Genomic DNA, 72,089 nt, shown 5'->3' on the forward strand with positions numbered 1-72,089 from the left:
CAATCAATGCTAGTTGGACTCTAACTGAAGAGATAAGAGCTAAAGCATTTTACTTATCTAGGTTTATTTTTGTTTGTAGGGGTTATTTTTTTCTGGTACTTGAACTCAAGGCCTAGATGTTCTCCTTTGGCTTTATTCACTCATTGCTGGCACTTTACCACATGAGCCACAGCTCCAGTTCTGGCTTTTTTTAAATCTCCTATTGGAGATAAGAACATCATGGTGGGGCTGGGAGCATGGCCTAGTGGCAAGAGTGCTTGCTTCATATTCATGAAGCCCTGCGTTCGATTCCCCAGCACCACGTATACAGAAAACGGCCAGAAGTGGCGCTGTGGCTCAAGTGGCAGAGTGCTAGCCTTGAGCAAAAAGAAGCCAGGGACAGTGCTCAGGCCCTGAGTCCAAGCCCCAGGACTGGCAAAAAAAAAAAAAAAAAAGTTCTACATTCAAGAACCTCATGGTCTTTTCTGCCCACATTCCATATGAATTTTGTGATTCTCAGATCTAAGCCTCCTAAGTAGCTAGGATTAAAAGCATGATCCACTGGTGCCCAGCACAGGGCATTTCTATAGTAGGTTTGCTACAATTTATGTAATATTTTTCCTTCTCTCAGAAGAGGACTGACAAGAAAAATGCTTCAAAGACCTAACTTCTCACTTAAGGATCACAGCCCTCAACTGCATCATCAGGAATATAAGTGGGGGGCATCATAAACAGCTCTTCCCCTGAAAGAAGTCAAGAACAAAATCATACACACATTTCACCCTCTTTCAATAGAAATTAAGAGGTCTGTCTGTCGAATCAATTTTAGACTAACTTGGACTACATCATGAGCCACTGCCTCAAACAAAAACAACCCAGGTGCCAGTGGCTCACACCTGCAAGCCTATCTACTCAGGAGACTGAGATCTGAGGATCACTATTTCAAGCCTGGACAGGAAAATCCATGAGACTCTTATCCTCAATTAATTAGCAAAAAAAAGAACTAGAGCTATTACTCAAGTGGTAGAGCAACAGCGTTAAGTGAAAAAAACATAAGATGCAGTGCCCAGGCCCTTAGTTCAAGCCCCAGTACTGGCACAAAAAAAGTGGGGAAGGGAAGATCTCATGTAATCTAAGGATTCAGAGTACAGTAATTTCAATTTACCCAAACATCTTTACCTCTATGAGCAATACTCAAATGGATGCCCACAGGCACCCACTCCTCCCTGTAGCCTCACCATCATTATACCTTGAGTTTACCAGGAACTGTTCTCATTAGAACATCTCATTCCAATATATTAATCACACTAAGAATCCCCAGACTCCCAGGCTACACCTCATCGAGTCCACTCTAAGCTCCATTTGGCTCTATACATCCCCCATTCTATCCTATCATCTTTCCCCAGCTACTGAAATCTGTCCACCATACTTACAATAACACACACACACACACACACACACACACACACACACACACACACACACACACACAGAGAGAGAGAGAGAGAGAGAGAGAGAGAGAGAGAGAGAGAGAGAGAGAGAGAGAGGAAAACCTGTATTTTCATCCTCTTTTCTGTGTGCTTTCTGCATCTTTTTTTTTCCAGTCCTGGGGCTGGACTCAGGCCCTGAGCACTGTCTCTGGCTTCTTTTTGCTCAAGACCAGCACTCTACCACTTGAGCCACAGCACCACTTCTGGCCTTTTCTATATATGTGGTACTGAGGAGTCAAACCCAGGGCTTCATGTATATGGGGCAAGCACTTTACCACTAGGCCATATTCCCAGCTCCCTCTCACCACTTTTAGTGTTCAATTTTTCCATTGGATTACCTTCTAACATACTATAAATATATTTATTGTTATCAATTTTTATGTCTCTTTTTCAACTATCTTAGAAACATTCATGACAGGGACTTTTCTGTTTTTGTTTACTATTGTATCCAAGTTCCTGGAATATTTTATTCAATAAATGTTATGGAATGAAAAAATGGATTACCATTTCATCTCTTGCTAAAATTCTCTGTTTCCCATTATAATGAACATCCTAGAAACACACTTGTCTATATTTACAATCAAAGTTAACAAGCCGGGCACGGTAGCTAGCTGACATCTATAATCCTAGCTACTCAGGAGGCTAACATCTGAGGATCACAGTTCAAAGCCAGCCTGGACAGGAAAGTCTGTGAGACTCATCTCCAATTAACCACCAGAAAACCAGAGTTGCCACTGTGGCTCAAGTGGTAGAGCTGAGTTCAAGGACAGGCCCAGGTCCAGAGTTCTAGCCCCATGACTGACCCAAAAAAAACCCTTAAAGTTAACAAAACCAGTGATAGGTCATTTTGATGGTATATACCCTTGATATGATGTAATCATAAAGGTTCTTGATTTTCTAATCTTCCTCCCCCAAATCCATTAACCCACCCCCTCTCTTTTTTTGGTTCTGGGGCTTGAGCTCCGGGCTTTGTACTCTTGCTTGGCTTTTTCACCCAAAGCTGGCCTTCTACCACTTGAGCCACACCCACACTTCTACTTTAGGGTTGTCAATTGGAGATAAGTGTCTCACAGATTTTTCTGCCCAGGCTAACTTGCACAATCCTTAGATTTCAACCTCCCGAATAGCTAGGATTACAAGTGTGAGACACTTGTGCCTGGCTGCATAGTACCGTTTGTTAGTATATCCTCTTTTTCTGTTGTTATAATGTAAATTATCCAAGAAGCCACATTTTGAAGGATTGAATCTTGTAGTCTTAATTAGAACATTAGCAGTCTGCAAGCAGCCAATTGTTACAAAGGCCTGCAGCCTGGAAACAGATTTAACATTGTTAGGAAACAGGCCAGAGAGGAAAGATAGAATAAAAACAATACCAACAAACCAATTCAACTCCAATGGAGAGCTGGAGTGGGACGCCAAGGTGACGGGAGATGAGACATGAGACAGGACACAGGAGGTGAACATGGAGACGAACACGTGGCGTAATGGCGCCTGAGGTGGTCTGTGCCTAAATAGGGCCAGGTCAAGGGGCAGGGTCACAGATAGCTCCCAGTCCCAGGCACTGGACTGACAGGTCCAGCAACTTATCAGCAATGTGCTCGGCCCTGTCTCCATGGATTCAGTTATGTCCATCACCTGGTGGGGGGGGGGGAGATGGAAACTTCACTTCCCCCAGCATGAAGACAAAATGCCAGACCTTAAATGGACATGCTCAGGTACCAGCAGAACTTTTCCATCTATGGAAGATAGACCTCAACCTTCCATGTAGGGTATACTTAGAGGCTACTCAGAGGCCTGTGAGTTAAGCCATTTCGGGAGTTAAGGCAGAAACAGAGCATTCCATATATGCAAATCTTTCTCAAGGCTATCACATCTGCACTTCTCTCAAGCAGGGCCCTCCTGGCTCTCCCCATTGAGCCAGGCATCTGCAATTCAAAGCATGGCTCTTCTCACCTCCAGGCCTTGGAGCTGGGTGGACACCCCCCAATCTCCTGGATAGGAGCCAGGATGCCTGTGAAACCAAGTCCCAGAGATGGCTGTAAGAAATTACTAGATTCAGCCCCTCTTACTACACTATAAGGAAACACATGTTTCTTTTTTCTTTTCTGTTTTAAAGATAGTCTGGCTGGGCACTGGTGGTTCAGGCCTGTCATCCTAATTACTCAGGAAGCTGAGATCTGAGGATCACAGTTCAAAACCAGGCCAGGCAGGAAAGTCTGTGAGACTCTTATGAGGCAAGCACTCTACCACTAGGCCATATTCCCAGCCCTGTGAGACTCTTATCACCAACTAATCACCAGAAAAACCGGAAATGGTGCTGTGGATGAAAGTGGTAGAGTGCTGGCATTGAGCTGAAGAGCTCAGGGACAGCGCCCAGGCCCACAGTTCAAGCCCCATGACCAACAAAAAAATGCCTCACCTCCTGAGTGCTGGGATGACATATGTGTGCCACCATACCTGGCCATAACCCAGGTGTATTCATTTGAAATGTATCATACAAACCAAAACTCTACAAAATATCTTGACTCTATAAATTGTCAAATGCATCAGAAACAAAGAAGACTTGGAAAACTAGCACAGCCAAAAGGAGCCACTGAGATTAAATGTAACATTGTTTCCTAGACAGGAACCTGGAACACAGAAAATAATATTAGGTTAAAAAAAAAAACTAAAAGAAATCTAGCTGGATGCTAGTTACTCACCTCCAACTCTGTAATGCTGGGCTTACAGCAGTGCACCATCATGCCCTACATGCTGCTTGTTACTTTTTAAATGTTTTTTGTTAATGTTTCTCCTTATAGCAATAAAAGACCTATTCTGAGCTCAATTTCTTCACCCAGATTCTATACTATCCCACTTTCACAGAAACTTTGTCTTCACAATGATATTTTTTCTCTTTCCCTTTGTTCTCTTCCCCTTCCTTCTCTTCTCTGTTCAGTTAGAGTATAATTTACTCTTGGCTTGAATCTGGGCTAATTGCAGGGACTTACTTAACCAAAAGAATGCAGATGGACAAGCTGGTGGCTTACTAGTAGAATCCTAGGTATTCTGCAGGCTAAACTCCAAAGATCAAGGTTCAAAGCAAGCCTGTGTATATAAATTCTTGAGACTCTTATCTCCAGGTAAACAGCTAAAAGCTGGTATTGAAAACATGGCTCAAGGGCTGGGAATGTGGCTTAGTGGTAGAGCACTTGCCTAGCATGCAATGAAGCCCTGGGTTCCATCCCTCAGTACCACATAAACAGAAAAAGCCTGAAGTGGCACTGTGGCTCACGTGGTAGAGTGCTAGCCTTGAGCAAAAGAAGCTCAGGGACAGTGCCCAGGCCCTGAGGTCAAGCTCCAGGACTGGCAAAAAAGTAAAAAAAAAAAAAAAAAAAAAACACAAAAAACATGGCTCAAATAAAAAAAGGACCACATATGAGCAACAAAGTAAAAAGGGAGAGTACTAGGCCCTAAGTGCCTCCATACTGGGGCATGCGCGTGCGCGCGCGCGCGCACACACACACACACACACACACACACACACACACACAGAGCTTGCTGGGTGTCCTTCACCATGTCCAGAGTTCCCATCATCTCTAATAAATCTTCTTTTCTCATCAGGGCTATGTAATACCCTTCTAATTGATTTCTCTGCTTTGGCTTTTGTTCCTTATCCAATACTTTCTGTGGTCTATTGTGGTCTTTGCTTGTAAGCTTTTCAGTGATTTCTGTTCTTAGGATTAGTACAAAATTATCAAAATAATCCCTAAAGCTTTGCATCACCTGGTCAATATCTAACTCTTCATGAAAATTTCCACCTGCTCTCTGACCTCTAATAACCTAGCTTTGACAGTGTCCTTTTGCCACAGGGCTTTGCACATGCTCCAACGCTAAGCTGGAACACTTCTCTCTTTTCACCTGGTTAACTCCAATGTACTCTTCAGATCTCTGAGAACTTCCTGAAGGAGACATCTCTTACTTTATTGATTCCTGTACCTCTTCTACAGAAGACTCATCATAGTTGTCATTTTACACATATTTGAATGGGCATTGGAATCATATCTATCTCCATGAATAACTGTAAGCTTCATGTGGCAGATACCAAGGTTGTTTTGCTAGCTGCTGTGACCACAGTACTTAAAAATGTCTGATAAATATTATATGGTAAGAATATATTTGTTGGAAGACAAAGGCAGGAAAAGAATAAGGAAGAAAGAGGGAAGAAGGAAAAACAGAAAGAGAGGAAATTTACTTTTAACTATTTGCAAATTTTTATTTTTCTTGTCCTCCTTCCTTCCTTTTTCCTTTTTTTGTGAGATGTAGTCTTGCTAGCAAGACCAACTTTGCTCGAAACTCACTAGCACAGGCTGCCCTCGAACTTTCAATTCTCAGGCCCTCAAATGGTAGGATTACAGACATGTACAACCATGGCTTCCTTCCTTCTTTCTCTATTCCTGACAAATTTCATATGTCTCTAATTTATGTCATTCTATGCATAAAATACATTGACAGTCACATTCTCTGTGTCATATGCTTTATATGAATATTGAATATCCATGTATCTCTTTTGTGTATGTGTGTGTTTCCTGAAAAATTTCATGTCTCTAATTTATGTCATTCTATGCATAAAATACATTGACAGTCACATTCTCTGTGTCATATGCTTTATATGAATATTGAATATCCATGTATCTCTTTTGTATATGTGTGTGTTGGTACATAACCTTGAACTCTGAATCAATATTTCAACTTACAGCTGGTACTCTGTCACTTGAGCAATGCCTTCAGTTCAGTGTTTTTCTAGTTAATTGGAGATAAGAGCATCTTGAATTTGTCTACCCAGGCTGACTGTAAATTGTGATCTTCCAGGTCTTAGCCTATTAAATAGTTAGGATTATAGGTATGAGCCTCAAGCACCTGACTGAAGTGTTTTAAGTGTGCTCTGGGTATGTCTGAAAATTAAACTCTGAAATTAGTTTAGTTCTTGTATGATTGCACTCCTTCATTCCCATCACATCACATCTTTTCACTCTGGTCCGTGTGTGTGTGCGCGCGCGCGCGCGCTAGTCTTGGGGCTTGAACTCTGGGCCTAGGCACTGTCCCTTTGCTTTTTAGCTCAGGGCTGACACTCTACCACTTGAGCCACAGCTCCACTTTCAGTCTTTTGGTGGTTAATTTGAGATAAGGGTCTCAAAGACTTTCCTACCCTGGTACACAATCCTCAGATCTAAGCCTCTTGTGTGACTAAGATTTGAGGTATGGGCCACTAGTATCTGGCTTGTGTGTTTTTGAGATAGAATTTTGCTATGTAGTCCAAGCTGGCTACTAAGTTACAGTCTTCCTGCCTCAGTGTCCCAAGCACTAGGATCCATTAGGTCTGGATACTTTTATGTGGTAGACTTTTTCTGAACATTTCTAGAAACAGTTTGTTGACTGTTCATATTAGTAAGGGAAAATTTGAGTATTGAGGTGTAGTTCACTAGTAGAGTGTTTGTCTAGCATGAAAAGATCCTATCCAATTTCCACCCTCAGTCCTTCAGAAAGCAGAGGAACAAAGTTTGGTGGAAGTTTCCTTAGCAGTTCTGTTGGCCTGTGTTCCTGAATTGGCTTTTCCTCTGAGGGTGAGAACTTTGAGTCTGTAGATTGAAGAGAGATAAGAAAAACCCCAGAAGAGAAAGGGCTTGTGCCTAAGAATTGTGATTGGATCTGATTGGCCCTGCTTGTGCAGGGTGTAATACACACTTGAGCTGTTTGTATGGGAATGAAATTTCATCAATATTGTACTATTCAACTAAAATTTGTTATTGTTCTATCAGGATTTTCCTTAGGGCTGAGTGGTGGGTCCTTTCCCTCTCTATAATCTGCCGCAATAATATAACTCCGGCAGTAGTACTTTAGTATATTTCTCTTGTAATCAAAACCTGGATCTCCCCCTTCCTATGTTTTCTAAAGGCCCAGAACATACTAAGGTCTAGTCTACTTTTTTCTAGGATCCAACCCTCATATTAGCAAACTTTTGCGAGCCAATATACTTTCTTTAGTGTCGGGTCCTAGGGTTTAAAAAAATATGAGTATAGGGGCTGGGAATATGGCCTAGTGGTAGAATACTTGCCTCCCATACATGAAGCCCTGGGTTTGGTTCCTCAGCACCACATATACAGAAAAAGCCAGAAGTGGCACTGTGTCTCAAGGGGTAGAGTGTTAGCCTTGAGCACAAAGAAACCAGGGACAGTGCATAGGCCCTGAGTCCAAGCCCCAGGACTGAAAACACACACACACACACACACACACACACACACACACACACACTATAAAAAGAAATTTCATTGGGACAATTCTACTCATGTTTACAATGTATTGTAATCATAGACTCTAAATTGTGTGTGTGTGTGTGTGTGTGTGTGTGTGTGTGTGTGTGTGTACCAGTACTGGGGCTTGAACTGAGGGCTTCATGTTCTTGCTTAGCATTTTTTTGTTTATTTTTGTTTTGTTTTATGTAGTGGGGTTTGAACTCGGCCTGAGTACTGTCCCTGAGCGCTCTTCAGCTGAAGGCTAGCAGTTTACCCCTGGAGCCACAGCGCCACTTCTGCTTTTCTGGTGGCTCATTGGAGATAAGGATCTCATGGACTTTCCTGGCCAGGCTGGCTTTGAACTGTGATCTTCAGATCTCAGCCTCCGCAGTAGCTAGTATTACAGGTGTGAGCCAATGGCATCATGTCTTAGCCGTTTTTTTGTTGTTGTTTTGGTTTGGTTTTTTGCCAGTCCTGGGGCTTGAACTCAGGGCCTGAGCACTGTCCCTGGCTTCTTTTTGCTCAAGGCTAGCACTCTACCACTTGAGCCACAGCGCAACTTTTGGCCATTTTCTATATATGTGGTGCTGAGGAATGGAATCCAGAGCTTCATGTATGCGAGGCAAGCACTCTTGCCACTAGGCCATATTCCCAGCCCTTAGTGGGGTTTTTTGTTTGTTTTGTTTTGTTTTGTTATTTTGGTCAAGGGTGGCACTCTACTACTTAAGCCATACCTCCACTTCAAGCTTTAGGTAGTTAATTGAAGATGGGAGTCTCATTTTCCTGCCCTGCTATTGTCAAACAGGAATCCTCAGATCTCAGCTTCCTGAGCAGCTAGGATTAAAGGTGTGAGCCACTAGTGCCCAGCCTTTATTTTTTTTTATTTTTTTTATTTTTTATTTTATTTTTTTTGGCCAGTCCTGGGGCTTGAACTCAGGGCCTGAGCACTGTCCCTGGCTTCTTTTTGCTCAAGGCTAGCACTCTGCCACTTGAGCCACGGCGCCACTTCTGGCCGTTTCCAGCCTTTAAATGGTATTATTTTTATTTTTAAAGTTAAATTTTATTGACAAGGTGATGTACAAAGGGGGTACACTTACATAATAAGGTAGTGAGTACATTTCTTGTCTTATTTGTTACACCCTCCCTCATTTTTCTTTCCCTTCCCTAGTTCAGATAAGCATATATACAATATCCAGTGTATAAATGGCATTTTTTAGACTATTTCTTCTGTCAGTCCTGGGGCTTGAACTCTGAGCCTGGGCCCTATCCCTGAGCTCTTCAGCTCAAGGTTAGAGCTCTACCACTCCAGCCATAGTGCCACTACCCGTTTTCTGGTCCTTAATTGGAGATAAGAATCTCTAGGAATTTCCTGTCCTGGCTGGCTTTGTACCGTTATCTATAGATCTCAGCTTCCTGAGTAGCTGGGCGCCACTGTCGTCTTAAATAGTATTATTATAGACAAACTATCCCAGACATTTGGAAATGTGTGGCTCTCTTTTATGACTTAGCCTCAAACAGGACGGTAACAACGTAATGGTTTTCTGCGCGGTGATTGGTGAACTCTTCTGTCAATCATCTATAATGACCGTTAAAGGTCCAGCCTCCTCCGTTGGTCGGTTTGTAATAAAGCTCATTGTGAAGTTGGTTTCTCCGATGGACTCTTCAGTCGTACGGGTTTTGAGAGGTCGGATGGATGTGAGATAGAACAAACCAGCAAATTTCCTTGATCCTACCGTGACGGTGAGCTGAACAGGTCTTCTGACATAGGGAAATATATTTTCTTTCAAAACTTAGGAAATGGAGCCCACTTTCGGGCCTTGGCGGTCCGGCAAGTGCCACGGCCTGAAGTAAAGCCACATTTTGTGGCTACTTTTAGTTACTTTCACTTAGACTCAATTTCCTTATTCCTAAAGTGCTATATTAACAGTTATAGCCCTTATTTACCTTTTATGTGGATAATTTATGTTAGAATCATGGGTATTTGTGAAGAAACCTACCCAGCCAGGTCTTAATTACTGGTTTCGGTTGCCTACGAGACCATACTTAGAAAAACGTACAGAAAAAAAATGAGGGGATTGGACGCCTTTTTATTTTTGACCTACAAGCCAGAGGAGGTTTCCAAGGGAAATGTAATTTAAAGTGTATGTCAGATGAGCTAGCACTGGTGTCTCATGCTTGTAATCCTAGCCACTCAGGAGGCTGAGATCTGAAGATGATGGTTTAAAGCCAATTGTTGCAGGAAACTCCATTAAGCGCTTATCTCCAGTTAACCTCTGGAAAAATGGAAGCGGTTCTGTAGCTCGGAAGTGGTAGAGTGCTAGCCTTGACCATGGTGCCCAGGCCCTGAGTTCGAGCCCCACAACAGACATAGAAAGGAAGGAAAGGATGGGAGGGAGGGAGGGGAAAAGAAAGAGAAAAGAAATAAAGGGAAAGAAAGAAAGACAGACTGACTGACAATACTAGTGTGACAAATGCACTTAACTCTCAAATTAGCTTTAAATAGGAAAGGAAAAATAGAAGGAAAATAATGCAGTAAGCCTGAGGGTTAATCCTCAGCACCAAAATAATAAAAACAATACATGCTTATAATCCTAGCTACTCAGGAGGCTGATATCTGAGGACACAGTAAAGTCTGTGAGACTCTTATCTCCAATAAACTATTCAGAAAAAGCCAGAAGTGGTGCTGTAGATAGAAGTGGTAGAGCACTAGCCTGAGTAAAAACAAGCCCAGGGCAATGCCCAGGCCTTGAGTTCAAGCCCAGCACCACCAATAACAACAAAACACATCATCATCATAAAAAGAGAATAAAAATTAGAGCAAAGGGTGTGATTAGCAGGCTAAAACTTATTTTAAACATTAAAAAAAGAAACAGTATAGGATAGAATTAGTTTAAAATCCAGGGTCAAGGAATCCTTAACACCATACAAATAAGGGAGGTGCTGCTATAAAAGTGAACTGTGTTTCTTACAGACCCCATAGACAGGATGTCACAGTCTGGCTCAGGCAAAGGGAGTGATGATGGATCCAGCTCAGAAAAAAAATGTGAGTACATGATCTACTAAAACTTTAGACTTAAGTCTAAATTGTTAAAATAGGTCTAGCAAGCATGAATGGATTATTAAAATATTCTGGGATAGAGGCATGCCTCATGTGGGAGAGAGCCTGCTTAGCAAGAATAGAGCTGAGTCCAAACCACAGTACTACCCCCCCCCCCAAGTATTCCTAAGAAGCTCAAGCATAGTGAGACAATGAAAAACAAGCAAAGTGGAAATAACTTTTTCCCAAATGGGATCAGGTCTATGGACCATAGCTTTCAAAACCTTAGTCTAGTTTATTGTAGTGCTACCTAAGAGTATGGTTGTATTACCACAGTTAACCCTTGGTCTTATTTTCCTTTTCGTCCTTTCCCTCCTCTGTAATTCTCAGTCCCTATAAATGTGGATGAGTCCAACATATAGGTCTCATTCCTAAGTAAATATGGCTCAAGGCAGTATTATCTGTAGTCACAGCTCTTACAGCAAGTAAGGTATGTAAATAAGTTTTTATTTGAAGAGGCCTAAGAATTGCTGTACTAGATTTCAGACTAGCATATATCAGCTTGAGTTTCCTTGTTAGCTATTCAGAGTTTTGTTAGGACTGAAACTATCCCAATAACTAGTACTTTTGATTTCCCTCAGTATGTCTTATCTCCCAGAGTTAGAACTTTAAATTGAATTTCTATCTCTGAACATTACTAACTCCCTCCCCCTCCACCACTCCATCCTATCTCTCTCTCCTAGTCTGGGCCAGGTGTCCCTCTATTGGGTTCCCAGAGTAGCCTTTAAATTTCTGCCCTATCATTGTCTGCCTCATCCACTAGGCCAATTGAAAACTGAGGGCCAAGAATGTTTCAGTATACTTAGTGAACAGATCATAGCCAGTCAATGTTTAACTGGATTTTTTGGGGTGTTTACCAGTACTGGGACTTGAACTCAAGCCTAGACACTGTCCTTGAGTTTTTTTTGTTTTTTTTTTTTTGCTTCTCAAGGTTGGCGCTCTACCACTTGAGCCACAGCTCCACTTCTGCCTTTTTTGGTAGTTAATTGGAGTTTATAGATTCATAGACTTTCTGGCCTGGGCTGGCTTCAAACTATGATCCTCAGAGCCAGTCTCCTGAGAAGCTAGGATTATAAGTATGAGCCACTGGCACCTGGCTTTTACCTGGATTTGGTCAGAAAAAGAAGTTTATTTTTACCTCTTATGAAGTTCAGCCAGAGGATGAATGTCTAGCCAAGGAATGGGCTAATTTTCTAGAACCAAATAGCCACTGTTTCCTGAAATGGACATTGCCTGCTACTTTGTCCTATCTTTTCGAGGATGGACAGCTTGAACTGCATCCAAGGTTGGTTTCCTTTTGGGTATTTTGATTTGGCTTTGAACAGATCTTCCTAACTTATCTGATACTTGAGAAACTATTTTATAACATGTCTTCTTACTGAATTGTAAACTATGAAAGGCATTATACTTGAAGTTGCTGAATAATTGGATTAAAGTCTGTGTCCTTTGTGACTTTCGCAAGTAGCTTTTACCTCCTTTGCTGAGGCTATATGTCATCTGTAAAATGGGAATGGTACCTGATCTATCTTACATGAGGATAAAATAAAATTGTGAGGAAAACCTGTAAATAACAACTATAACAAAGGAAGGAGTGTCATTATCAAAAAAGAAATATACTCATGCCAGTGGCTCACACCTGTAATCCTAGCTACTCAGGAGGCTGAGATCTAAGGATGGCAGGTCAAAGCCAGTCCAGGCAAGAAAGTCCATGAAACCCTTATCTCCAATTAACCACCAGAAAACTGGAAGTGGTGCTGTGAGCCTTGAGCACAAAAGCTCAGGTACAGTGTGCAGAAAGAAACAAAGAAAGAAAGAAAAGGAAAGAAAGAAACTCATTACCTGACTTATGAAATGGTAAGCCCTCTGTAAAACACTTTAATCATAACAATATAATTATATTTAAAAAGAATTTTAAAAGCAAGTAAATAAAGTATAAATGGAATTTTGTATTAGCTAAGTATTCCCTTATAGCATCTAGCACCATTCTTACATAGAGTTACTAAATTTGTAAAATAAAGTTATTGGTAGAAATAAAGCACATTTGGGGTTGGGAATATGGTCTAGTGGTAAAGTGCTCATCTCATATGCATGAAGCCCTGGGTTGGATTCCTCAGCACCACATATATAGAAAAAGCCGGAAGTGGTGCTGTGGCTCAAGTGGCAGAGTGCTAGCCTTGAGCAAAAAGAAGCCAGGGACAGTGCTCAGGCCCTGAGTTCAAGCCCCACGACTGGCAAACAAACAAAGAAAAAAAACCCAACCAAACAAGTGTTCGTCTCAGAAATAAAGCACATTTAACAAAATCAAGAAAAATAGGTTAGGGCTAGGAATGTGGCTTAGTGGTAGAGTGCTTGCCTAGAATGCATGAAGCCCTGGATTCAAGCCCTGGATTCCTCAGTACCACATCAACAGAAAAAGCAGGATGTGGAGCTGTGGCTCTAGTGGTAGAGTGCTAGCCTTGAGCAAAAGAAGCCCAGGGACAATGCCCAGGCTCTGAGTTCATGTCCCAGGACTGGCAAAAAAATAGATTATTTGGTAATACAAACTTCTAAATGGGTATGATAATTCAGACGTTGGTAGCCAAACATAGGGACTTATACCTATAATCCCAGCTAGTAGGGACAGGTGGACACAAGGAGGACTGTGGGTTGAGACAAGTCCAGGCAAAAAGTAAGTGAGAAAACTCATCTCAAATAAGCCAAGCACGTCTTAAATATGCTCCTTGGAGCATATTCAGAAAGTAGCCCTGGGCAAAAATTACAAGACCGTGTCTGAAAAATAACTAAAGCCAAAGGCTTGAGGCTTGTGGCTCAAGTAGCACATCATTTTCCGTAGAAGCTGGGCACCTGTGGATAATTCAAATCTATATTCTTTCTTTTCTGAGATAGGATCTCACTTTGTAGCCCGGGCGGGTGTAGAACTCATAACCCTTCTGCTTCAGCTTCCAGAATGCTGGGAAACAGGTATGTGCCAACCCACTGGACTCTTAAATCTGTAATACTAATGCCCGCTTTTTTGCTTATAATATATATATAAATCTTTAAGTGACTTTGGGAGCTGAGAAAAGCAATACAACTGGACTAGAGTTAAATATATTGTCATTGGGAAGAAAGATTAGCTCAAAGCAATATTATGAAGTCAGAAAAAGGTACTCCTCAAAATAGTTCTTTGTGACTTTTTATATTAGCCTTTTACCTTAAATGGTGTTGGTTGTTGCCAGAATTTTAAAAATTAAAAGCCAATATAAGGTATTGGTGGCTCATGCCTGTAATCCTAGCTACTCAGGAGGCCGAAATCTGAGGATCAAGATTAGAAGCCAGCACAGGCAGAAAAATCCATGAGACTCTTATCCCCAATAAACTATTCAGAAATAGCAGAAAGTATAGCTGTGGCTCGTGTGGTAGAGTGCTAGCATTGAGCAAAAGAAGCTCAGGGACAGTGCCTGGACCCTGAATTCAAGTCTCAGGATCAGAAAAATAAATAAATAAATAAATAAATAAATAAATAAATAAATAAATAAATAAATAAATAAATAAATAAATGCAAGCCAAAGCAAGGTGCTGTGGCTCATCTCTATACTCCTAGCGACTCAGGAAGCTGAGCTCTGAGAATCATGATTCAAAGCCAGGTTGGGCAAGAAAGACTCTGAAACTTTCATCTCCAATTAACCACTAAAAAGCCAGAAGTGGAACTGTAGTTAAAGTGGTAGAACACTAGTTGAGCAAAAAGGCTTGGAGACCATACCCAGACCCTGAGTTCAAGCCCCAGGGCTAGCACAAAATATAAGACTTCAAGGCCAGTTTGAATTTTCTAACAATTTCTTAGACTACCTTGTGAGTATCTTAACAAAACGAAATGAAAAAAAAAAAAAAACAACAACAACCAAAAAGTGAGGCACTAGGTCTGTTAGGTCAAGTTAGATTTTTTTTTGGTACTGTTACTGGGGCTTGAACTCAGAACCTAGGTGCTGTTCCTTTAGTTTTTCACTCAAGGCTAGAGCTCTACCACTTAAACCACGGATCCACTTCCAGGTGTGTGTGTGTAGTTAATTTGAGAAAAAGATGTTATGGACTTTCCTGATCAGGCTGGCTTCAAACCTTGATTCTCAGATCTCAGCTTCCTGTGTAGCTAGGATTACAGGTGTGAGCCACCGGGGACTTGATTCTTACAGGAGGCAATGCTTTACAAAGGAATGAATAGGGTCTGGGAATATGGCCTAGTGGCAAGAGTGCTTGCCTCCTATACTTGAAGCCCTGGGTTCGATTCCGTAGCACCACATATAGAAAACGGCCAGAAGTGGCACTGTGGCTCAAGTGGCAGAGTGTGGCAGAGTGCTAGCCTTGAGCAAAAAGAAGCCAGGGACAGTGCTCAGGCCCTGAATCCAAGCCCAGGACCGGCAAAAAACAAAACAAAACAAAGGAATGAATAAACAGTTATGAAATTTTAGGTTAAAGGAGTACTCTAGGTGATCTATTGTGCAACCAGAATTGGGAACGGCTGATTTAAACATGAAGTGGCCTTGCTTGTGAGGAAAAAACCTGAATGCTATTAAAAGATGAAACATTCAATCAAGGTAGGAATTTAAGAATCACCGCTGAAGTGAATAGGGTGGGTTGGTTTTTTGTTTGTTTATTTGTTTTTGCCTTTTGTTTGTACTGGAGTTTGAACTCGGAATCTAGGACTTGCTTGGTTTGCCTAGTAGGCACTCTCCTAGTTCAGCTACGCCTGCAGCCTAGCTTTGGTTAAATGTTTTAGAGATGGAATCTCTCAGACTTTATGCATGTTCAGGCTCCAAACCTCACTTCTCTCTAGCGCAGCCTCCTTAGCAGCTAGGATCACAGGTATGAACTACTTACTAGCCCACTGGTGCCAGCTGTTTGTTTGTTTTTTTTTTTTTTTTTGGCCAGTCCTGGGCCTTGGACTCAGGGCCTGAGCACTGTCCCTGGCTTCTTCCCGCTCAAGGCTAGCACTCTGCCACTTGAGCCACAGCGCCACTTCTGGCCGTTTTCTGTATATGTGGTGCTGGGGAATCGAACCTAGGGCCTCCGTGTATCCGAGGCAGGCACTCTTGCCACTAGGCTATATCCCCAGCCCTCAGCTGTTTGTTTTGAAGTGGTGTTGGAGGTGGAATCCAGGGCCTAGATCGTGCACATGCTCTACTATAGCCTAAGTTCCTTGCTTTGATTTTGTAAAGCATTAGTTTTACTTTTTAAACATCAACAAACTTTTTTTTAAAAAAAACCTAGGGATTGTGGGGGTTTTTTTGTTTGTTTTTGTTTTTGTTTTTTCTGGTCCTGGGGGTTGAACTCCAGGCCTGGGCCTGTCCCTAAACCTCTTTGAGCTCAAGGCTAGCACACTACCACTTGAGCCACAGTGCCATGTCTGGCTTTTTATGAGTAGTTTATTGGAGATAAGCTTGTCATGGACTTTCCTGCCTGGGCTGGCTTTGAACCACAGTGCCATGTCTGGCTTTTTATGAGTAGTTTATTGGAGATAAGCTTGTCATGGACTTTCCTGCCTGGGCTGGCTTTGAACCACAATCTTCAGATCTCAGCCTCCTGAGTCGCTAGGATTATAGATATGAGCCACTGGCACTTGGACTTCCTTGTTTTTATAAAAACAACTTTAGGATAGAAAATTTCATATTGTACAGTAGGATAGCCTTTGCTTGAGCTTTAATATCTTTAGTTATCTTGTAGCAGCTTATTGTTCTTGATTGTATAACAAAGAACATATTTATTTATTCATTCACTTAAAGGTATCTCCTGTCCACACAGCCTAGACTCACCTCTATCTCAGTCATCCTACCTCTGCCTCCGCATCCTGTGTGCCCGGATTACAGGCATGTCTTGGTTCAAGTTCTGTTTTTGTTGTTTTTTTACTTGACACATTCCTTTGTTTTCATTCCAGTACCAGGTATGTGGGCTCCAACTCAGGGCATTATCCTCTTGCACCTCCCCCCATGGCTGGATCTCTACCTCTTGAGTCATTCCTCCATCCCTCCAAGCTTATTTGCTTATTAATTGGAGATGGTGTCTCATGGACTTCTCTGCCCAGGTTGGCATTGAATCTCAATCCTTCAGGTCTCAGCCTTCTGAATAGCTAGGGTTACATATAAGTGAGAGCCACTGGCACCTGGTTACTTGATGCATTCTTTTTTTTTTTTTTTTTTTTTTTTTTTTGCCAGTCCTGGGCCTTGGACTCAGGGCCTGAGCACTGTCCCTGGCTTCTTCCCGCTCAAGGCTAGCACTCTGCCACTTGAGCCACAGCACCACTTCTGGCCGTTTTCTGTATATGTGGTGCTGGGGAATCGAACCTAGGGCCTCGTGTATCCGAGGCAGGCACTCTTGCCACTAGGCTATATCCCCAGCCCCTTGATGCATTCTTAATATTTAGTTCCCCTGAGAGTGCAGTCTTTTCTTTTTTTTTTTTTTTTTTTTTTGGCCAGTCCTGGAACTTGGACTCAGGGCCTGAGCACTGTCCCTGGCTTCTTTTTGCTCAAGGCTAGCACTCTTGCCACTTGAGCCACAGCGCCACTTCTGGCCGTTTTCTGTATATGTGGTGCTGGGGAATCGAACCCAGGGCTTCATGTATATGAGGCAGGCACTCTTACCACTAGGCCATATCCCCAGCCCCCGGTCTTTTCTTTTTAAGGAAAATCTTCTCTCTGAATAATAAGGCTTCTAGGGGTAAATCCCTGAGGACTAAAACCAAGCAGCCTGGGGGAAATCCCAATGATTAATAAAGAGAAATATTTTACCTCTACCTTTTAGTTGAAGTAGCTACAGATACCGGGGAATGAATTAGGTAGGCTACTCCTTGTTTGTATTTCTTCCTTTATGCATACGTTTACTTTTAACGGTTGGTTACAAGAAAACCAATATCTACACCTCACTGGGCAACCCTGTAAACTTTAATTAATGTTTTGAAGGTATGTGTAGAACTCACAACATGAAAGATTCTATAAATAAAATACATACTAAGTGCCCAATCTTGTTGAGTTTGATAATGGCTATAATTGTATGGTGTTCTATACTACATTTTGATTATGGTAGGTTCAGTATACTCAGACCTGAAAACATGCATTTTATTTAATGTTTAGAATGCATTTAAATCTGGTTGAGAAAGTTTGGTTATATGGAATATGTGCCCATGTTTGAGCTAGCTCTAGTTAGTTGATTTTTGTTGTTGTTGGTAGTTATGGGTCTTGAACTCAGGGCCTGGGTGCTCTCCCTGCGACTTTAGTTCAAGGCATGTGCGCTGCCACTTTGAGCCACAGCACCACTTCCAGTTCTCTGGTGGTAAACTGGAGAAAGTCCTATGGAATTTCCTGCCCAGGGTGGCTTTGAACCACCATCCCAAGATCTCAACCTCCTGAGCAGCTAGGATTACTGGCAGGATCCACCAGCACCTGGCCTGTAAGATTCTTATCTCCAACCACCACCAACAAGTTCCAGAAGTGGAGCTGTGGCTCAAGTGTTAGACTGCTAGCCATGAGCAAAACAGCTAAGGCTTAGTACCCAGGCCCTAACTTCAAGCCTTAGGATCCACATGCACATCTGCACACGCGTGCACGTGCACACACACACAGAGACACACACACAAGTGGGCCTTTTTAAACATAGATTGAACTGGAGGTGTGACTGAGTGGTATAGAGACTGCAAGGTAAGTAACTGGGAGGCTCTGAGTTCAGAGAGGAGATGGGTGGGAGAAAGGACAAAGAGAAAGAGAGAGTGAGCCAGCAAGAGAGAGAGAGCAGTTTCATTAAATAAAGGTGATTTACTTGTAGTATTCTGATTTTGCTCATCACTAGCTATACCATAGCAGCAGCTTGTTACTTCTGTTCATAAAAGCCTTATCTACACAGGATAGGCAACACTCCCAACTCCAGCCAGATATCCTACTTTCCAGCCTAACTCTACTTTGTATAAATAGGCCATGCAAGCCTTTTCACAGAATTTCTTGCCATGTCTTTGTTTTTGTTGCTCAGACTGTATCTGCTCCTCCTTGTCTTCTTGTTAGCTCCTGAGTCCCAGGATTGCCTTTGTGAAACTCATCCTATTTCACATTTTCCCCACAGTGCTTGTTTTGTATCTTCCCAGAGTACGTTGTACTTTTGTTATAAGTGTTACGGTAATTCATTTTGACTTCTCAAAGGCAGGTGCCTGGCATAATAACTCTGAATAACTGCTTAATGAATGATCAACAGGTTGACATGTAGTTTAATTGGACATTGTGTTTCCTCCTCTGAAAATGCCCAGGATTATATAAATTCTAGAGAATTAACAAGGATATTTTGCTAGTTTAATCACATTTCGAGGTTTTTCTTATCAGTGATGAAAATGTAAACTTTGAGTTTGAACAATATTAGTCTTTTTTCCAGTCTTTTAGTCCTTTGAAACTGTATAAAGTGAGATTCAGTAAATGAAGGGAATGGATCTTAGTTTTGTTTGGTCTGCAAATGACTGATGGGTGTGGGTGGAAGGAGAGGGGAATCCCTGGAATTGTGGTGGGGAGTGCTTCTCTGTTTTAGAAGCACCATTTACTGGCTAGCCCTCATGGAAAAGGTATTGGTAGGAATGTAAACGGACTTGAAACTATGACTGAAGAAAGTATGAAAACTTGGTTCCTCTTTGGTATGCAGCCTGGGGTAGCGTCATAAAAAAAAGATACACTTTTGTGACTCCCTAGAATCAAAAAGTCCTTTTTTCCTTAGCTTTTTTTTGTTTTTGGTCTTTTCCTTTACTTGTAATAGTGTGTCTTTTTTCTCTAGCATCAAGCATAAAGGCATTATTATATTTTCCTCCACCACCTTGTAAACCCTCCCTTACTCCTTTTATCTCTTTCAAAGTTTCCATTCTCTGGGCTTCCGACTTTTTTTTTTTAACTCCCTTTCTTCTGGTCTTTTCCTAGCTAGCTCACCCCGCCCCTCGCTGTCACCACCTATCCTCCCGAACAGACTCCCTTCCCGCTGCTACTCTAGACAACCCCCCCCCCCCCCGCCCCGCGCCAGCGGTCCGCCCGCCTGCCCGCCTCAGGTTCAGAAAGCTCCAATCACAAGCTTCCAAGGCCCGCCCCTCCCCCCTGCCCACTTCTCTTTACCCCCCCCCCTTCCTTACCCCCCCCACTAGTCCTGCGGACCTGGGGGCTTTGGGATCTGGGCGCTATGAAAAGTATCTGCCCAGTCACTTCCGGTAAGGACTCTGCAGTGCGAAGGTCCCTGCGGGACCATTAAGGAAGGGGTGGCAGTTACTGGTGGGGGGCCGGGGGTGGAGGGTGCTGCCAGGGTAGAAGAGAGAGAACCAAAGCGGGAGCGAACTAAGCCGGGTGACTGGAGCGCGTTCGCCGCCCCTCCTTGAGCCAGCTCTCCCCCACCCCATCTGTAGTGCCTCACTCTACCCTTCCCTTCCCCCCTCTCCCGCCCGGGGAGAGAGACGGTGTCCCTCCCTCGGCGCCGCGTGACCGGAAGTGGCGCCATCTTTAGCCTCTTGTGCTATTGACAATAACAAGCCCGGGTTCTCTCCTCCTCCCCCTCCCTCCCCCCATCCACAGCGTCTCCCCTCCCAGGGAGAGGGAGAAAAGGCGGAGGTGGAGTTGCTGCTTCACAGACTCCGAGTCGCTCCTGCAGAAAGTGGGGAGAGACTGATTGAAAAGCAGGGGAGGGGGGACGGCACGGCCGTTTACCTGTCTGCCTCCTCCTTCGCTCTCTCCTTTCGTTCTGCTCACTTCGGGTGTCAGCCTAACCGCCTTCCCAAACCTTCCCATTCCCCGGTTTCCCCCCCCCCCCCCACTTTCCTTCTCGTCCTCTGTGTTTCTCCTCTCTTCTTTCTTCCCTTCCCCCATCTGATACCACCACCTCCTTTCCTACACGTAAGCAGGCATATATAAACGTAGATTTTTGATGCTCCTCTGCCTGTTGACCCCGCTATTTTCATGTTTCCAACAGGTTTTTCTTCCCCCAATCCCTCAGCTGCTGCTGCTGCACAGGAGGTCAGATCTGCCACTGATGGTAATACCAGCACTACTCCGCCCACCTCTGCCAAGAAGAGAAAGTTAAACAGCAGCAGCAGCAGCAGCAGCAGCAGCAGCAGCAGCAGCAGCAGTAGCAGCACCAGCAGCAGTAGCAGCACTAATAGTAGTAACGAGAGAGAAGACTTTGATTGTTCCTCTTCCTTCTCATCCATTCCTCCCATACAACCCAGGGAATCAACATCCCCTTCAACCTCATCCTTCTGCCTAGGTGTTTCAGTGGCTTCTTCTAGCCACATACCAATACAGAAGAAGCTACGTTTTGAAGACACCCTGGAGTTTGTAGGGTTTGATGCGAAGATGGCTGAGGAATCATCCTCCTCCTCCTCCTCATCTTCACCAACTGCTGCTACATCTCAGCAGCAGCAACTTAAAAATAAGAGTATATTAATTTCTTCTATGACTTCGGGGCATCATGCAAACGGCCTAGCCAAATCTTCTGCCACCTCCTCTAGCTTTGCTAACAGCAAGCCTGGCTCTGCTAAGAAGTTAGTGATCAAGAACTTTAAAGGTAACCAAGGCCAAAATCCCTAATCACCTACTAAGGATTTGACACTTGAGCAGTCACGTGCTCTTTTATGTTAATATATTAAGCAGTATAGAAGTAGCCTAATGTTTTATGTATAATCATTAAGGTGGATGGGGAACTCCGCTTTTCGTGGTGTAGGGTTCATTTTCCAGAGGGTGGTTTCTATTCTTTTGCTGATGAAGCACACACTGGCTGTTTCTGCAGAGTGTTTTTCTATTTGTCTCAACCTGTTCTATCTAATCTGTTATTCCTTGTAACTGACAATCTACAGTATGATTGATCGAGATTTAACGGGTGAGAAATTTGTATTCTAATAAGATTTATTTATTTCAAGTGCATACTTAGTCTGGACACTAATTTATTTTTTCCTGCTTCAGTAGGCCACATTCTTGAGTCCTTCAGCACATAGCAATCGTGATCTCTTACTACTCAAATAAAATTTATAAGTAGACTTATAATACTGACTACTATATTCATGAAACTGTGGAAGCAGTATTTGAACAAATGTTTTCAGTCTCTGCATTTTTCCTCAAAGATAGGGATTGGAAATGAAAAATGTTTATGTATACACAGAAGTAGTAACTCTCTGTGTACCACTATTATAAAGATAGGAACACTTACTACATTTTTTTATCACTAGGATAGGTTTTAAAGTATTGGCCTGAAGCTTTTAGAAAAATTTGCTCATTGAGTTTGAGATAAGTTGCTGAAAGATTTATGAACTCATTTATTTTAAAAACAATTTCAGCTGAGTTAATTTTTTCTCTATTATATGTTTCTGTTCTAACTTTTTCAACACTAAACTAGCAGATAGTAGATGCTAAAATGTTTATTAAATGGGGCAACAAATGAATGAACTTAAGTACTCTAGTAGATAAGTGTCTTGTGGCTAAATATTAAGAGAAAATTAAGTATTTTATGCCTGTGTTTGCAACATTAGTGGAAATCAGTCAGTGTGCTCTATTTTGTCTCAAGTGGAGGATTATGATGTTTTTTAACCCTTTACTTCTTATATCACTGACTCTATCACCAGGCTCACCAGTATTATATTCCTTTTGATTTAATACTAGAGCTTGCTAAATTGAATATGAATCATAATTGGCTAATGTGTTAATTATTTCACTTAAAGTTGTATTGGTTTGATAGCCAAGGATTTTTAAAGAAATGAGCTGTGATCCTAATGCATATGCAACTGATTTCAAAATTTTTGTTTATTTTTTTCTTCCTCTCGAAGTAAAAGGATTTTAAAGTATTTGGATGTTTTGTTTTATTCACTTATTGCTGGCCCAGTGAAGTTAAAGTCAAGATTAATATGGTTCTTTCCATTCAGAAAATACTGCAAACGTTCTGAAGTTATCTAGAGATTTAAATTGTTTTAAATATCATTATACTTGTTAATGTAGTCTAAAACCTAAGACGTTTTCTCCATTTCTGTAGTTTCTGTACAGATTTTGGGGGCAAATAGACCTACATTAGAATTCCACCTTTGCCATTGACTATGGTGACCTTGAGCAAGTTTACCAAATGAGTTCTGGGCCTCAGTTTCTTTACTTAAAAAATAGTGCTATTAGTACCCCAGGTGTCTTACTGTTGGGAAGATAAGCTTATAAAATATACACAGAAGTATTTCAAATCTTAGGAACAAGATTTATGTTGAATTGGGTTTTACACATGATGGAATAGGATCAGGATTATTTTTTATCTTGTCATTTTTGAATTTTTTTGAAGCAATTCAATCAATAGGAGAAAAAAACGCACTTTCAGTTTTAATAGGTGAGTCAAAATGACTTAAACAGTATCCTCTCATTTTAAATTTTATTTATACTGAGCTTAAATACAGTGGTTAGTTTAATATTTACGCCTAATAGTTACAAAGAGCCTGGAATAGTAATGCTGTTCGATTTTATGGATCTTTAGTTACTATAGCCTATACATTATTCTAATACCAGTCTTTTGCATATCATTTAGATAAGCCTAAATTACCAGAAAACTACACAGATGAAACATGGCAGAAACTGAAAGAAGCAGTTGAAGCCATTCAGAATAGTACTTCAATTAAGTACAATTTAGAAGAACTCTACCAGGTATGTACTCGTACTCATATGGACAAACAAATTTGAATTACATAAATTGTGGTAGGATTCATATGGGTTTTCTTCTTTTTTGTTGTTTTCTTTCAGTTTTTGAGACAGGGTGCTGCCTATATAACCCAGACTGGCCTGGAACTCCCTATGTAGTCCAGGTTGGTCTTGAACTCCCTATACCTCCCAGGTGCTAGGATTATAGGTGTGGACTACTATGCCTGACTTGGATTTTACTTTCTGAAATGGATTTTAAATAGCCTTTTTGATTTCTTTCTAATTATAGTTTCCTCCTTAGTTGAGGCATTCTGTTTTATAATCAGACCACAGAGTTTCACATGAACTTTGGATAAAGATTTGGACAGATATACTTTGAGATGATAGAGCTTTTACGTATAGTGGAATTCTTTAGCATAGATGATTTCTGTTCACATCTCATTTCTCAGGTGTTATCCACTTCCAAGAAACACTTCAAGATAGCCAATCTTTACAGCCTTTAGTCTGCCTTCTCATTAGTAGCTTTTTGCTATTTTTTCTCACTATTTATGCTTGTTGTCTGCTGGTCAACAAGACATACCTTAGCCTAGAAATGAGCAGTAGGTTGTGGGCTAGCAACTTAGTCTGATTCAAATTTGTTCCTTTTGCGTAGCAAATAGGTCTTTACTTGAAATATTTAACTTCATTGTGTTAGGACCAACTACTGACTTTGACTTCATGCCAAGAAAGGTTGCTCTACTATGTTTTTAACACGTACAACTAATTTAAAGAGTTCGTTTCCCTTAGAGGATTACCATTTCAGAATTCAAATGTACCTATGTGTACAATATCTTTAGGCTTTTATGTGTTATTACTTTGTAAGAAGTTACATTAGTTTAGTTTATCACTGTTTATAGTTTTGAGATTTTGTTTTTGTTTTTGTTTTTTGCTGATCATGGGACTTGAACTCATGGCCTACAAGCTATCCCTGTCCCTCTTGTGCTCAAGGCTAGTGCTATACCACTTGAGCCACATCCCCACTTCCAGCTTTTTCTGAATACTTTATTGGAGATAAGAGTCTCACAGACCTTATAGCCTGACTGGCTTGGCTTTGAACTGTGATCCTCAGATCTCAGCCTCCTGAGTGGCTAGGATTAGGCATGACCAACCAGTACCCGGCTGGTGTTTGTGTGTGTGTGTGTGTGTGTGTGTGTGTGTGTGTGTGTGTGTGTGTGTGTGTGTGAGTGTGAGAGAGAGCCTGTACTGGGGCTTGAACTCATGGCTTCTCATTCTTCATTATTTATTTTGCTGGTCCTGGGCCTTGAACTTAGGGCCTGGGCTCTGTCCCTGAGCCTCTCTGTCTGTGCTCAAGGCTAGTGCCCTACCGCTTGAGCCACAGCACCACTTCAGCTTTTTCTGTTCATGTGGTACTGAGGAATCAAACCAAGGGCTTCACTCATGCTAGGTAAGCACTCTATCATAGCCCTGTTTCTTATTCTTGATCTACTTTTTCATTCACGACTAGCATTCTATTACTTGAGCCATTGCTCCAGTGCCAGCTTTTCTGTGTGTCAAGACTAGGGCTTAAACTTAGGGTCTTTGAGCTCTCTCACTTGCCTTTTTCGCTCAAGGCTGATATTCTACCACTTGAGCCACAGTTCCACTTCTGGCTTTCTGCTGGTTAATAGGAGATAAGAGTCTCATGGACAACTCTGCATGGGCAGGCTTCAAACCTCTGTCCTCTGATCTCACCCTTCTAAATAGCTAAGATTACAGGCATGAGCCTCTAGTGCTTGGCTCACTTCCAAGTTTTGCTGGTTAATTGGAGATAAGAATTTCATGGATTATATGCCTAGTTGACTTTGACTGAGATCCTAAGATCTTAGCCTAAAATTAGTAGCTAAAATTATAGGCAGAGCCACCAGAGCCTGGTATACTTAAGTTTTTTTTCTTTTTTCTTTTATTTTTTGCCCGTTCTGAGGCTTGAACTCAGGGCTGGAGCACTGTTCCTAAGCTTTTTTTTGCTCAAAGCTAGTGTTCTACCACTTGAGCCACAGTACCACTTCTGGCTTTTTCTGTGTACATGGTACTGAGGAATCGAACCCAGGGCTTCCTGCTTGCTAGAGAAGCATTCTACCACTAGGCCAGTTGTGGAGATAGTATAGTGAAGGTTAAACCAGATTTGGAGTCAGAAGACAGGTTTGGGATATAATTTTGACTTCATTTACCTTTGATATTTTGGACAAGGTATTAAATTCTCCTGGGCATTAGTTTCCTCTTCTGCAGAGTAAGGTAAAGAATACCTGTCTTATCTACCTCTTACAGGTGCTTCTAAGAATCAAATGTTTGTGAAAACACCTTAATAAAGCACTGATATATAAATATAGGAAGATTTTATCATTAGTCAACCTTTTGACAAATCAAGATGTAGCTTTTTCACTTGTAATATGTTAGTTGACATTCACCAGTTTTTCTTGCTGAGAAAAGAGTCAGTGTGTACAAAACACTCAGACCATTGCTCAAAACATATAGTAATAATACTGTGTAAGTGTAGTTGATAGTAGCAGTACTAAGCTGTTTGCTTAGTACTAGTACTACTTGTACTAGTGCTTAGTAGTAGTACTAAGCTCATTTGCCTCTTCTGGTATGTTTATGTGGCAACTCTTTTATGTGGCTCCTGAATTGTATAGTAATAGTAGTAGAATTATAAAATTAGAGCAGGGGACCCAGGCACTGGTGGCTTACCCCTGTAATCATAGCTACTCAGGAGGCTGAGATCTGAGGATCATGGTTTAAAGCCTCCCCACACAGGAAAGCTCATGAGCCTTACCTCCAATTAACTACTCAAAACACCTGGAAGTGGAGCTCTGGCTCAGGTGGTAGAACACACTACCCTTGAACACAAAAGCTTAGGGACAGTGCTAAGGCCTTAAGTTCAAGCCCCAGGACTGGCATACACACAAAAAAGAACTAGAGTAGAGAAGGCTTTAAGATATCATGTGATCCAATGACTTTTCTTCACACAGTATGCAAGATAACCTACAGAGCATATTTATCTCGTATTAATCTCATCTAAGCATTATTGAAACTCATTTTGAAGCTGATAGAGTAATAGTTACTATCCCCACAGTCATATATTGGCTGTTGACAGAACAGGGGAACTCTAACTGACATGTTCGGTTACTAGTTTGGTACATTTTTATGCTATCATGCTGCCTTACTGATAACACCACATCGTTTTAAATACCGCTGTATTATAGTGTTCAAAGCAATTAAATAGTTTTACTTTCTAAAATGAAACCTATTCGGAGTATGTGATGCATGTTTTCATTTGTGTATGTTTATTGTGTTTATTTGAATATGTAGGTGTACAGCATGTTTAATTTCAATAACATACCTTTAATACTTCATCTAATGTGTTTATTGTGGTAAAATATAACAGACATTATTATTTTAACCCTTTTAAGTGTGTAATTCAGTACATTCACATTGTACAATATCGTCACCATTCATCTACAGAATTTTTCATTTTACCAAGTTGAAACACTGTACACATTAAATACTTAACTTCCCATTCCCTCTACCCCAGACCTCTGACAACCATTACTCTTATTTTCTGTCTCAGTTGTTTATTCTAGATACCTCAGGTAAGAGAAGAATCCTACAATACTTTTATAATCTCACTTGTTTATAATTGTATATTACTTATAATCCTAATTATGCATTATATATGCTAATACTTATTTAACTGAGCATAAAATCTTTCATATTGTAACCAGTGTCAGAATTCTTTTCCTTTTTAAGGCTGAATGATATCTCATCAAATTTGTCTACCCCATTGCATTTATCTATTAATCTGTTAGTGAACACGGATTTGGTTGTTTCGTACATTTAATTAATTAATTTATTTATTTATTGTCAGTCCTGGGCCTTAGACTCAGGGCCTGAGCACTGTCCCTGGCTTCTTTTTGCTCAAGGCTAGCACTCTGCCACTTGAGCCACAGCACCACTTCTGGCCATTTTCTATATATGTGGTGCTGGGGAATCGTGAGGCGAGCACTCTTGCCACTAGGCCATATTCCCAGCCTTGTCTTGTACTGTTAACAAGAATATCATGATCTTTCCTTCCCAGGCTAGCTTCAAAGTGAGATCTTTAGATCTCAGCCTCCTCAGTAGTTAAGATTACAGGCATGAGCCACAGGCACCTGGCTACTGGTTGTTATTTCTTTTCTTTTTCCTTTTTTGCCAATTCTGGGACTTGAACTGAGGGCCTGGGCACTGTCCCTGAACTTCTTTTGCTCAAGGCTAGCACTATACCATGTGAGCGCCACTTCTGACTTTCTCTGTTTATGTGGTATTGAGGAATCGAACTAGACACGCACTCTACTACTAAGCCACATTCCCAGACCTACTGGTTACTTTTGAGATGAATCTTTTGATTTTTCTGCCTTGGTTGGCCTTGAACTGCGAGATCCTTTCGCTCTTAGTCTCCTAAGTTAGCTAGGATTACAGACAGGAGGCACCTGCATCTGGCAGAGATCTTTTTATCCTCCTAATCCTTTGTGACATAGTCTTGATGTGTAGCTAAGGCTGACCTTGAACTCATGATTCTTCTTCTGCCTGAGTATGAAGATTATACTTGTGCCTTAGATTACAAATCTGTCATTCTAAAATTTTGGATAATATATATGTTTAAATCATAGTTTACTCATATGTGCAAGAGGGAGACTGTCATTACCTATATTATCAGGTTATTTTGAATAAAGTAGTGCAAAAAAAGTGCTTAGCGTACTTCCTGTAACATATAGGTTATCATCAATGAGAAATATTTGAGTATTTGTAGAAGAAATTTTTATTTTAAAATTGCATTTTTGTTTTAGAGCTCTAAAGCCACACATTTAAAATTCTAAGTCCATATTAAGCCACAGTAGCTCCTTGATATGTTGCAGTGGGTACTATTAGTGAAATAGAGAAGAAAAAAGAGAACTCTCTAGGAACTATTTTTCTTTGCACTTCTCAAGTACATGTCCTATTTTCACCTGTACTATCTTACAGTTAGGATTTTGTATTTTTTAACCAAGTCATATATAAAATAATGGCATTATTGGCTTCGTGTTCTTACACTTTTGCTTGGCTTTTTCACTGAAGGCTGGTGCTCTATTATTTGTGTGTGTTTGTTTGTGTGTGTGTGTGTGTGTGTGTGTGTGTGTGTGTGTGTGTTGGAAATGGGGCTTGAGTTTAGTAACTTGTGCTCTTGTTGTTGTTCTAACTCTGAGCCACCCCTCTACTTTCATAATTTGCAGGTTAATTGGAGATAAGAGTCTCACATATTTATCTACCCAGGCTGGCTTTGAGCATTATGTCTTTAGATCTTACTCTTCTGTGTAGCTAGGATTATAGGCATGAGCCACCAGCGCCCAGCAAATTTTCTTTCTTGTTATGTTCTAGTAATGGAATCTAGACTCTAAGGCTCTTTTTTGTCTTGGGGCTTGAACTCTGGGCCAAGGTGCTGTGCCTGAGCTCCTCAGCTGAAGGCTAGCACAATACCACTTGAGCCACAGCTCCACTTCAGGTTTTCTGGTGGTTGATTGGAGATGAGAGTCTCTTGGAATATGGCCTAGTGGTAGAGTGCTTGCCTCGTATACATGAAGCACTGGGTTTGATTCATCAGCACCACATGTATACAAAAAGGCCAGAAGTGGAACTGTGGCTCAAGTGGTAGAGTGCTAGCCTTGAGCGAAAAAAAAAATAGCCAGGGACAGTGCTCAGGCCCTGAGTTCAAGCCCCAGGACTGGCATTCACATAAAAACATACACACAAAAGAAAGAGGACATAGTAATGACTTAGTGACAAATCATTGTTATATGTTAGGTGGGAGTACTGGGTGAGTCACTGGCTTCTGAGCAGTTAAGAACTTACTGGAAGAAGTGAGGTCTAGTTGGGGAATATAATGGTATCTTGTGTAAGAACATAGGTTTGTCTACTGCTTTGGGGGAGAAAGGCAAACATAACAGAAGGAAATGGGATAAATCGAATTTAGATAAATTCTAGAAATGGAAAAAGAGTAGGTGAAGTATGCACTAAGTAGTGTGACAAGAATCTAGCTAGGAGGGGAAATGATAAATGTTGAGAAAATGAATCAGTCATTTAAAAGGAATACTACAGGGCTGGGAATATGGCCTAATGGCAACAGTGCTTGCCTCAGATACATGAAGCCCTAGGTTTAATTCCTCAGCACCACATATATAGAAAATGGCCAGAAGTGGTGCTGTGGCTTAAGTGGCAGAGTGCTAGCCTTGAGCAAAAAGAAGCCAGGGACAGTGCTCAGGCCCTGAGTTCAAGGCCCAGGACTGACAAAAAAAAAAAAAGGAATACTACAATACAAAGAAAGGAATTCTCCAGGAGGGAAAGGAATAGACTATGGAGGACCCTAGGCACAAGAAAGAAATATAAATTTACAGTTAGGTATTTCTGGCCTAATTCCAAGTTGCATTACATAAAATTTCTTATTCCTTCATAGCTGTTGAAATAATTGACTTGCTCATTCCTAGTGAGATATGGTGACTTTCCCAATGAGAAAAATAGGTTCTGTTAAGCTTTCCATACATTTGCTAATTTATAGGACCTGCATACTAGGAATGTGATTTCTAATTACAGGTTAATAAAATTCACTCCCAACTAGAATTTAGATGCCCTTACTCAGTCTATTTTAATGGAAGTTTTGTCTTGATACATTTGTTATTGCTAGTTGGAATTGTAGAGTATTACCATTCTTGTTGTTTTAAATATGTTTTTGAGAAACACATAACAAGAAATTCATGACATCTGAATTTGTCATGTTATGTTTTGAGTGTAATGGAGGACCAATTCAACTTTTAGAATGAAGTAAAGATATAGTTATTTCTTTTGTAATTAATGTGTATTCTTTTGTACAAAGTGTAAAGCTTCTACATGCTTAAATTGAAATGATAGAGAAAAATTTTGGTACTTATATTCATTTTAATACTTCTAACAGTAATTTCTGCTTTGATCTGTTCAGGAAAACTCAAGAAAGTAGAAAGAAGCTGAAATTTAGTTGTAGTATCAATGTAATGCCCAATTGATATAAAAAACACTGGTAAAATTATTTTAGAATTAAGATGGAGTTGTGCTTATAGAAATTATTAAAATTTTAGAAAGATAGCTTTTATATTTAGCAGTTGTTATAACTTGGGTATGTAGAACTTGGCTTAACTCCCTACATTGTTAACCTTTATATGAATATATTATTTTTATTATATATGTACATGTTAATTTGTGGATTTTTTTTGCACAGTACATTGGTCATTAAAAAACCACTTACATTGATAATTTTATCTTAGCTTGTCTTTTTCTTTTGATACTGACTTCTAAGTTGCTCATGCTGGCCTCCAACTTGTGATCTTCATGCATCAGCTTCCTGAGTACCTGGGATACATTGCACTTTAAAGGGATGAATAAATACTTTTGTTGTTGTTGCTTATAAGGCTGGCTTGAACTTGGGCTAGATGCTGTCCCTGAACTCTTCTGCTCAAGACTAGAGCTCTACCACTTTGAGCCACAGATCCATTTCTGGTTTTCTCGTGGTGAATTGGAGATAAGAGTCTCATGGATAAGAGTCTAAGGTCTTTTCCTGGCCGGGCTGGCTTTGAACAATGATCCTCAGATCTCAGCCTCCTGAGTAGCTAGGATTACAAGCAGGCGCCAACAGTGCCCTGCAAATAACTACTTCCAATAAGCAAGTGTTACAGAAATATCAACATACTAGGAAGTTCTTGTAGATAATTGAGAAACTCCCCATCCTCTCCCTAAGAAATTCTATGTTTTATCTTGTAGGCTGTAGAAAATCTTTGTTCTTACAAGATTTCTGCAAATTTGTATAAACAGCTGAGGCAGATTTGTGAAGATCACATCAAAGCACAGATTCATCAGTTCAGAGAATATCCTTTAAAAACAAAATATCTTACATTCTTATCTTCTCCTCCCTTCCTCTCACTGTTTAACCTAGTTTGAAGTGGGATGTCTGTTTTGTACATTTGTTAATTTTGTTCTTTGTGTTTGTAATTTTTTTTACTTTTTAGCTTTAATTAGAGTTCAAATATATCTGATATTCATGTAAGTAAAATTTCCTTTTATCATTACCATTTTGTACTAGCAAATTTGTAAGGAAAATGGTAAACTGGAGATATCAGCTCAATTATGTGTAAGACTTACTAAAATTATTATTATAAAGGTGATGTACAGAGGGGTTGCAGTTAACATAAGTCAGGTAATGGTAAGACTTTTTTTAACTTTTTTTTTGGTAGGTCCTGGGACTTAAACCCTGGGCATTGTCCCTGACCTCTTCAGCTCAAGGGTAGTGCTCTACCACTTGAGCCACAGCGCCACTTCTGGTTTTCTTGTGGTTAGTTGGAGATAAGAGTCTCATGGACTTTCCTGCCCGGGCTGGCTTTGAACTGTGATCCTCAGTTCTCAGCCTCTTGAGTAGCTAGGATTACAGGTGTGAGCCACCGATGCTCAGTGTAACACTTATTTTTAAAGGCGCTTAGTGAAAGATCTTAATTTTTTGCATTTTAAGAAATTTTGCTTTGTAGTTGCTATTGAGTTCTATTTAATGTAAAGAACATTCTATGTTTGTGATAAATATGCTCTTACATTGCATATATTACTTGTACTAAGTGTTTTGTAATATCCTTAACATACACTATGGATTCATTGGATAGTGTTCTTTTTCTAAAGAAGATTGACAGATGCTGGCAAAACCATTGTAGGCAAATGGTAAGTTAAAAATAATAGTATAGGGCTGGGAGTCTGTCTTAGTGGTAGAATGCTTGCCTTGCATGCATAAAGCCCTGGGTTCGATTCCTCAGTACCACATATAAAGAAAGAGCCAGAAATGGTGCTTATGGCTCAAGTGGTAGAGTGCTAGCCTTGGGCAAAAGAAGCTCAGGGACAGTGCATAGTTCAAGCCCCAGGACTAGCAAAAAAAAAAAAAAAAAGTAAATTTTGGCTTAGACATGGTAGCTAAAAAAGTCAAGTATAGGAATGTTACTTTTAAAAGCCTTGTAGCTGGGCCCTGGTGGCTCACATCTGTAATTCTAGCTACTCTGGAGGCTGAGATTTGAGGATCATGGTTTGAAGCCAGCCAGCCTGGGCAAGAAAGTCCTTCAGACTTTCAATTAACCACAAAGAGGAAAAAAAGCAGGAAGTGGAGCTGTGGCTCAAGTGGTAGAGCCTTGAGCAGAAGAGCCTGGGACAATGCTCCGTCCCAAAGTTCAAGTTCCCAGACTAGTAAAAAATTAAAATTAAAATTAAAATAATATCATTAAAAACGTAAAAAAAACAAACCTACGTCATTAAGAAAGAAGTTACACTTTGTTAGTCTTTTTTTCTTTCTGGTGGTGCTAGGAATTGAACTCAGGACCTTGTGTTTGCTAAGCAAGCATTCTGTCACTTAAATCACACCCATCCCATTCAATCAGTCTTAATGGCTATGTCTTATCTACTGTTTGATTACCTCTGAAAGTACCTTAAGTTTTAGTTTTTTTAAAAAATGGGAACAAAAATTTACTGGGGTCAAGGGGGCCTCTGTTCAGCTCCTCCCACCAGTTCTTGGCGAGGAAGTGCATTCTGACATTTTTTTTGGTGAACTTGAGGGCCCTTTTGTCCTTGGAACACCTTGAGGGGGGCGGGCAGCCATTCTTATTGGGAAGCCCAACACCTCCAGAGTCCTTCTGTGGCACAAATTTGCTGTGCTTGGTGAGTTGCCCAAGGCTGTGCCATGGCTTGCTCATGATCTTGCTCACTTTGTGGCCCTTGTTGAGACCCAAGGCCATGGGACAGCACAGAGCCATGGCTTCCATTCTCCAAGGGCTGTTGCGGCAGAAAGGTGTTGTGTTGTTATTATTTTGGGGTTTTTTTGGTATATGTGTGCTGTCCCTGAGGCTTGAACTCAGGGATTGGCACGTCCCTGAGCTGTTTTTGTTGTTGTTGTCGTTTGTTTGTTCCATTGTTTTCTTTTTTCTTTCTTTCTTGTTTTTGCTCAAGCTAGTGCTCTGTGCTCTACCTCCTTGAACCACAATGCCATTTCTGGCTTTTTTGTGGTTAATGGAGATGAGAATCTCACAGACTTTCCTGTCTGGGCTGGCTTCAAACTGTGATCCTCTGATCTCAGCCTCCTGGTAAGCTAGGATTACATGTGTGAGCTACAGATGCCTGGCTCAACATTATGGTATTTTAAGTTTATTTCCTACTCTGGAATTAGCTTATTCCTTAGGTTAATTGAATTTTTTTGTGCCAGTATTGGGGCTTGAACTCAAGGCCTCATGTTCTCACCTCAGCTTTTTTGCTCTAGCAATGGCACTCTATAGAGACTTGAACCATGCCTGGATCTGTCCAGCATTTTTTTCTAGTCAATTAGAAATAGAATCTAGAGGACATTTTTTGTAAGAAAACGTGGCAGAGATTTCTTAAGAAAGCAAACAAGCAGACAAACAGACAAAAATCCAACAATCAGAAAGGGCAGGGGGCACACACAGAGTGTGGGTACTCCCAAAAGCAAATAGACACACCTAGAGACAGAGTCTGGAGGACTTTTCTGTCTGGGCCTGTTTTGAACGTTGATCTGTAGATCTCCAGCCCCTTGAATACTGAAGATTATAAGTGTGAGCCACCATCATTCAGCATAAAATAAAATCTTAAAATCTATTTACTGTTCTCACAAAGCCACAGGTACAATTTAAGACATATTCCCAGCCCCTAGAGTTACCTTTTTATCTGTACAATTGGCTTCTGAATTGCTGCCAGGCTCTGTGTAACAAAAAGATATCCTTTTGTCCACTCCCCCCCCCCTTTTTTTGTCCTGGGGCTTGAACTCTGGGCCTGGGTGTTGACCCTGAGCTTCTTTTGCTCAAGGCTAGTGCTCAACCACTTGAGCCACAGATCCATTTCTGGCTTTTTTGTGGTAATTTATTGGAAATAAGAATCTCATGGGGCTGGGGATATGGCCTAGTGGCAAGAGTGCTTGTCTCATATACATGAGGCCCTGGGTTCAATTCCCCAGCACCACATATATAGAAAATGGCCAGAAGTGGCGCTGTGGCTCAAGTGGCAGAGTGCTAACCTTGAGCAAAAAGAAGCCAGGGCCCAGAGTTCAAGGCCCAGGACTGGCCAAAAAAAAAAAAAAAAAAAAGAATCTCATGGACTTTCCTGCCTGGGATAGCTTCAAACCACAATCCTCAGATCTCAGCCTTCTAAGTAGCTGGGATTATAGGCATGAGCCACCAGCACCCAGCTTGATTCGCTTTTTATATTTTCAGTTCCTTCTTAAGTAGCAGAGAAGTCAGGGGACTATTGTGTTTCTTTTCTATACACCTAAACAAGGATTATTTTCAGATAAATATATTTATGTGTATGTTGGATCATCATAATCTAGTATAAGACTCAGGTTTTTTTTTCTTTTATTGAAAGCAAGTATTTCAGTTTCACAAAATATAAAACTTGTTTAATTTCTTTTATTTTACAGATAATGATTAGAAGCATTTTTTTGTTTCTGGATAGAACTTACGTTCTTCAGAATTCAATGCTACCGTCCATTTGGTAAGGATGCTGGAAAATTGAGATTTGTTTTAATTCCAATCATGAAAGAGCAAGTCATACCGTAAATATTCTAAAAATTCACATTTGGCGTCTAAAGTATGCTAATATTGAAGATGGCCAACTTTTCCTTAGTGTATAGTAAGGTATGCAGTAGTTTTTCTTGCTAGGCAAGATTAAAGTTTGTGCTAGAATATCTGTGAGTGAATTGCTACTGATCATCAAGACTTCAATTGTTTTCTTATAATAATATAGGAAAATTTATGTGCACACAAAAATGGAATAGTATAGTAAACTCCATGGCTAATTATCTATAGTAATAATCTGATTTTGTAGCACTTAAGTCCACTAATGGTTGGCTAAATATGCTTTCAGTACTAGTACAGTGAAAATGGTTTTGTGTTTGAATAAATTCCTTATTTCTTGAAACAAAGTCTCACTATGTAGGTCAGGTTTGCCTGACATTCATTCACTGTGTAGTTCAGGCTGGCCACAAATTGACAATACTCCTGCCTCAGCTCCTTGAATGCTGAGATTAGAAATAGACACCACAATGCCCTGCTTTTTTGAATTAATGTTATCTCTTGATTTGCCCAAATCAAATGTTATCAGGAGGTAATATCATTTCCTCCACCAGAGGAAATAATAAAAACTTGATTATGGAGAAAGACAGGAATTCAGCTTTCATTAAAGACAAAAATGAGTTTTCTGTATGTTTTAACCTAATAATGTTATTCAAAGTTTAACTTGCATTTAACTTTTTACAATTACTTCTTTGAAGCCTAGTCTCCTAATTAGTGTGTAAGAAGTTAAGCAAGCCTACTCAGAAACGGAATTGTCAATTAATTTAGTTGTTTTTTTTTTTAATTTTAGGGACATGGGACTGGAATTATTTAGGGCTCATATTATAAGTGATCAAAAAGTCCAGAATAAGACAATTGATGGCATTCTTCTCTTGATTGAGAGGGAAAGGAATGGTGAAGCAATTGATAGAAGTTTACTCCGAAGCCTTTTAAGCATGCTTTCTGATTTGCAAGTAAGTTATTTTACTGCCTATAGATCTGATTTTAGTCCCTAGTCTGATGTTGAAAATCCACATTCATAGTGTTTTTCATATAAAAGACATTCAATGAATACTTGTTGAATAAATGAACTTCATTTTACTCCCTGCTGCCAGATTTATCAAGATTCTTTTGAACAGCGATTTTTGGAAGAAACTAACAGGCTCTATGCAGCTGAAGGCCAAAAATTAATGCAAGAAAGAGAGGTATTTAAAAGTCATGTTTAATAAGTCCACTTTCTCTTACTTAGACCTTACTTTGTAGAACATAAACTTCCCCTTACATTTATCTTCCCAACATTATGCTGTTTTTCTCTCACTTAGGTGCTCCTTTCTTTTCTCTCTTCTTAAAGGCCAGAATTCTGGATCATAAACTCTACCTATAATTTTACATATGATTCACCCCTGTCACATTTGACAGGGCTGCTCCCAGGATCTTTTGGACTTGACATTTTCTGAATGATTTAAGGGGCGGAAAACAATAATGTAAAAAACTATCTTTGTAGGTTCCTGAATATCTTCATCATGTTAACAAACGTCTAGAAGAAGAAGCAGACAGACTTATTACTTACTTAGATCAGACCACCCAGTAAGTATTACATGCTCAGCCTAATACTTAAAACTGTTATGAAATCTCTTAAGGCACTTTAGGCATCTTAAACATGTTAGTAATACTTTTCAGGTGTAATTTAGATTTCAACTGTTTTTGTAAATACAAATTTCAAGTAATTATTTTTTCTAATTAGATTTGATCAAGAATTTGATTGTTAGTTGTATTGTGTTTAAATTGTAATTTAAAATACTAAAGGCTGATGTGATCTTTTAAGTATTTAGGGTGATTAAAATTTGGTTAGTATGCATTCATAGGAGAAACTGTCTGTGTACTTTTCTAATGTTCCCAGGGGGTTGCAGTAAGCAGCATAGATAACTTATTTACCTTTGTAGTAAAAAGAGAAACTTGGAAAAATCCAGCCAAAGCAAGATCATGGAGATATTTACTAATGTTTTTCTTCTTCTGGGCATAAAATAAAATAACTGAACTGTTAAATTGACACATGGGATAGTAATATCAAAATTAGCATAAATATAATGAACTGTTTGATATTTTTCCTCAGAAGAGGCTTTGATTTTCAGGGAAGTCAATGTCAAATCATTTTAAATGTTTTCCCTTGTAGGAAGTCATTAATTGCTACTGTTGAAAAACAACTTCTAGGTGAACACTTAACTGCAATTCTTCAGAAAGGTAATTGGCAATTTGTCAATAATTTATTTTTAATGGTAGTTACAAACTGAGTAGGGAATTAGCCATTTTAAAAGCTTGAGAGCATGTGGCTACTTTCTGAGAATAGCCAACCCTTTCCCCTATTCAATGTAGTAAACTTTGTGGAGATGCTAGTTTCCTTAAGTGAAAGGTAGGGGAATTGAGGAGAGTTCACTGATACCAATAAAGAAACAATGAAAGGCCTGAGGGTGTGGCTCAGTGATAAGAGCAGGTGGCCAGAGTTATCCTCAGCACTACAAAACATGAAGACTGAAAATGTAGGAATCTTTATATATAAAGACTAAAGTGAGGAAAGTCATTCCTTTTGGACTAAATTTTTTTCTTTTGTATATTTTGTTTTATTCTTAGACTATATGCCCAAACACTTCTATTAATCCTAAATGCTTGTATAGTATACCCTGAATTTTAATTTAATTGTGCTATAAGTAGGCAAAAAAATCTTTTGTTGGCAACAATATTTTCTTTTAAGTAAGTATAATTAGAAGTTTAATGTAATAAAATTACTCTTTAGTTCAGAAAATTAAATATATTAGAACAGTTAAACTTCACTTATTTATGTATGACCTGATTTATCATAGTCCATATTCAATACTCAAAAATATAAGTATACTAATATTAGATATAATGTGACACTGCATATATGTGTTTGAAATTAATAGTTATGTAAGCCATTGGTTTATATATTTAATCCATCATGTAAATGGCATAAATGTTTATTTAGCTAACTTTTTTATTTTTTGTTCTGGTACTGGGCCTCAAACTCAGGGCCTCATGCTCTTGCTTAGTTTTTTCATTCAATCAAGGCTGGCACTCTACTACTTTAGCCACACTTCCAACTTTTTTTCTTTTGTAACTTTTCAAATAGGATTTCCATTTTTGCCCAGGCTGAACTTAACCTCTTTCCTCTTGTGTTTCCAGTGTATCTGGGGTCATGAGTGTACAGCACCACTATGCTCATTTTTATATTGGCTGAGATGGAAAGATGGAGTTTCACAAACTTTTTGGCTCAGCCAGTTTTGAAACTTAACCCTCTTAATCTTTGTGTCCAAGTACCTAGGATTACAGGAGTCCACTATTGCGTCCACTTTACTGTTTTCTTCTTCTTTTTTTTTCAAATAATTATTTATTGTCAAAGTGATGTACAGAGGGGTTACAGTTTCATACGTAAGGCAGTGGGTACATTTCTTGTACAATTTGTTACGTCCTCCCTCACTTTCCCCCTCCCCCTCCCTCTCCTCCCATGAGTTGTTCAGTTGGTTTACACCAAATGGTTTTGTAAGTATTGCTTTTGGAGTCGTTTGTCTTTTTGTCCTCTGTCTCTTGATTTTGATATTCCCTTTTCCTTCCCTAGTTCTAATACCAGTACTTTACTATTTTCATGGTAACCAAAGTAACCATAATTTTCACTCAGAAAGGTGATCAGTTTGGGTTTAATTTAAATGAAATGTCAATATTCTAATTTACATACAGACCATTTATAGGTCAAACCAGTAGTATCATATTAATAATATTAACTTAAATTTCATTAAACATGTGGCAGTTTTTCACATTTATGTCTACTGTATTTTAATGCCAAAATCTCTCAAAATTCAGGTTTAAATAACCTCCTTGATGAAAACCGAATTCAAGATTTATCTCTCCTGTATCAACTCTTTAGCCGAGTTCGAGGTGGAGTTCAGGTTCTCTTGCAACAGTGGATTGAATACATCAAGGTATTAACAATATGTCTTTTTTTTTCTTTAATGCTTTACAGTTTGTTTACATACCCAGAGTGCGTATCAGCATTTCTTCTAAGATCAGATTTATTTATTCATTTATTTGTGCTGTCCTGGGGCTTGAACTCAGGGCCCAAGTGCTGTCTCTGAGCTTTTATGCTCAAGGCTAGCACTCTACCACTTGAGTCACAGCTCCCCTTCTGGCTTTTCTTTTAATGGTTTATTGGAGATAAGTGTCTAATGGACTCTCCTGCCCAGGCTGGCTTCTAACACTATCCTTAGATTTCAGCCCCTTGAGTTGCTAGGATTATAGATGTGAGCCACTGAGACTCAGCTATTTATTTATTTTTTTGTTTGTTTGTTTTTTTGCCAATCCTGGGCCTTGGACTCAGGGCCTGAGCACTGTCCCTGGCTTCTTTCTGCTCAAGGCTAGCACTCTGCCACTTGAGCCACAGCGCCACTTCTGGCCGTTTTTTTATATATGTGGTGCTGAGGAATCGAACCCAGGGCTTCATGCATATGAGGCAAGCACTCTTGCCACTAGGCCATATTCCCAGCCCGAGACTCAACTATTTATTTATATTTTACTTGTTTATTTAATTTATTTTTTGGCATGTGCGTGCACGTGTGTGCGCGCGCGTGCGAGTCTGGGGGTGTGGTTCAAGTGGTACAGCACCAGCCTGGAGCAAAAAAGCTAAGAAAAACTGAAGGCCCTGAGTTCAAGCCACATTACTAGCCCCAAAGAATTTTAATAGATGCCTTATTTATAAGGAAAAAAAATCTTAGAAACTTCAAATAATACCCATTTAGGATACTGTCTACTGAATGGTCATTCTTAGCTTTATTATTATAGAATAAAAGTATCAGTTTTGATGTTTTATTCATTTCAGAAATATCTAATATTTTCGAATCTTCAAATACACATGGCAACTTAGATTATGATTTGGGGATGGTTTTCATTTAAGATTATCAGTTTTAGTAAAAAGTACCATTTTTTTATTTTTAGGCCTTTGGGAGTACTATTGTTATTAATCCTGAAAAAGATAAAACCATGGTTCAAGAATTGCTGGACTTTAAAGATAAAGTTGACCATATAATTGATATCTGCTTTCTGAAGAATGAAAAATTTATTAATGCCATGAAAGAAGCATTTGAAACATTCATTAACAAAAGACCAAATAAACCTGCTGAACTTATAGGTATGTTTTCAGTCCTTTCTTGGGATGATCTAACATTCTTTTATTTAAAAAAAAAATCTTAAGCCTGAAATTTATCTTTATTTGGGATTGCTTATCTGGTAATACCATCCTGGAAAGTATTTCTCAGGATGTGAATATAAAGAATAAATTTATTCAAGCTAAAGAACATGTCAAAGTACACCTTCTTTGTCAGACAGAACATTGGACCCTATTTATATTTTTTTTGGTCCAGTCCTGGGGCTTGAACGCAGGGCCTGAGCACTCTCCCTGGCTTCTTTTTAATCAAGGCTAGCACTGTACCACTTGAGCCACAGCTCCACTTCTGGCTTTTTAAAAAATATATGTGGTGCTGAGGAATCAAACCCAGCGCTTCATGTGTGCGAGGCAAGCACTCTACCACTAGGCCATATTCCCAGCCCCCTATTTACTTTTATTGACAGCTTGATTATCCTCTTTCCAAGCCCATTGTGATTGAGAATTGGGGTAAGGTGCTGTTTCTAGAGGTCCACCAAGCTATAAGAAAGGTAGCATGAAATTACAGTTGCTAGTAAAAAGTCCAGAATGAAAATGAATGTAATGTTCTGGGTCTACTTAGTGTGCAGGTTTGGTATCTACTGCATTGGTTTCCAAGTTTTTTCATGAATCTTCTCATTAATGTCAGAGGAGGGAATATGCTGGAAAAGTCTAGGTTCCTTTGTCAAAAGGATGAAATCTTGTGGAAATGTTTGTTTATCTTTTAAAATTTCACCTTCTACTCTGTATCTGGTTTATTTCAAGAAAAGGTAATTTTAACAGAGCTTGGTGCCACATGCCTGTGATCCCAACACTCAAGAAGATTGAGGGGGCTGGGAATGTGGCTTAGTGGTAGAGTGCTTGCCTAGCATGCATGAAGTCCTGGGTTTGATTCCTCAGTACCACATAAACAGAAAAGGCTGAAAGTGGCCCTGTGGCTCAAGTGGCAGAGTGCTAGCCTTGAGCAAAACAAAGCCACAGACTGTGCTCAGGCCCTGAATTCAAGCCCCAGGACTGGCAAAGAAAAAAAAGAAGAGTGAGGCAGGAGGATCCTTAGTTTGAAGGTTGGCTGGGCTAGATAGTGAGAGATTTTTGTTTCAAAAAAAACAATCACATAATTGTTAAGAGTATTTACAATGTATGCGAAATGAGCCTGCCAAAAATTCCTCAAATCTTGGTGGCCTTGATTACTCCCACTACATGCAGCTTCCCTCATTGAGTTTCTATATCCCCCCTCCTTTGAGCCATGGTACCACTTCTGGTTCTCTAGTGATTAATTGCAGGTAAGAGTCTCATGGGCTTTCTTGCTTGGACTGACTTTGGACCATGATATTCACATCTCAGCCTCCTGAGTAGTTAATATTACAGGCATGAGCCACCAGTGCCCAGCTTATACACCATTTTTTGTATTGGTCCTGGTGCTTGATAACTCAGGGCTGGGGTGCTGTCCCTGAATTTTTTTACGCAAGGATAGCACTCTACTACTTGAGCCACAGCTTCACTTCTGACTTGTTGGTGGTTAATTGAAGAGTCTCACACTTTCATGCCTAGGCTAACTTTGAACAGTAATCTTCAGATTACAGCCTTCTGAGTAGCTAGGATTAAACATGTAAGCTACCAGCACCCAGTATATGCTCCATTTTTTGTTGTTGTTTGGTGTCTGTCCTGGGACTTGAACTTGGGGCCTGGGCACTGTCTCTGATCTTCTTTTTGCTCAAAATGCTAAAATTCTACCATCTGAGCCACAGCTGCACTTCTGGCTTTTTTTTTTTTTGGTAGTTTATTGAAGATAAGAGTCATGGGCTTTCCTGCCCACTCTGGCTTTGAATAATCCTCAGATGTCAGCTTACTGAGTTGTTGGGATTATAGGAGAGAGCCAGCGGTTCCCCATCATACTCCATTTTAATATTATAGCAAAAATATGTTCAATCTGGAGTCAGAAGATTTAGGCTTGAGTTTTTGGCTCTAGTATTTTTACCTCGTGATATTGAACAGTCACTGCTTTGACTTTGAAGACTTTAAATAATATGCATATGAATAGAGATAGAAAGGGTAGATGAGTACAGTCATTATATCCAATGTACACATGTGAAAATGGAACCACATAACTTGAGGGTATGGATGGGGTTGGGAAAAATGGGGGAAAACAGTGGAAGCAGTGGCCATTAGTCAAGATACATTGTACTTTCAAAGTGACTTGAAACCCCTTTGTGCAACCAACTACTTAACGATAATTTAAAAATAAAATAAAGCAAATATATATGCACACATATGTATGCATATATACATGTGTATATACATGTAAATATCTAAGCTAAGCGGGTAAACATCTAAGAAAAACTCAGTGCATCATACTCCTATTTGAGTTTGTGTACTGCCCAGTGCCTTGTGTATACTGTTGGTTACTAAACAATAAACTTTCTCCATTTTAGCTAAGTATGTGGACTCAAAGCTTCGTGCAGGAAACAAGGAAGCTACAGATGAAGAACTTGAGAAAATGTTGGATAAAATCATGATCATATTTAGATTTATCTATGGTAAGTAATTATTACAGTTTTAATATTTCTTTTAAAACAAAACACTGACAAAGTAGCAAGTATATGTAACCTGAAGAGACTATTTGAGGATTAGGCATTTAAAATTGTATTCCTTGTGTTTCATTAACTGGGGATATTATCGGAGGAATGTTACATAATGGTCTTGTGTTTTGACTTTTCCACTGTTAAGAGCCTGGACCTGAGTTTTGGTGCTAATGCTACTAGTTGATAAAAACATTTCTGAAGAACAGTTAATGCAGCCTTAATTCTTTACAGTAAAGCATTTTGGAAATATCTCACATAGAAATGGACCTCTTTTATGTTTTTGAATTTAATAAACTCAGATAAATATATAAATTGACCTGAAATAATTAAGCCCTTTACAGTCATTTTGTCAGCACTTTACCTGAGTGTTGTATTTGTTATTTAATATAGGCAAGGATGTTTTTGAGGCCTTTTATAAGAAAGATTTAGCCAAGCGCCTGTTAGTTGGGAAGAGTGCATCTGTAGATGCTGAAAAATCAATGCTGTCCAAACTTAAACATGGTATGTTTTCCATTCTCTTATTTTTTTCTTTGATTGTTTTCTTTTTCTTCTTTTCCTTTGGTGGCACTTGGATTTGAATTCAGAGCCTCAAGCTTACTAGGCAGGTGCTTTGCCACTTCATTTATACCCCCCAGCCCTCTTTTCTTTTACTCCTAGAGCTTGAACACAGGACTTTGGCAATGTCCCTGAGTGTTTTTGCTTAAGGCTAGTGCTTTACCACTTGAGCCACAACTCCACTTCCAGATTTTTGCTGGTTAGTTGGAGAAAAGAATCTCTCAAATGTATCCACTTGGGCTGGGTTTGAACAGCAATTCTCAGATTTCAGTAGCTAGGATTACAGGTATGAACCACCAGTCTCAGCCTTTCCTTTTTCTTTTTCTTTTTCTTTTTTTTTTTTACCAGTTCTGGGGCTTGAACGCAGGGCCTGAGCACTATTCCTGGCTTCCTTTTGCTCAAGGCTAGCACTCTACCACATGAGCCATAGTGCCACTTCCGGCTTTTTTTCTCTTTATGTCGTGCTGAGGAATCGAACCCAGGGCTTTGTGCATGCTAGGCAAGCACTCTACCTCTAAGCCACATTCCCAGCCCTCTTTTTTGTGCCAGTCCTGGGGCTTGAACTCAGGGCTTGAGCACTGTCTCTGGCTCCTTTTTGCTCAAGGTTAGCACTCTACCACTTGAGCCACAGCACCACTTCTGGCCTTTTCTGTTTATGTGATGCTGTGAAAGCGAACCCAGGGCTTCACATATATGAGGGAAGCACTCTACAGCTAAGCCACATTCCCAGCCTGCTCAGCCTTTTCTTGATATCTGGGGAAAATGTTAAGTTACTGTTTCTTTATTCCTTGGTTGCCTCTTTTGTCAATATCATTTTATGTATAAGTGATATAAGTACAAATTGAGTAAGCTCATAAGCTTTCCAATTTATTGTTTATGTCCAGAACTGTTGCCTTTTTAAAAAGTAGAACATTATTCTTTTTTAAGTTTTTATTATCAAACTGATGTACAGAGAGGTTACAGTTTCATACGTTAGGCATTGGATACATTTCTTGTACTGTTTGTTACGTTGTCCCTCATTCCCCCCTCCCCCCTTAGAACATTATTCTTGATTTTTGTTTATCTAAAATTTTATCTTATATCTGAATAGTAGATGAGATTACTAGAGGAGTAGTGGGATATACATTGTTTAATACAGATTTCTTTTTATTATACATAGCTACAGATCATATTTCATGCTAAAGTAAGTTTTCTATTTCATGTTTCTCATTTAAAATTCTTTGTTTTTCTACCAAAAATATTATGAATGTACAAACATTTTTAATAGAATGTGGAGCTGCTTTCACCAGCAAACTTGAAGGAATGTTTAAAGACATGGAACTTTCTAAAGACATCATGATTCAGTTCAAACAGGTAAAAGTGAGTTAAACTCTTACTTGATTCCTCAAATTTAAATACATTTATCTCCTGTAGGAGTTTGTATTGGAGATTATAGATACATGTATTTGTTATAAATATTTCATAGCATCTTAAATGATAATCACAGTAAAGGAAAAAGATCTCCAATGAAATGTAAGTGTATTGGGCCTACTTTCAGATTTGTTTCTTAGTAAACACCCAGCATAACAGAAAAATAGAAATAAGATTTATTGAATTGAGTTAGCACAGGAAGTGTTGTAGCTCGATAGTGGGAACAGAGCTTTCCCTGGAATCTAATCACTTGGTAATTTGCATGTTCATAGCTTTCAGTGAAAAGAGAAGAAAGATGATAAAGTGGTTTTATGAAGTTGCTGGGAATATTGGGGTTGAAGAGCTAGTCCTATAATTTTAAACATGTAGATAGAAAATAGATGTGAAATATTTAATAACATTTCTGGTTGCAGTGATGTGGACCTATATATAGTCCCAGTTAATCAAGAAGTTGAGGTGGGAGGATTGCTTGAGTCTAGGAGCTGGAGACTAGTCTGGGAAATAGAGCAAGATGCTATCTCAAAGCATTGGTGATAGTGATGGCAATTTAGACTTTTCACCTTTGGGGTTTTAGTTATGTCTTGTTGATTATTGGTGAGTTGGGGAATGAAAGTGAAAGACACAGAAAAGATAAAAGTCAGTAGGATCATGGATCTTGTAGCTACAGAATAAGGTTTATAAGCTTTGCCATTTCCTCCCTCTTCTTCCTTCCCTACTTCAGGTTACCTCCTGAAAACAGGCGGTGGAGCAGGTGAAAAATCTGAGACTTGGGCTGTCTGGTGGGGTGAGGAATGGGGGTTGCTGCAAGGTGTTCCAAGCCACAATACCTAGACTCCAAAAGTGGAGACTTCAGGTGGCATTGAGGGGCAGAATGGAGAAGACATCTTACTCAGCTGTATGTGAAAAATCATTCAAGTTAATGCCTAGACTAATACAGAATTCTAGTAAGACATATCAAAATGGTAACCTCTGTACTTTTCTAGTACATTTTGTGTAGACTTCCTTTAAAGTCCTCTTAATAACCTTTTATTTTCAGGATTAGCAGTATTCACATGTAGTTTTATAGTAAGGAATTTCTTTTTGTTTTTGTTGTTGGTAGTAGTCCTAGAACTTGAACTGCGGGCCTGGGCGTTTTCCCTGAGCTCTTTTGCTCAAGGCTAGCACTCTACCACTTTGAGTCACAGCTCCACGTCCAGTTTTCTGGTGGTTAATTTGAGATAAGAATCTCATGGACTTTTCCTGCTTGGGCTGGCTTCAAACTGTGATCCTAAGATCTCAGCCTCCTGAGTAGCTAGGATTATAGACGTGAGCTACCAGCACCAGGCTAGGAATTTTCTTAAATGTGTGTTATGACATGAACAGTATGTACTTTATTTTACAATCTCATTGTTTGTTTTGATCTTTTTATAGTATATGCAGAATCAGAATGTTCCTGGGAATATTGAATTGACTGTGAATATCCTGACAATGGGTTATTGGCCAACATATGTGCCTATGGAAGTCCATTTGCCACCAGAGGTAAGATTTACTGTTTAGGACTTAAGTTATAGGCATAGCGATCACAATACTTTTTTGGTAATCAGTTAAAAATAGATGCTTTAAAAATGCTTATGTCAGCAGATATACCAACAAAACTGTTAAGTATTTTAATATCTTATCTTTGTACTTAAATTTCTGTTTGTTTTTTTTTGGCTCATAGTTAATGGTGTCAGGTTACTAAATTGAGGGTCAGTTTTTCTAACTCTTATTTCCCCAGTTTATATATGACCCTCACTTTCCCTAGTTGTCAGTATTATGGGTACATGTACTGGGGCTTGAACTCAGGGCCTGGGCATTGTCCCTTAGCTCTACCACTTGAGCTACAGTTCCACTTTCAATTTTTTTGGTAATTAAGTGGAGATCAGAGTATAATGGCTTTCCTGCCTGGGCTGGCTTTGAACTGTGATGTTCACATCTCAGTTTCCTGAGTAGCTAGGATTACAGGCATGAGCCACAGGTGCCTAGCTTGTCAATACTTTCTTGACCAAATTTTACTTGGAGACAGGATTACTGAGTGAAAGGTACATGAGTAAATCCATCTTAATTCCTCAGAAAATATCTAGAAAAGTTAAAGTTCGGGAGGGAGATACGTAGTCTTCCATGGGGATGATCGTGGAAGCTGAGGAAGTAGATTTCTTTCAGTAAGGAGAATATAGAGGCAAAGAAGAAAAAAATGTACAAAGGTAGAACTTCTGAAAAGGTTCTGTGTGTATGTCCCCAGCCCTTGCCTAGTTAACATGAGGCTCTGAGTTAACCCTAGTTCCATCAAAACAAAATAAAGAAAATGAACACACTTGGCAAATGTTACGTAGAGGAAACTGCTATGATAACTTGAGCAGAAACAGCAGTGAGAGAAGCACACCAGTAGTATAGAGGCACAGAAACCACTGGAGGTGAATGTTTTATAACAAGGAATGGTTAGATGGTACAGAGATTGGTATAATGACTGACAAATGACTTTAAATTTGGTGGCTGGGAAATTATTACCACACATAAAGTGACTGGGATCATTTTAAATGTTCAGAAATTATTGCAGATAGGTAAATGAAAAGATTGGTGAGTGTGATATTTTATGTAAAGCTAAAATGCTGCCTTAATTTATATACTTCAGATGGTAAAACTACAGGAAATTTTCAAGACATTTTACCTAGGTAAGCACAGTGGCAGGAAACTCCAGTGGCAATCAACCCTTGGACACTGTGTGCTAAAAGCAGAATTTAAAGAGGTAAGTGATGAACCTTAAACTTAGTTTTTAGTTTTAGTTTCATCTTTAATATTGAGGTCTTCTTAACTTGAGAGTTCAAGCCATTATCTTAGAACTATGCTAGACATTTGCATGATGATAGTGATAGCTTATCACACCTTTGTGGCTATTTTAAGCTTGCAGTCTTTGCTACGGTTGATGTGACCCTTTGTGCAAGACCGAAAGACCCTACTCTCCCCACATGCTTTTTCCCCACCTATGAATGCAAAATTCATACTGCCACTTGTCAGAAATCTTGTTGCTTGGAGCTAGAGTAGAATGGGAGTTCAAGGGAACAGTGTCCATAACTAATTTCAAAAAATTCCAGAACTGAAGCTTTTCATGATTAATCTGAACCAAACAAGTGAAAAATGTTCTGGAAATAGAAAATCCTGGCTGCTTATGATGAATAGCTTATTGACACATAGAGTTGAGTTATTAATTTTCATTCCTTTGCTTACAAGGCTTTCAGAAACCTGCAAAGAGTCAAGTAATCCTTCACTTTATTTTAGGTAAAATCACACCTAAACTGTACCCTGAACATACTGTATTACCACCTGAAGTGATTTTCCAGAGTAATGTTAATCCATCTAAGCCTACCAATTAAATAATACCTTTCCTGTATGCGATTACTTATTTGATTTTTCATGTTTTTTTTAATGATGTCTAAGCACTGCTATTTCTCCAACAGGGTAAAAAAGAACTCCAAGTGTCTCTATTTCAAACACTGGTGCTGCTAATGTTCAATGAAGGAGAGGAGTTCAGTTTAGAAGAGATCAAGCAGGCTACTGGAATAGGTTTGTATTAAAGCAGTTGAGTAACAAACATTAGGTGTCCACTTTGTAAAGGATTTGAGGGATATAAAGGAATAGTCCTCCATACTCTTAGTATAATCAGGGACAATGGACAATGATACTTGAAGTTCAAAACCAATAGGTACTAGTCTGTCGTGCTGACTGGAAGTGTGTTAGTTTAGCAAAGTAAGAGATCATTGTGGACTGGCAAATGGGAAAGCCCTCATGAAGGAAGTAAATCTTTTTTGTCAGGCTTGAAGTCAGCTTGGGCACTGTCTCAGAGCTCTTCAGCTCAAGGCTACCACTACCCCTTGAGCCACAGCACCACTTCTGGTTTTCTGGTGGTTAATTGGAGTTAAGAGTCTCACCGTCTTTCCTGCCAGGGCTGGCTTTGAACCACAATCCTTAGATCTCAGCCTCCTGAGTAGCTAGGATTACAGATGTGAGCTATGGGCACCCAGCTCCCAAGTTTGGTTTCTTTTTAATTCAGATTTTCTGGTACTATTTTCTGGTACAAATTTTTTGGTACTATAAAGATGATATACAGAGGGGTTACAGTTCTTTCTGAGTTTTGGTCAGATTAAGAGCATATTTAGCTTGGTGGTGATGGCTCATGCCTGTAATCCTAGCTTCTTAAGAGGCTGAGATCTGAGGATCACAGTTCAAAGACAGCCTGGGCACAAAAGTCAATGAGACTCTTATTCTCAATAAACTACTCAGAAAAAGTCACAAGTGGTGCTGTGGCTCAAGTGGTAGAGTACTAGCCTTGAGCAAAAGAAGCTCAGGGACAGTGCCTGGACCCTGACAGTTAACAGAAAAGCATATTAAAGCAAGGGGAAAACCATGTGATGGTTTTGAAATGAGCCTTGGAATAGGAACAGTAGTATGTGGGAAGAAATAAAAAATACTAATTGTAGCATAGACTAGTGAGAAATAAAATTTGATAAGTAAGATAGGTAGGATCTGATCACAGCCTGATAAATTCATCAAATTAGTTGTCTCAAATGTGTGACATAATGGAAATATCTTATTTGTACAACTTTCCTGCAATCAATAGACAGGGCAACTTGGAGAGTGAAGAAGTTCTAGTCCAGAAGCTATAAAGATAATCCAGGCACAAAGTGCCTTTAGGCTTATACTAGAATGAGACAGTGAGAATGGAGAAGAGCACTTTACCACTAGGCCATATTCCCAGCCCCGAGAAGAGCTTTCTCTAAAAAGCAACTACTAGGAAGTGGTGCTGTGGCTCAAAGTGGTAGAGTGCTAGCCTTGAGCAAAAGAGATCGGGCCCTAAGTTCAAGCCCCATGACAGCAAACAAAAAGCAACTACTAGATACATAGAGGGAGATCACAGACATCAAAGGTGATCCCAAGATTATCTTACTAGTATAGGTTTTAGTATTACTACTAACAATTGGAAAAAAATAAGATTTTATGGAAAAAAATCGAGATTATGGAACATTGTGTTCATATCGGAGTTAATAGCAAAACACCCAACTGGAAATACTCTATAGATGAGAAATTAGAGAGAAATAAAATGTTATTGCAGATGATTTGGTAGTTGTCTTCATGGGATGGTAATTAACACTTTTAGAAGAGAGGTAGGAAACCTGCTTTTAAATAGAAAAGTCTGGTGAGCTTGGGGAAATTCATGAAATAGCTTTAATAGATGTATGGGTGGAAAATACATCGAGGTTGAATGTCGCTATACAGTGCTGACAAGGTACTAACCGATAACTTAAATTGCTCTTTCTTCAGAGGATGGAGAGTTAAGGAGAACACTGCAATCATTAGCTTGTGGCAAAGCTAGAGTGTTGGCAAAAAATCCAAAGGGCAAAGATATTGAAGATGGTGACAAGTTCATTTGTAATGATGATTTCAGACACAAACTTTTCAGGATAAAGATCAATCAAATCCAGATGAAAGAAACGGTAAACCTTTTGCTTTCTCCTAGTCTTGATATATTAGAATATACATAGATAAATAGATATTTCCATAGTAAATATTTATAAAGATTTTTATATCTTTGTACTATTACTAGGAACATTTTCTGTATTCATATTTAGCTATACTTTGGTGATTAATTTTTAGTTTCTTTGAGGAGGGCAGATGTGTGTGTGATTAGCTGCATAGTTAATGAACTTCTCTTCCCTTTCCTGAATTGCTGGTGACCAAACCTACAGCTTTGTTCATGCTAGGCAAGCATATTACCACTATTCTACATCCCCAGCCCATCCATATAATTTTACATCATTATTTTTTCATTTAATACTCAATCTTCAGACTTTCTCCCTACTGTGAATTATCTACAAAATGACGAAATATTTATTTATTGACTCTACTGGGGTTTGAACTCACAGCCATGCCTCCTACCCTCTGTTTCACTTTATTTTCAAGGTAGGATCTCACTTCCTACCTGGGCACATGTCTGAGTTCTAATGCTCCTACTTTTAGGCTTCCCATCATTATTGGGATTATAGATACACACCACACATCTTGCTTGCGTCCCTTTTATGGAAACTGTGTTGCAGACTTTTCTGCCTGGGCTAGCTTGGTACCAGCTCTCAGCTTGAGATGACAAGCATGCACCACTGTGCCCAGCTATAAGTTGAGAAGGGGGTCATGAACTTTTCTGCTGGGGCCAAATTTGAACCTTGGTTACACTTGAGCCTAGCCTGTATGATACTTTTACATGGCGATTATAATTTATTAAATCACTGTTTATTGTTGGGATAAGTTTGTGACTATTTAGCATAGTAAGATAAAACTATAAGAAACATTTCTGTACCTTTTTTGTATGAGGTAATGTCTTCTTGAATGTCCCAGGCTGTAAAACTCATGACCCTCCTGCCTCAGACTAAGTACTGGGATTATTGACAGATGCCATCATGCTCAGTTATACCTAAATCTTAATCTCTCTGATTTTTCCCTTATGATAAATACAGACAAGTAGATTTTGAGGTCTAAACGTATGAACATTTTAAGGTCTTAGTAAGTAATTTTGGGTTATGTTTCAGAAATTCATCCTTTGTCCAGCAGCATATGAACCTGTGCATTGTGTTCTCACCAACACTAAAGATTATATTTTCTTTGTGAACTTGCTTGATTTGTGAACTTTGAATGATTTAGTTTTTCTTTGATTATCATTAAAACATAATTTATTTTTGTTTTTACATTTGAATTTATAAATTTTTTTTTGTCCTGGGGCTTGAACTCTGGGTCTGGGCACTTTCCCTCAGCTCTTCAGCTCAAGGCTAGCACTCAACCACTTGAGCCACAGCGCCACTATTTTATTTATTTATTATCTTTAAGTAGTTGTACAAAGGAGTTGCTATTTAACAAAGCAGTTTGTGAATACAGTGCATCTTGATCACTGCTACCTCCTTCAAAATTCTCACCAATTCCTTCCCTACCTATCCCTTCCTTCACTCTCCTTATTTTTGTAGGATATGGATTGAATTTTTACTGTATTCTTCCCCTCTTCTTCATTGGTCTATTCCTTTCCCTTTGATCCCACCCAACCCCTTTCAGGTACTCTTCTCTTGGTGTTTATCTTGTTGAACTTTGCCTTTCTAAGGAATTGCACTAATTTAGTTTTCCCTTGAATCTACCATATTTCAGTTAATACATTTTATGCACTTGCATACCACTCAACATATTTACTTATAAACCCATAAGCAAAATCTAACTTCTACATATTAGGGAAGGCAATCATCCTTTGTCTCTTTGGGCCTGACTTAACCACATTTTTTCTAAGTCTTTCCATTTCCTTACAAATAAATGTACAATATCATTCCAATAGTTATGTAAAATTCCATTGTGTACGTATACCATATTTTTCTGATCCATTTGTCCATTGAGGGGCTGATTCCATGCCTTGGCTCTGGTGAGTAGTATACAGTGAACATGGCTGTGCTGGTGGCTTTACTGTATCCTGGTTTGTAATCTTTTGGGTAAATGCCCAGGATTGGAATTGCTAGGTCATAGGGTATTGCTTTGTTTAATATTTTGAGGAACCTCCATACTGCTTTCCAGAGTGATTAAACAAGTTTACATTTCTTCCAACAGTATATTGGAGGAAGTTCTCCCCTTTTGCTATATCTCCATCAGATATGTTATCATTTTTCTTGATAATGGCCATTCTAACTGGGTTGAGGTGAAATCTCAGTGTTGTTTTGTCTTGCATTTCCTTTGTGGCCAAAATTGTTAAGCATTTCTTCATGTGTCTATTGGCCATTCTTTACTTCTTCTGAGAAGACCTTCTTTCCTTCTTTAACTCATGAGCTCATAAGATACTTTTAATGAAACCAACTGTTAAGCATTTTGAAATGGGTTGATTGCAGTATCAGAAAGACTGAATGCAATTATTTATTTATTTATTTATCTGTCAGTTTTAAATTAGAATTTCAATTCAACATGTCAGTTTATAAGTACAGTGTATATTGATTAATGTCACCTGTTTCATCTTTCTCCCCAGCTCTCCCAACCTCACCCATCCCCTCAAGTTACCTGGTTCATGAATATAATTTCTTTCTTTTTTTTTTTTTTTTTGCCAGTCCTGGGGCTTGGACTCAGGGCCTGAGCACTGTCCCTGGCTTCTTTTTGCTCAAGGCTAGCACTCTGCCACTTGAGCCGCAGCGCCACTTCTGGCCATTTTCTGTATATGTGGTGCTGGGGAATCGAACCCAGGGCCTCATGTATATGAGGCAGGCACTCTTGCCACTAGGCCATATCCCCAGCCCCCATGAATATAATTTCTAAGAAAAAGTTTTTTGCCAGTCCCAGGGCTTGAACTCAGCGCCTGGGCACTGTCTCTGAGCTTCTTTTGCTCAAGGCTAGCACTCTACCACTTGAGCTACAACGCCACTTCTGGCTTTTTGTTTATGTGGTACTGAGGAATCACACCCAGGGCTTCATGTATGCGAGGCAGGCGTTTTACTACTAAGCCGCTTTCCCAGCCCCAACATTTATTTTAGTATCAAGATTGTTTAGCTGTTAAAATTCCGTAAGTCATTAAGGAATGTAAACTACATCCACATTTCAGATTTATAGTTTACCAAATAAATATTAATTTAAAACACTGAGTTCAACTACTTTGCTTACAGTACATTAGAACCATGCTTTAAGTCAGAGATCAGAGGCAATGACTTCATAGCTTTAAGTTCTGTTGGTACACAAAAGTTTGGTCAGAAAACCCTTGTATACTTGCACACACAAATGTGTGAGGAAGAAATCAGAATAAAAGCAAATGATGAATTCTGTATTGACCATCTGTACTTTTAGAAAAGCAGTTTAAACATAATGTTTTTCTATTAGCTAATATTGGTATTTACTGGTACAGGGCAGTATAAATATAACAGAAAAGGTAATGTTTGTATATTTTTTTCTGTTGGATCAGCACTTAGAAGATCTCATTCAGATAATTCAGTATCCATAGAGAACAAAAAGTTAATAGGTATAATTTGTATGCATAATAAAAGTTTCAATTCAGGGACAGTTCTTATGTTTAAAACATTTTTATAGGTTGAAGAGCAAGCAAGTACTACAGAGAGAGTCTTTCAAGATAGACAGTATCAAATTGATGCTGCAATTGTTCGAATTATGAAGATGAGAAAGACACTTAGCCACAATCTTCTTGTTTCAGAAGTATATAACCAGTTAAAATTTCCAGTAAAGGTAAGTATTTCTTTGTTTTTCATATCATTATAAATGAATGAGAATATTTAAAATTTTCAGGCACCAATTTTACAAGTATTAGTTTAAGACTTCAGACTGAAGAGACAAGATTTAACTTCTTGTTTTCATATATATGATTCAAAATAGCACAGCATATTTGAAAGGCTAATGAGTAAATGAGGCTTTCAAATTTTCACTTTGACTTTATAAGCTTACTATGTTTCTTCATTATATGTCTTTTGAACCTTCCTTTTTCCATGAAATAACTTGGTATTAACAGATTTTTGTTTTAGGTTCAATTATATTCTGCTTGGTTAACTTACATAAATGTTTGGTTTTGGTTTTTGGATTTTTTTGTGGTACTGGGGTTTAAACTTGGTCTCATCCTTGTTGGACTGGCCCTTTACCACTTGAGCCATGCCTCTAACTCTGTTTGGTTGCTGGTTATTTGGACATGGATTCTTGGAAACTACACTGTTCTGTTTGGCGTCAAACTATGATCTTCCAGATCTCAGCCTCCTGAGTAGCTAGAATTACATGTTTGAGCCACCAGCACCTCACTATAAAGTATCTATTAAAATTATGTACAAGTATGGGTATATAGCTCAATGCATAGCATGTATGAGGTCCTGGGTTTGATCTAAAGTACTGTGCATAAAACAAAACAAAAAATCTGTACTTAGCTAATCATCAAGAAGTATCTTATTTAAAATTTTTGTTTAACCTGTACTAATTATGCATGTTAATAGGGTTCAGTATTTCCACAAGTACATATTCTGTGTGTACTGACCAAATCCAACCCTTAGTGTGTTTTGAAAAACTCTAACAATAGTTGTAATTAAAATTGTAATTAAATGGACACATTCTAACTTAAATGCCCAATTATAAAAATCCTTAAATAATGAGATATTATGTCAGACTATTTCCTAAGCTTTAGAAGGAGGCATGGCTCAGTTTGTAGATCGCAAAAGAGTGAAAGCATCAAGTATTAAGTTTGAGTCTCAGCCTCAGACAAAAAAAAGATTCCTAAACCCTTGTAATCATTAATAAACAGTTTGTAGTTTGCATATATACCTGCCTGTTAGGATTCTTAAGCATATTCTTTCTCTCTCTCTCTCTCTCTCTCTCTCTCTCTCTCTCTCTCTCTCTCTCTCTCTCTCTCTCTCTCTCTCTCTCTCTCTCTCTCTCTCTCTCTGTCTCTCTCTCTCTCTCTCTTTCTCTCATGGGGTCCTGGATGTTGTCCCTGAGCTCTTTTGCTCAAGGCTAGAACTTTACCACTTTGAGCCACAGCTCTACTTCTAGTTTTCTTGGTTAATTGGATTAATTCTTGGTTAATTGGAGATAGAGTCTCATGGACTTTCTTGCCCAGGCTGATTTTGAACCACAATCGACAGATCTTAGCCAGGATCCTGAGAAGCTAAGATTACAGGTGTTAAGTCACCACTGCCCAGCTGTTTTTTCTCTTTTTTATGTTTTCCTTTGTTTTTGAGACAACATCTCACTATAATGCCCAGGCTGGCCTTGAAAACTAGCCTTGAGCTTTCTTCCTGCCTCACCCTGTTGAATAACTGGGAATACAGGTATATGCCACCATGCTGGGCTTTTCCAATCTTGATCAAGTGGTCATTTTACATATTATGAAAAACTATTAGCAAGTGATATTGTTTAGTCAGCTTTCTATATTCATGGACTCCATAACTGTGGATTCTACCAGTCACAGATTGAAGATGCTTTTTTTAAAAAAATGCATTAGAGGGGAACTGGGTTTACTGGGAAGTTGAGGTAGAAGGATTGCTTGGGCCCAGGAATTGAAGGTCATTCTGGATGATAACACAGTGAGACCCCCATGTAAGTTGAGCCTGTACTGAATATGTGCAGATTTTTTCCTAGGATTATTCTTTGTATAATATAGTATAAAATATATAATATTAAGTATTACAAATAGCAGTGACTTTTGATACAGGGTCTCTGTTTGGTCCAGGCTGCTGGCCTTTAACATGATCCTCCTGACTCAACCTCCCCAAGTGTTGAGACTGTAGATGTGAGTTACCATACCCAGCATAGATGATTTTAAAGTCTACTTGAAGATGTGTGTAGGTTGACTGTAAGTACTGTGTCACTATACATATAGGAAGCTTAAGCATTGGCAAATTTTGGTGTCTGTAGCTCCTGGAACCATCATGTCAATATGAGAAGAGCAGAGTATTGTTTTATAGGCTACTTTGGCTTCATGTAGTTGAATGTTGTGATCTAAGAGTTATGTGCAATCATGAAGACAAGCTATAAGCTTGACTTTTAAGCTGAAATTAAGATTCAAACTCCAAATCACTTACAATGGACAACAGAGTCTTACATTAAACATGAAACATGCAGATGCGAATTATATGTTTTATTTATCAAGCTATTTGGTGAATTTTCCTCATACATTTTAAAATTTAATTTATAAAAATGAAAACTAACTTTGAGAACCAGCTTTCTTGTTTTTGAGACAGAGTCTTACTTTGTAGTTCAGGCTGGCTTAATATTAAGGGCATGTACTACCACATCTGTCTGAAAACTAGCTTGTATAAATTTGTGCTTTTTTGTCAGGGACAGTGGGCTGAAATCTGAGGATTGTGTTTCAAAGCCAGCCCAAGCAGGAAAGTCTTTGACACTCTTATCACCAATTAATCTCCAAAAAGCCAGAAGTCTAGATGTAGCTCAAGTTACACAGTTCCAACCTTGAATGGGAAAAGGTCAGGGATAATGCCTATGCCCTGAATTCATGACTCAGTACTGGAACACACATGTGCATGCACATGCATGCGCGTGTGTACACACACACACACACACAGGTGTTATTTTTTCAAACTTGGCTGTTGTTTTGTTTGCCAGTGCCTGAGCACTGTCCCTGGCTTCTTTGTGCGCATTCTACCACTTGAGCCACAGTGCCATTTCTGGCTTTTTCTGTTTATGTGGTGCTGAGGAAAAACGCAGAGCTTCATGCATGCTAGGCAAGCACTGTACCACTAAGCCACATTCCCAGCCTCTCAAACTATTTTTTTTTTTTTTTGGCCAGTCCTGGGCCTTGGACTCAGGGCCTGAGCACTGTCCCTGGCTTCTTCCTGCTCAAGGCTAGCAGTCTGCCACTTGAGCCACAGTGCCATTTCTGGCTTTTTCTGTTTATGTGGTGCTGAGGAAAAACGCAGAGCTTCATGCATGCTAGGCAAGCACTGTACCACTAAGCCACATTCCCAGCCTCTCAAACTATTTTTTTTTTTTTTTGGCCAGTCCTGGGCCTTGGACTCAGGGCCTGAGCACTGTCCCTGGCTTCTTCCTGCTCAAGGCTAGCAGTCTGCCACTTGAGCCACAGCGCCGCTTCTGGCCATTTTCTGTATATGTGGTGCTGGGGAATCGAACCTAGGGCCTTGTGTATCCGAGGCAGGCACTCTTGCCACTAGGCTATATCCCCAGCCCCTCAAACTATTTTTTATAAATCCAAGTAGCATTGCTTTCCTAAACTATAAATGTGTTCCTCTTGTGAAATTATGGTAAGTCTACTCGTTTGCATTTCATTGTACACAGGATAGCTGGTTCTGGAAAGATCGCTTTAAAATAGATAAGTAGTAAATATTACATTATAATAACGAGTATGATAATTTTCTTATTTCATTTTTTGTTGGTTGTGGGGCTTGAACTCAGGGCCTGGGCACTGTCTCTGAGCTCTTTTGCTCAAGGCTAGCTCTCTACCACTTTGAGCCACAGCACCACTTCCAGTTTTCTGGCAATTAATTGGAGATAAGAGTCTCATGAACTTTCCTGCCTGGGCTGGCTTTGAACCATGATCTTCAGATCTCAGCCTCCTATGTACCTGGGATTACAGGCATGTGCCAACGGTCCCTGGCAAGACTGTAATAAATGATGTATAAAATATAGTATAAAAACTTTTGTTCTCCTGAGATGATTCTTTTGTTTTGTTTTCCATATATGTGTTTGAGGCCTAGACTCACCTAGAACTTATAATCTTCCTGCTTCAGCAATCATGTGTTCATTACCATATATAGCCCTTGGTTCATTTTTGTACTAGATTTTTGGTGAATGGGTTTGTACTAAAGATTATGAGCTTCACATTGAAAATTTGTCTTCTTTTGCAGCCTGCTGATCTAAAGAAGAGAATAGAATCTTTAATTGATCGGGACTACATGGAAAGAGATAAAGAAAATCCAAATCAGTACAACTATATCGCATAGAATGTTGGCCTTTAAAGCATTTGTAGTCATATGCTATAGCCAATGGATAAACTAATTTGTTGATCCTATATTATTTGACTTCTTTTATACTACCGGTGACCAAAATGAAGCAATGTTAATGGAAATAGTTGAATGAACTTTTTCTCAGTGGTTAACATGCCCATTTTAAAGAGTAATACTTATCTTTAAAAAGAATGTTGTTGAACTCTTTGCATGTTATTTAGTATGATGTGCAGAAATCTCTTAAGAAAAGTTCTTGGTCTTTATGATTCCTCTTTGGAACTGGGGAAGAGATCCCTATGTATGGCTATTAAATAAGTTGTGTGTTGGGGGGTTCTTATACATCAATAATTATGAAGCAAAAGGTTTATTTGCTTAATATGTCATTTAAAGATACTTAAACTGCATGCAAACTTTATTTACTGTACAGAATTCTGGATGTATTTATCAAATAGAAAAACCACCTTGGACTTGATTATTCACCTGTTTTGTGATTCCCCTTGAAAAGAAAAATTGTCATAGCTATTGATATTTTACTAGATAATATTCTGTTATGTTGAAAACTATGTTTTAAAGAAATCTTATTTGGAAACAGGTTTTCAAGTAGGGCAACAGTTGGTGTCATAATATCTTGTGTAGTCATATCTTAAAATTTTCTGTTCATGAGTATGGGATGTTTGTATTTGGCTTAGCCCTCAGTTTACTGTGCTAATTAACTGGTACTTAAAAAATAGCTGAAACAAAAATTTCTGACCAGGTCATACTAAAGGAACATCATAGGAGAGAAAAAAATCCAACTCTTCCTTTATATTATAAATGAATCTAATATGAAAATTCCAAGAGACCAAAATCAACGTACTTGTAAGTTATTTCAGGAGCAAAAAATCATCAAATAGTTTTCAGTATGCCTTAGTCTTTAAATATCATGTCGATTATGCGTGTGTCTGTATGTGCGTGCGTGCATGTGCACGTGCGTGTGCATGTATGTGCAGGCGTGCCAGTCCTGGGATTTGAACTCAGGGCTTGGGCGCTGTCCCTGAGTTTCTTTTGTTCAAGGTTAGCATTCTACCACTTGAGCCACAACGCCACTTATAATTTTTTTGGTAGTTAATTGGAGGTAAGAGTCTCATGGACTTTCCTGCTCGGGCTAGGTTCAAACTGCAATCGTCAGATCCCATTTTTCTGGGTAGCTAGGATTACAGGCATGAACCACAGGCACTCAGCCATTGTCTTTAACTTGGACCAATTGTAGATTGCTATAGGCTTCCTAGGATTTAGCATTCCAGTTTACTATATATACTTTTGGAGGCATCCCATCTCTTCTCTTTGTTGATAAAGCTTTTACTACCATCCTGTCCTAGCTTCTTGAATGAAGATCTTCCCTTTTTTTGCATAATCCCTATTTGGGAATTTCTGAATTCCTTTTAAATTTTCTTGAAGAGTTATTATAGTCATCGGACACCTACTTTTCAGGGTAATGTCCTCAAATTGTTCACACTTGGAAAATAGCAAAAGTATTATCCTTCAAATTCATAACATGAGTAAAAGGCTTCTCTATTTTCAGTGGGTTTCTCTTTTGCCTCATTTGTTTTTTCTTGAAGAAATTTATCATGCAAGAAAATCAGAAGTTTTCTGGTTTTTGTTTTATTTCAATTGAAACTTCTTTCATGTTTTTCACAACAGCCTATTTCCTTGCTTGTTAGAAGCCATTAGGAAGAATGCCTGGTCCTAACCTTCAACTTGGGACTTATAACTCTTATGTCTACTATTGATTATTTTCTTGAGTTTTCAAAAACCTGTGGCCAGCCATATATACATATGTATACATATGCATATGTGTGTATATGTTTATATGCCCATTTCTGTTTAATTGAGAAATATTGCACATTTGTCTAACTATATATAGTATTTAGGATTCCTTCCTAATTCTTTTTGAATAGGAATTGTCTAAATTTTCTTAGCTCCTCTCTGGTTTCCTTACAGGAGATCATCTAATAATGATATGCAGCCATTTTGTTTACCTTGTCTCCATCCTAGACCATCTACAACAGTGTTCTGACTCATCCCTGATGGTCTCTGAGATATGTAGACTATACATCAGAATTATAAGTTACTTTAAGCATTTTTTATAGACTTGATCCTATTGGGAAGTTTAATGTCTTCTTCCTTATCTTGAAAGCGGGTCTCTTCCCTGAGGTTCATAATTCTTTGAAAACTTGATACTGTTTCATCTGAACAATTAGCAAGACAATTAAAAGAAGTTAAGGAGAGCTGTTTAAGAAATTGAAAATCATTTGCAAACTATGTTAATTCATTGTGATTTTCAGTTGCTCTGTATCAATTGAAATTTTGTGCTCTTTTCCCTGTGTATGTGGTGGTTCTATTTTTCTCCAATAAAACTTTTATTTAAAAAAAGTTTCTGGGGAAGATTTTTTAAGTTGAAATATTATAAAAAAGTTACAAAGCCACAGAACTAAATCTTCCTAATGACTTTTTCCATGGGTTCACATTTGACCATTTAATTCATTTTAAACTTTATTGTTTTACATTTTTTTCAAATTTTTATTATCAAACTGATGTACAGAGAGGTTACAGTTTCATACGTTAGGCATTGGATACATTTCTTGTACTGTTTGTTACCTTGTCCCTCATACCCCCCTCCCCCTCCCCCTTTCCCTTCCCCCCCCCCCAGGTGTTCAGTTGATTTACACCAAACAGTTTTGCAAGTATTGCTTTTGTAGTTGTTTCTCTTTTTTTTACCCTGTGTCTCTCAAATTTGGTATTCCCTTTCAATTTCCTACTTCCAATACCAGTATACATGGTTTCCAATATACTCAGATAAGATTACAGAGATAGTGTAGGTACATCCACAGGAAGGTGATACAAGAACATCATCAATAATAGAAGCTACAGATACACATGGGACGTTGAAAGTAGTTACAACTGTGGTAAAACAATTGTTTCCATAACATGGAGTTCATTTCACTTAGCATCATCTTATGTGTTCATAAGGGTATAGCTATTGGGCCTTGTGATGCTCTGCTATAACTTGCCTAAACCTGTACTAATTATTCCCAATAAGGGAGACCATAGAGTCCATGTTTCTTTGGGTCTGGCTCACTTTGTTTTAAATTTTGTGGTAATTGTGCAATAATGCTATAGGAATACAGATGAGGGTATGTTAAAAAGTGAAATTATGAAGGATTCTCAAGGTCAGTAGTCCTTAAATGTTATTTTAGAAAAGTCCGGTATAATTGCAAGCATTGTTTCTTCCAAGTCCTCAAACAAGTAGTTTTAAAAAGTCAGTGTGGAACTAAAGTTGAGAAAATAATAAAAGATAGTAAGTTATGGCACTTGATCTGCCTGTTCTGGTAATAGTTTGTGTTCTAGGCAAAATACTGCCACAGATGTTTCTTGAAAACTTTCTCAGTTCCTGAGTCTGCTTAATAGTCAATACAATGTCTTGCCATGGTCTTGAAATTCTTACTATATATGTTCAGGTTCAGGAAATCAAGTTATTGTTATTCAGGCATCTGTGTCTAAAGACTTAAGAAGTTTATTAATCTTAATATCTATTACACTTGCTAATTAGATGTATTTATTCATTTCAGTAACCACTCAGTTTAATGCTGTGAATGGCAAGAATGTTATGAACATATTTCATTTATATAAAATTGCCAGAACAAATTGTTCACTGAAAAAAAACTAGGCTAATGGAAATTGGCATACTTGAGCTTTGTACAGTGATATCTTTGGCTAATGCTTCATTAATGGATATTCTTCAAATTTACATTTGAATAGTGAACAGGTTCAATTATACTTGTTCAATTATTTTTCTTTATTCCCTTGTCATTAGAGAAAAAAGTATTTCTTTTGGATAAACACATGATCTTCTTTGATGTTTAATAATCCTTAGCAGTTATATCTATGTAGTTAAAATCCTAATCTTTCCAATGTGGAACCTTTATTTGATAATGAATATGAGAATATGCAGCATTAGACATATTAGGACTTAGTAATTTTGCAAGCTATAAAACAAGCAGATCTTTTCGTTTGTTATCTAATTCTTATAGCAAATTTTGTTTTGGTTTGGTTTGGGGGTTTTCTGGTGGTCATGGGGCTTGAACTCAAGGCTTGGACACTATTCCTAAGCTCAAGGCCTAGTGCTCTTACCTCTTTGAGCCAGAGCACCACATCTGGTATCCTGGTGGTTAACTGGAAATAAGAATCCCATGGACTTTCCTGCCCAGGCTGGCTTTGAACCATGATTCTTACTGGGGCTTAAAGTTAGGGCCTGAGCACTGTCCCTAGATTCTTTTTGCTCAAGGCTAGCACTCATGAGCCACAGTGCTACTTCTAACTGTCTGTATATATGGTGCGAAGGAATTGAACCCAGGGTTTCATGCATGCTAGGCAAGCACTCTACATAGCACTAGGCCACATTCCCAGCCCCAGCTAGCAAGATCTTTTAAACTAAATTCTTAATTTTTTTTTTTTTTTGGCCAGTCCTGGGCCTTGGACTCAGGGCCTGAGCACTGTCCCTGGCTTCTTCCCGCTCAAGGCTAGCACTCTGCCACTTGAGCCACAGCGCCACTTCTGGCCGTTTTCTGTATATGTGGTGCTGGGGAATCGAACCTAGGGCCTCGTGTATCCGAGGCAGGCACTCTTGCCACTAGGCTATATCCCCAGCCCTAAATTCTTAATTTTTGACTGTGGTAAAATGTGCATATAAAACTTAACATTCTAACCATGTTAAACTGTACAATTCAGATATTCATTACATTCACATTATTGTGCATTATCATTAGACTTTTTTGTGTGTTACTGGTCTGGGAGCTTGAGCTCATGGCTTCAACACTGTCCTTGAGCTTTTGTTTGTTTTTTTCCCCTCAGAGCCAGTACTCAACCACTTGAGCCACAGCTCCACTTTATGCTTTTTGGGGGCCTAAACTGGATTCAAACCTCTAACCTCAGATTTCAACTTCCTGAGTAGTAGCTAGGATTGCAAGCATAAGCCACTAGTGCCTAGCTACTTTCAGACCAGTTTTATGTGCCCAAAATGAAACCTAGTCTCCATTAAACAGTTACTTACAATCCCCCTTTACATAGCCTCTGGAAATTACCAGTCTACTCTGCTTATGGATTTTGCTGTTCTGAATACTTTGCATCGGTGGAATCATGTTGTCATTTCCATCTGATTTCTTTCATGTAGTGTAATGCTGTCAAAGATTCATTTCTGTTTCTTCATGTATTTGTACTCCTTTTTAATAAGTACTTATGATTGTTTATCCAGTTGTTAAACATTTGGTCTGTGGCTATTGTAGATAGTGTACCTATGAAGATTTGTGTACAAATAATTGCCTTTTCCTATTTAAACATCTTTCGTGCTTATACTCAGAGTGAAATTACTGAGATAAATGGTTAAGTCTGTGCTTAATTTATCATGGAACCACCACTAAACTTTTCCACAGCACATGCACTACCAGCAATATACAAGGGTTTCTAATTTCTCCACATCCTTATCTGTTTTCTAGTCCTTGTGTTCCCACTGGTATTGGAGCTTGAACTCATGGCCTTGCATTCTTGCAATATAAGACTAGCATTTTACCACTTGAGTCATGCCTCCACTTTACTAGTCTTGTTTTTATTATCTTGTTCGTTATGGTTTTAAATCTTTTCCCGCCATGACTAAATGCTGTTTAACATCTTTATGTCCTTGCTAGCCATTTGTACATTTTTAAGAGAATTAGCTTCACATGATTTGGCCATTTTTTTCTCTCATTGTCACGACTTTTTATTATTTATTGTCTTCAAATATTTGTACAAGGGGTTTCAACTTGATAATTTATGTATACAGTACATCACTTTTTTGGCAGTTGTAGGGCTTGTACTCAGGGCCTGGGTTCTGTCCCTGAGCTCTTTTGCTCAAGGCTAGTGCCCTACCACTTTGAGCCATAGCTCTACTTCTGGTTTTTGAGTGATTTATTGGAGATAAGAGTCTCTTGGGCCTTTCCTGCATGGACTGGCTTCGAATGGTGATCTTGAGATCTCAGCCTCCTGAATAGCTAGGATTATAGGTGTGAGCCACCAGTGCCTGGCACATCACTTTTATTTGTTTGTTTGTTTTTTGCCAGTCCTGGGGCTTGAACTCAGGGCTTGAGCACTGTCCCTGGCTTCTTTTTGCTCAAGGCTAGCACTCTGTCAACTTGAGCCACAGCGCCACTTCTGGCTTTTTCTATATATGTGGTACTGGGGAATCGAACCTAGGGCTTCATGTATATGAGGCAAGCACTTTACCACTAGGCCATATTCCCAGCCACACATCACTTTTTTTTTGTGATGCCATTACAGGGGCTTGAACTCAGGGCCTGGGCACTGTCTCTTAGCCTTTTTATTTAAAGCTGGCACTCTACCACTTACACCATGTCTTCATTTCCAGCTTTTTGCTTGTTTATTAGAAATAAGTCTCACAGACTTTCTTGCCCACATTGACTTCCAAGTGCAATTCTCAGATCTCAGAGTCCTGAGTAGCTAGTATTACAAATGTGAATCACTCGTGCCCAGCTTGTACAGTGAATCTTGATCAGAATCACCTCTTCCATCTTTCTACCCCATCTCCACCTGTTCTTCATCTACCAGTCTCATTGCATTCCCTAGTTACTTTTTCACATTTATATATTGAGTTTAGTATTTTAAAACAAACTTTTGTCGGTCATGAGGCTTGAACTCAGGACCTGGATGCTGTCCTTGAGCTTTTTATTCTCTCAAGGCTAGTACTCTACCACTGAGCCACAGCCCTACTTCTGGTTGTCTTGTGGTAAATTGGAAACGAGTCTCACAGACTTTACTTCCTGGGCTGTCTTCAAACTGTGATCCTCAAATCTCAGCTTTCTAAGTAGTTAGGATTACAGGCATGAGCTAGCAACACTCAGCTGAGTTTGATCATTTGAAAAAGATACGGTGTTTCTGTTTTTTGTGCAAGTCTTGGGCTTGAACAACATTGAGATTCCACCTCACCCCAGTAAGAATTTCCATTATCAGGAAAACTAACAAGAACAAATCCTGGAGGGGATATGGCCAAAAGGGAACATTGTTGGTGGGAATGTAAACTGGTTCAGCCACTCTGGAAAGCGGTATGGAGGTTCCTCAGAAGGCTAAACATAGAGCTCCCCTGTGACCCAGCAGCCCTACTTTTGGGCATCTACCCAAAAGACCACAATCAAGAACACACTAAAGCCACCAGCACAACAATGTTCATTGCAGCACAATTTGTCATAGCTAAAATTATGGAACCAACCCAGATGCCCCTCAGTAGACAAATGGATAAGGAAAATGTGGTACATATACACAATGGAATTTTATGCCTCTATCAGAAAGAATGACACTGCCCCATTTGTAAGGAAATGGAAGGACTTGAAAAAATTATACTAAGTGAAGTGAGCCAGACCCAAAGAAACATGGACTCTATGGTTTCCCCATAGGAATAATTAGCACAGTTTAGGCTAGTCACAGCAGAGGATCACAAGAGCCCAGTAGCTATACCCATATGAACACATAAGATGATGCTAAGTGAAATGAACTCCATGTTATGGAAACGAGTGTTATATCACTGTTGTAATTACTTTCAACATGCCATGTGAAACTGTAGCTTCTTTTGTTTATGATCTTGTATCCCCCTTCCTGTGGTTGTCCCATGCTATTACTGTATCTCATCTGAGTACCCTGGATACTGTACATACTGGTATTAGAACTAGGGAAGGGAAAGGAAATATCAAAATCGAGAGACAAAGGATAAAAAGATAAACGACTCCGAAAGCAATACTTAGAAAACCATTTGGTGTAAACCAACTGAACAACTCATGGGGGGAGAGAGAAAGGGGGAGGGGGACAATGAGGGAGGAGACAACAAATTGTACAAGAAATGTACCCACTGCCTGCCTTATGAAACTGCAACCCCTTTGTACCACACTTTGACAATAAATAACTATTCAGAAAAAAATGGCTGGTAATCTAAGCTCATTAGATTTTTAGATTAATCCTTTTGTTTTCTTCTAAGAATTTTATTTCTTATATTTAGATGTTGGTTTTGTTTGAATTAGTTTTTGTATGTAGCATGAGCTAAGTTTCTTTTTTTTTGGCCAGTCCTGGGGTTTGGACTCAGGGCCTGAGCACTGTCCCTGGCTTCTTTTTGCTCAAAGCTAGCACTCTGCCACTTGAGCCACAGTGCCCACTTCTGGCCGTTTTCTGTATATGTGGTACTAGGGAATTGAACCCAGGGCTTCATGTATACGAGGCAAGCACTCTTGCCACTAGGCCATATCCCCAGCCATGAGTTAACTTTCTTTCATTCTCTTCCATGTGAATATTCAGTTATACCAACACCATTTGTCAGACTTCATTTCTCCACAAAATGGTCATATCAACATTGTTTGAATCCATTGACAGAAGTTGTGTGAGTTTATTTGTGATTGTCAGTTCTGCTCCCACTCATCTCTGTACATTGATCATAATGCTGGTAGTACAAGTTGATTTATATAGTTTTTTTTTAATTTTAAAGTTAGGATATATGTGTATCCTAACTTTGCTCTTTTTCAAGTTGTCTGTGTGTATGTTCATGTGTCTGTGTCTGTGTGTCCGTGTGTGCTGAGGCTTAAACTTAGGGCCTGTGCACTGTCTCTCAGCTTTTTTGTTCAAGGCTTGCACTGTACCACTTGAGTCACTGCTCTATTTCCAGCTTTTTGATGGTTAGTTAAGATAAGAGTCTCACGGACTTTCTTCCTCTGGCTTTGAACCACAATCCTCAGATCTCAGCCTTCTAAGTAGCTAGGATTACAGGCATGAAGCACCAACATTCAATGAAGATTATTTTAACTATTCAGACCACTCACATTTTCATATGCACTTTAGGATCAGCTTCCCTGTGTCTACAAAAAGGGTTTTGGGATTTTGCTAGAGATTCTGTTCATTGTATAGCACCTTTGGGAGTATTGTCATCTTAATATTTTTAAGTCTTGTAATCAATTGACACAAGATAACTATTTTTACATCTTTGAAAATTTTAGTACCATTTTGCACTTTTTAACATACAGGTCTTGTCTTTCTAGTTAAATTCCTAAGTATTTTGCTCTATGATACACTTCTAAATAAAATTGTTTTCTGACATACCATATTCATTTCATTACCAGTGAATACAAATCTATGCAATCTGATTTTTCCACATTAATCTTACAGCCTGCTTTTTCTTTTGCTGGATTTAGTGTCTCTTGATATATTTTCCCGAGTTTCAAGAACTTGTATCTTTTAATCTTGTATCTTTGCCATCTAAAGAGACAGTGAACTCCATACTTTGGGTGTCTTTAACTTCCTTCCTTCCTTCCTTCCTTCTTTTCTTCTTCTTCTTCCTCTTCTTCCTATTCCTCTTCCTCCTCCTCTTCTTCCTCCATAATTTGGGTGCCTTTAACTTCCTTCCTTCCTTCCTTCTTCCTTCTTCCTTCCTTCCTTCCTTCCTTCCTTCCTTCCTTCCTCCCTTCCTCCCTTCCCTCCCTCCCTCCCTCCCCCCTCCCTCCCTCCCTCCCCTTCCCCTCCCCTTCCCCCCTCCCCCTCCCCCTCCTCCTCCTCCCTCTCCCCCCCCCCATCCTGGGCTTGAACTCAGGGCCTGAGCACTGTCCCTGGCTTCTTTTTGCTCAAGGCTAGCACTCTGCCACTTGAGCCACAGCACCACTTCCGGCTTTTGCTATATATGTGGTGCTGAGGAATCCAACCCAGGGCTTCATGCATATGAGATGAGCACTTTACCACTAGGCCATATTCCCAACCCCAAATGTGCTTTATCTCTACCAATAACTTTATTTTACCAATTTAGTAACTCTATGTAAGAATGATAGCCTTGAGCAAAGAGAAGCCAGGGACAGTGCTCAGGCCCTGAGTTCAAGCCCAGGATGGGGGGAGAGGGAGGAAGAGGAGGAGGAGGGGGAGGGGGAGGGGGAGGGGGGAGGGGTAGGGGAGGGGGAGGGGAGGGAGGGAGGGAGGGAAGGGAGGAAGGGAGGAAGGGAGGAAGGAAGGAAGGAAGGAAGGAAGGAAGGAAGGAAGGAAGGAAGGAAGGAAGGAAGGAAGGAAGTTAAAGGCACCCAAATTATGGAGGAAGAAGAGGAGGAGGAAGAGGAATAGGAAGAAGAGGAAGATGAAGAAGAAAAGAAGGAAGGAAGGAAGGAAGGAAGGAAGGAAGGAAGGAAGGAAGGAAGGAAGGAAGGAAGGAAGGAAGGAAGTTAAAGACACCCAAAGTATGGAGTTCACTGTCTCTTTAGATGGCAAAGATACAAGATTAAAAGATACAAGTTCTTGAAACTCGGGAAAATATATCAAGAGACACTAAATCCAGCAAAAGAAAAAGCAGGCTGTAAGATTAATGTGGAAAAATCAGATTGCATAGATTTGTATTCACTGGTAATGAAATGAATATGGTATGTCAGAAAACAATTTTATTTAGAAGTGTATCATAGAGCAAAATACTTAGGAATTTAACTAGAAAGACAAGACCTGTATGTTAAAAAGTGCAAAATGGTACTAAAATTTTCAAAGATGTAAAAATAGTTATCTTGTGTCAATTGATTACAAGACTTAAAAATATTAAGATGACAATACTCCCAAAGGTGCTATACAATGAACAGAATCTCTAGCAAAATCCAAAACCCTTTTGTAGACACAGGGAAGCTGATCCTAAAGTGCATATGAAAATGTGAGTGGTCTGAATAGTTAAAATAATCTTCATTGGGGGCTGGGGATATAGCCTAGTGGCAAGAGTGCCTGCCTCGGATACACGAGGCCCTAGGTTCGATTCCCCAGCACCACATATGCAGAAAACGGCCAGAAGCGGCGCTGTGGCTCAAGTGGCAGAGTGCTAGCCTTGAGCGGAAGAAGCCAGGGACAGTGCTCAGGCCCTGAGTCCAAGGCCCAGGACTGGCCAAAAAAAAAAAAAATAATAATCTTCATTGAATGTTGGTGCTTCATGCCTGTAATCCTAGCTACTTAGAGGCTGAGATCTGAGGATTGTGGTTCAAAGCCAGAGGAAGAAAGTCCGTGAGACTTCCTCTTGTTCTGGTAATGTGGTATATTACCTTGATGTTTCTTCATATTTTGAACACATCTTGTGTTTTCAACATGAGTCCTACTTAGGTTATATAATCTTTTTGATATGCTGGATTTGGTTTATTGATATTTTGTTGAGGACTTTGCATCCGTGTTTCTGTCTGTAGTATTCTTGTTATATCTTTACACACAGGGTAATATTTTGTACCTTTACTGGAGTTTTTGAACTTCAGTGTCTTGCTGTCATTTGGCTTTTTTCGCTCAAAGCTGGTGTTTTAACCACTTGAGCCACAGCTCTATTCCCAGTCCTTCAGTGGTTAATTGGAGACAAGAGTCTCACAAATGGTTTGCCTGGGCTGGCTTCAAACCACAATCTTCAGATCTCAGCCTCTAGAGTAGCTAGGATTACAGGTGTGAGCCAACAGCATTGGGCTTCTTTTTGTTCTACAGTGCCTTTATTTCTGCCTTCTTTTTATGTATGCATATGGGAGTTATGGTAAACCTCTTTTATGTCTTACTTTGCTACTAACATAATTCTACACTTCTAAAATTTTGGTTAAATTTATAATAAACATTTGGTGATAACATACACATATGTGACTAGCATCCACATAAGATAGTGTGCTTTAAAAGAGATTTACAAAAAAAACCAGCCAAATGTGAGTTATCTGGTTCCAGGAGCACGAATTCAATATACCATGAATACTCCACCATGAAAGAGGATACGAGAGCTCACAGAACAAAAGAAAGTCACTACTCAGCAAATGCATTTTCCAGTTATGTTGGTGGGCGCCATCAAGTGGTCAGAATATAGTAAAGCATGATTCTTCAATAAGGGTCCTAATGTTAAAATATTCTGAGTTTTATAGTTGGTGGAAATTAGACATCTCCTAAACTTAATGATACATTTCAAGAGTTTTACCTAGTAATCACCAAGGTGTTTTGTCAGATACAGAGATTGGTAGTCAATATCTAATAAAATCTGTAACCACAATGCTCTATGCAGTCAAAACCGTCTACAGGATCTGTGGTAAAGAGAAGTTCTACATTTATTCTTTTTATTGGCTTATATCTGTTTATATGAGGGGGAGGTAGAGATTTAATTATTTACTTTTTATTAATCCAAGACTATTCTTTTTTCCTTTGAGGTTCTTTATACTGATTTTTTATATACTTGCAATGTATTACAAAATTATTAACCTTCTTTCTTTCCTCCCCTAACAGTATTATTTACCCAAAATTCCCAAAGTAAATTACCAAGGCCCTATATTTTCTGAGAAGGTAACTAATGTATGTGTTTATTTTACATTAGGACAGTTAAATATGAGTTCATTTAAAATCTACGTGCGGTGATACTACTCAGAGATAGAAAAATAGCATGCAATCATAACATACATATAGAACAAAGATCTGACAGCTTTCATGTGAAATTTTAGCCATGTGCCAGGAGCAACTACATAAGAATTACTAGTTTACAAAAGACTTTAACATGATCTAAATTGTGTTCTTAGAGAATTGAAGACCCAGAATTGAACCCACAGAACTATGCCTACTTAATCTTTGATAAAGGAGCTAAAACAATAGTATGGAAGAAAGACAGCCTCTTTAACAAGTGGTGCTGGCAAAACTGGCTCAACACATGCAACAAACTAAAACTAGATCCTTATATATCACCCTGCACCAAAATCAATTCCAAATGGATTAAAGACCTTGAAATCAAAACAGACACCCTGAAAACACTAAAGGAAGGAGTAGCAGAAACACTTGGGCTCCTTGGCGCAGGACGGGACTTCCTTAACAAAGACCCAGAAAGGCTACAAATCAAAGAAAGGTTGGAAAAATGGGACTGCATCAAACTGCAGAGCTTCTGCACGGCAAAGGACATAGCTCGCAAGATAAACAGAAAGCCCACAGACTGGGAGAAGATCTTTACCGGACATTCAACAGACAAAGGCCTCATCTCTAAAATATATGCAGAACTAAAAAAATTACCTTCTTCCAAAACAAAACTGCAAAGAACCAATAGCCCCCTCATCAAGTGGGCTAAAGACTTACAAAGAAACTTCTCTGATGAGGAAATGAGAATGGCCAAGAGACATATGAAAAAATGCTCTACATCACTGGCCATAAAGGAAATGCAAATCAAAACAACATTGAGATTCCATCTCACCCCAGCAAGAATGTCATATATCAAGAAAACTAACAATAACAATTGTTGGAGGGGATGTGCCAAAAGGGAACCCTGCTTCATTGTTGGTGGGAATGTAAACTGGTTCAGCCACTCTGGCAAGCAGTATGGAGATTCCTCAGAAGGCTAAATATAGAAATCCCCTATGACCCAGCAGCCCCACTTTTGGGTATCTATTCAAAAGACTACAAACAAAATCACAGTAATGCCACCAGCACAACAATGTTCATCGCAGCACAATTTGTCATAGCGAGAATCTGGAACCAACCCAGATGCCCCTCAGTAGACGAATGGATCAAGAAAATGTGGTACATATACACAATGGAATTTTATGCCTCTATCAGAAAGAATGACATTGCCCCATTTGTGAGGAAATGGAAGGACTTGGAAAAAGTTATACTAAGTGAAGTGAGCCAGACCCAAAGAAACATGGACTCTATGGTCTCCCTTATTGG

The 72,089-nt window shown here is 39.2% G+C and overlaps 1 protein-coding gene across 6 annotated transcripts; it reads left to right on the plus strand.

The window, feature by feature from the left end:
* Nucleotides 1-19,906: 19,906 nt before the first annotated feature.
* Cul4b (cullin 4B) lies at nucleotides 19,907-58,956 on the plus strand. Of its 6 annotated transcripts, none has more exons than XM_048335678.1 (21): nucleotides 19,907-20,031; nucleotides 20,784-21,377; nucleotides 23,364-23,479; nucleotides 31,307-31,410; nucleotides 32,176-32,248; nucleotides 34,995-35,068; nucleotides 35,939-36,101; nucleotides 36,243-36,332; nucleotides 36,632-36,714; nucleotides 37,301-37,368; nucleotides 39,001-39,119; nucleotides 40,129-40,321; nucleotides 42,766-42,870; nucleotides 43,306-43,416; nucleotides 44,738-44,829; nucleotides 46,291-46,398; nucleotides 47,531-47,644; nucleotides 48,354-48,459; nucleotides 50,215-50,387; nucleotides 53,980-54,132; nucleotides 58,266-58,956. In XM_048335678.1, exons 1-21 carry the CDS (start codon nucleotides 20,004-20,006, stop codon nucleotides 58,359-58,361), a joined length of 2,763 nt encoding a protein of 920 aa, XP_048191635.1. In that variant the 5' UTR covers nucleotides 19,907-20,003; the 3' UTR covers nucleotides 58,362-58,956. The 6 variants fall into 6 exon arrangements, with proteins under 6 accessions (XP_048191635.1, XP_048191637.1, XP_048191636.1 ...); XM_048335680.1 differs by having other exon boundaries at nucleotides 44,738-44,823; XM_048335679.1 differs by having other exon boundaries at nucleotides 32,179-32,248.
* Nucleotides 58,957-72,089: the final 13,133 nt, after the last annotated feature.

This window comes from Perognathus longimembris, chromosome 28 (assembly GCF_023159225.1).
Source record: "Perognathus longimembris pacificus isolate PPM17 chromosome 28, ASM2315922v1, whole genome shotgun sequence".
In the NCBI taxonomy this organism is placed as follows: Eukaryota; Metazoa; Chordata; class Mammalia; order Rodentia; family Heteromyidae; genus Perognathus; species Perognathus longimembris.

Excerpts from the sequence above, each read along its gene's own strand:
- Cul4b (XM_048335678.1), top strand. The coding sequence starts at position 20,004 with ATGAAAAGTATCTGCCCAGTCACTTCCG. Across the intron at positions 36,102-36,242 it reads GCATGCTTTCTGATTTGCAA|ATTTATCAAGATTCTTTTGA; the intron begins GTAAGTTATTTT and ends CCCTGCTGCCAG. Across the intron at positions 46,399-47,530 it reads AAGTCCATTTGCCACCAGAG|ATGGTAAAACTACAGGAAAT; the intron begins GTAAGATTTACT and ends TATATACTTCAG.